Here is a 72,089-nt window from a genome sequence, read left to right as displayed (position 1 = left end):
GGAAACGCAGACTATATGAACACATGAGAGAGCGTGGGGAACAGGTGGAAACACTGAGGGATCAGGGAAGACAATCAAACATTTGATACAAGAGGAAGGGCAAGGTACCTGAAACGAGAGGGAAGTTAATGTTTCAAAATAAAGCAGGAAATGATGAGACAAAACAGACTTCAGAACAAAATGTGTCACAAGTTCCTGACATAATGTAAAGTATGGGTGAGGGGAAAAAAAAAATCGATTCATGTACAAATCGCGATTTTTTTTAATGGGGTGATTGTATTACGTCCTATCCATGTCCAGAAAAACTTCAGCCCTGCCGTAAAGGTGAGAGGTTAACAGAGAGCAGGACGAAAGCTGACAATGGCGGACGCAGACAACTCCAAACCACCAGAATTAAGACCTGCACCCATACTTTTAAATCCAAAGTATGGATACACTTTGGCTTTAATACGATTCCCGGAAAGACGGAGCTAGATATGACCAAAGCTGTATAAAAACTCTGTCACGGACAGGGATGGTACTGTGGTACTACTACTAATATGAGCGCTTATCTTGTGCACCACTGACCAGAGATGAAAACGGACCAAGCCAAATGACTGACAGCAGCAAGACAGCGGACACTGAATGGATCACTGAACAAACTCCCAAGCATCTCAGATAAAGCTAAATGAATAGCAACGTCAATTGCACATTTTATGCGCAAAGACCTCCGCCCATATAGGGTCGTCGAAAGACAGGATTTCGGAATATGGTCCACAGTTTGGAGCCGTGCCACATTATACCGTCAAGGAAGTTTTTTCAGAGACTGCCATTCCTAAGCTCTACCACGAGGTGAAGTCAGGTTACAAAGAAAAGCTGAGCAGAGCTGAACGAGTTGCTCTTACCTGCGACGCCTGGTCCTATTGGGTCGTATGCCACCTTCACAGCCCACTACATCACAGAAGATTGGTCATTGTCCTCTCACATCATCCAAACAAGCGCCATGTCAGACTCACAACCCGCTGCATAAGTGGCCGATGCGGCTGAAGGGGCGGAGCTTTCAAATAGCAGGCATAATAATCGATCTATACACTCTGGGCAGCCTTCTTTGTTTTGCATTTGCATATTTGCGATGGAAACACGGGCCCCATTGCCAAACGACGCGTCGCCTATCAATATAGTCGTCTACGATTTTAATAGTCGACATAATCGTGACTAGTCGACTAATCGTGGCAGCCCTATTAGCTAGGAGCCTTCCAGATTTATTGCCATGCTCAAAGTTCTCCAAGCGAAGTCTTTGTATCAGAAACTGTCCTTGTTTATCAATAATTTCGTTTAATTCAAGTTTAGCTTTTTTTGTAGGTATTGTAGACAACTTCTAAAGATTTAATCCTGAGTTCTAAATCTGATATCCTTGAACTTTCCCTCTTTTTCTTATTTGATGAAAAAGAGATTATTTTGCCTCTCATAACTGCTTTTCCTGCTTCTCAGAGAATACAAGCTGACATTCCTGACAGGTCATTGTTTTCTAAATATACAGACCATTCCCTTTTGAAATAATTAATAAAATCAAGGTCTTTTAGAAGTGATGTATTAAATCTCCAATTCCTAGCTGTTATTTTTCAGTGTGATAGAAAATGGAGCGTGATCACTGATAATGATGGGGTGGATTTTGGTGTCTGAAATATCACTAATCAAAGAACTGCTGACTAAGAAATAATCTATTCTTGAATATGAGTGGTGTACTGGTGAGAAGAAGGTGTATTCTCTAAGAGTGGGGTGGTGGGAGCGCCAAGCATCACAAAGACCAAAATAATTCATATACTGTTTAACAATATTTGTGGACTGCCAGTTCCGCTGACTTCCTGAAGTACTGAGTCTGTCCACTCCTGACTCAGATACCATGTTAAAGTCCCCTCCTACGTTTAGTGCGTTATCTGAGTGATCAGAGTGAAGTGAAAAAGGAATGAAAAAATGAGGGGTCATCCACATTTGGACCATATATATTTGCAATGCATTAATTCATATTTTGAATAGATAAATTAACTATTAGAAATCTACCTTCTGGATCTATAACTGTGTTGTTTATGGTGAAATTTACTCTTCTACTTATCAGAATGGCTACACCTCTTTGTCTGGAGTTGTAACAGGCTGAGTACACGTGAGGAAACTGGGCTGTGGTGAGAATATCAGCTGCAGTATTTGATAAATGAATCTCCTGTAATTTATTGGAGATTTTTAATCTCTTCTCCCTGGACCCAGCTCCATGCACATTCCATGAAATAAACCTTGGCATGGACATGCTCAGACTAACGCAGTGAGTGCTGGATGCTTACTGAAAGCATCCCGTTTGTGTGTGCGCATAGATTCTTGCATGAACATGCGATTGATTGTGTTTCTGTTCGTGAGTGCGGGCGCCGCTTGCCACAATGTGTATGCACGCTGTCAATGCTGTGTAAGCGTGGTATTTGTTTGCGTGTGATGCTCAAATCTCTATGTGCACCGTGCATGTTAGCATTAGGTAATAAGGTGAAAACGCAGCGGGTTGGGGAAGAAAGACAGAATAGAAAAACAGTGCGAAAGAGTGGAAGTGTGAGATAGAAAAAAAAAAGCCCAAGACAAACCCAAATAAACAAATATGACCTGCATAACATTCTATGCTGGTGAGACTGGCAGTGAGCTATCTACTTTGCCTTGACAGATAACTGTGAATTGGATAGACTATTTCAGAGTTACTTATATACCATCTACAGTGATATGATTTATACAAGTTAATGAATTCTGATCACCTGGGGTTTAGAAGAGCCAAGGAGTGGTGTCCTGGTCGTGGTACATCTGCCCGTTGATGAATAATTTATCCACCGCGATGACAGCTCGGGAGCCTTCTTCCATGAACTTTCTCCGGCTGGGGAACAGGACCCTGCGTCTTTCCAGGATTTCTTTAGGAAACTGGTCGTTGACGCTGAAGTCTGTTTCTCTCAGCTCCCTGCTACGGCTCCTCACCTGAACTTTCTGTTGGTAGTGTTCAAACTTGGCCACAATCGTGTCGGTCGGCGGGCATCGGGTCTCTTCCCTCCCAGGCGGTGGGCTCAGTGAAAAGTAATGTTTTTCACTGCATCTCCAGGAAGTTTCAGCTGATTTTGGATAAAGTTTTTTACTGTGAGTTCAGGATCCTCGTCTGCCTGCTCCGGGATTCCAGAAAACACCAGGTTGTCCCTCATACTGCGAGCCTGGAGATCAATAATTGATCTTTCATTCTCTGGTTTTCATCAGAGATCCGGCTCATTCCTTCGATGAGTGATTTCACCGATCCTCTGAGGGCTGCGTTTTCTGCAGCCAGCTTCTGCACCTGTTGCTGGCTGAACTCCAACGACTCCCGTAATGCCTGAAACTCTCTGTGTAGAATCTCCAACAGAGACATACGGGCGTCGAATTTGGATAATTTTTTATCGATCAATCGATCAATGTTAAAATGTCCGTCGAATCATTACCACCGTGACTCTTCATTACGACTTCTTTTGGAGGTTGAAGCCGTCTTGCTGCTGGCAGATGGGGTTTGATTGGTTTTACCCATGACGATCCTGTCAAAACACTTGTCGATGTAATCCGTAAGGCTATCCAGGCTTCCTTCACTGTACTCCAGTGTTTTGTTTTTGTTTTTCCTGATAATGTATTTATTCATCCATCCATCCATCCATCCATCATCTACCACTTATCCGGGGGTCGGGTCGCGGGGGCAGCAGCTTTAACAGAGAAACCCAGATGTCCCTGTCCCCGGCCACTTCCTCCAACACTTCCAGGGGGACCCCGAGGTTTTCCCAGGCCAGCCGAGAGACATAGTCTCTCCAACGTGTCCTGGGTCTTCCCCGGGGTCTCCTCCCAGTGGGACGTGCCCAGAACACCTCACCAGGGAGGCGTCACGGGGGCATCCTAACCAGATGCCCGAGCCACCTCATCTGACTCCTCTCAATGCAGAGGAGCAGCGGCTCTACTCTGAGCCCCTCCCGGATGACTGAGCTTCTCACCCTATCTCTAAGGGAGAGCCCAGACACCCTGCGGAGGAAACCCATTTCGGCCGCTTGTATTCGCGATCTCGTTCTTTCGGTCACTATCCACAACTCGTGACCATAGGTGAGGATGGGAACGTAGATTGACCAGTAAATAGAGAGCTTCGCCTTCTGGCTCAGCTCCTTCTTCACAATGACGGGTCGGTGTAGAGCCCGTAACACTGCAGACGCTGCACTGATCCGCCTGTCAATCTCACGCTCCATTCGTCCCTCACTCATGAACAAGACCCCGAGATACTTGAACTCCTTCACTTGGGGAAGGATCTCATTCCCGACCCAGAAAATGAGAATATTTATACTACAGCATTTATACTACAGCATGTCATTAGCGACACTACAGCATCACTACAGCAGCCTCCATCTGGCAGCCAATCTGGCAGAGCTCTCCGCTCTGCTGGTCAACATCTACTGGAGGTCCCCCGGTCCAGGTATAAGCAGTGGGGTGACCGATCTTACGCTGTGGTAGGTCCGAAATTCACCATTGAGGAACAACACATGATTGTCTTGTGCATAGATGACAATCCTTTCGTGACCGAGTTGTGACATGAGCCTTTGCAAGAGCATTCAAATAGATGGTAGCTGTTCCATTAAGCACTTCGTAGGCTAACATCAGTTACATTAATTTGATGCGGTTGGCTAAGAGTAGCCAGTGGAGATCAGTGAACAGATTGGTGACATGTGCTCTTTCAGGCTGATTGAAGACCAGACTATCTGCAGAGGTTTTACAGCACAGGCTAGGAGATCAGTTAGGAGGGCGTTGCAGTAGTCAAGGCAGGAGATGACCATAGACTGCACCAGGAGCTGGGTGGCATGTTGGGTTAGGTATGACATGATCTTTTTTATGTTTAACATTGCGAAGCGGCGCAAACGAGCGACGGATGGTTTTGTTATGAAGATTTGTTTGATTTAATAGATTATTTCAATTGGCTGCTATCGATGGTGTGTATTCACTCTTTGTCATCGCCTTACAGGCTGCGTTGTGATATAAACAGTATGAATGGTGTCCACTTCAAATACACTTGGTTCAAATCATATGTCTGTGAAGTGGACAGAGGGCCAGTGACAATACATAAGAATGGTGTCCACTTCAAATACACAGAGTGTAGTTCTTACATCTTTCAAGTGGACAGGGGTAGTATCAAGCTGGAGGGAAAAATGTTGTCTGTTATATGCATAACATTAATACTGCTAGAGTGCTGTGAATGAGGTTTACAACAATAACAATTATTATAATAATAATAATAATAAGTATGCATTTTGTTTAGAGGCGCCTTTCAAAGCACTCAATTTCATCCTCAAGACACAGATAAAACACAACAATAGAACATTAAAAATATAAATATGAATTAATTTTATTAATTTATTTAACAAGGAAAAAACTTAATACATATATTGTGCCAGATTTAGCTGCAAGCTCCTGCTGGCGGTGGCTGCTCCTGTTCTTGAAGGCTGTTGGTGTTGGTGTCTGCTGCTGGTGGTGGCTGCTGCAATTGGAAGCTGCTAGTGGTGACTGCTCACTGATGTCTGCACGAAGATGCTGGAGGTTGAGAAGGAATGTGGAGGCCAAATACATCCATGCCAATAACTAAAGTATTTGGTAGTGGCCTAGATGTTATAGCCTTTAGTGCAGGAGGTTAACACCTGTGGAGTGTGGAACTCTGCAGGTGTTGGCACAGGGTTCCTCTGACGTATGCATCCAAATGTGTTTGGATGTCTGTTGTTATTCTTCTAGTTTGTTCTTATTATTCTTATAGTTATTTATCAAAAATATAATATGTATTATTTATAGTAATAACAACAATGTATATTATTTATTATTCCTATTCTTTTGATTTTTCTTGTACACACACACACACACAATTGTTCTTGTTTCAATCATTTTTTTTAAAAATCTTGTTTATTTAACAATGTTTTTACCAGTCATACTTATTCCAGTCCATCGGTTCTAACATAAATTGCAAGTTTGAATAGTTGCTTGTAGAGTTAGATTTGTTACTGTTGACTAATCATATTCAAGCATAATTAGTGGTTGTTTCATAGATCTGGTACATGGCTCAATCTTAAAATCTCCATGGTTCTGATACATATCCTTTCAAAAAAACTAAACTTGGTAATGAAGATAAAAAGCACTTTGGAAAAGCTGACATTTCACAAAACAGGTAAGTGCTGAGAGTGCTTAGATACTAATAATGGTAAAAATTAAATGGTAATTTGTAAATCTATTTGCAAATGCAGAACAACCAACCTTGTAAAGTTAGCATCAGTCACGTAAGTAACCTAGCGAAGCTAACACAAACTTTTTCCTCCAAAAATGTATTATTATTATTAAAAAGTAATCAAAGCACTTTAATTTGTCAACCCCAAAGCTCAAAAGCATAATTGACACGAAAATACATTCCATACAACATACGTTTACTTTGATATTTACCATGCAATAGCTCACGCTGTAACATACGAGACAATGAAATATGACAGCTTGCGCTTTGGTTGGAACTGTTGGATCCATTGAGGCTTACATGAACCACGTGACAGCCCTCGCGGAGAAATCAAAGGGTGTCGTAACTCTGTATACTCTATAGCTCTGGCTGGTATCTTACACAGATCCGGACTTTTTAGGTCCCCACTTCAACCAATCCCATCCCTCCACCTTTACTGAGTACCATTTGCTGTTGAGTGGAGAAGTGAGGCTGCCAGGTGCTGCCATCTTTATAAAATTATGTTTGTGAAGGAAACCTAATGTAACTCGGCTGGTGTTCTATATCATCAAAATTAAGGGACTGTTGCTTCTTTGGTTTTCTTTTTGTGGAAGTTGAATCTCAGAACATTGTCCTTAAATGTCAAAGGTTAAAAGTAAATTTATCTGCTGCTACTTCTACTGCTTTCAATGTTACTTTTACTTCATCAGTTGCCTTTGTTATTACTCATTTCACCACTGCTACATCTTCTATCACTCAGAAAATGTCTTAGTTTTTAATATGTTTACAGTTCTGTTTCTTACTGCTCTACTGTTTCTGCTTTGACTATGTTTAAAATATCTCTTCTTTTTTAGCTAAACAAAGAAATGTTTGGATATACTGAAGAAAATCCATAAAGCTCTGAGATAAGTGAGGACGGGTATGTTCCTAAATCTGAGAGTGACAGTCCAGTAGAAAGCGATGGTTCAGCAGATGTTCAGCAGCGCAAGAATAAGAAGAGAAAGTTACAGGAAAACACCCTCAGCGACGTCTTTCAAACGGGCAAGGTGCCTGACATTGTCTTGTTTGGCTGGAAATGGCTCTGATAGGTTCTCTTCATCAGATGTAAATGATGCTGGAGAATCTTCTGCACCTGATGTGACGGTCAAGACCTTGAAGAAGAAAGAAGATGGCCACAGACTGTATGATAAATGGTTCTACTGTGTATATTGCCATAGACCTTTCTGCAAAATATCGTGCCATGTGAAATCCAAACACTGCGATGAATCAAAGGTGGAAAGAATAGTGAAATGTCCCAAAGGTTCCAAAGAAAGAAAACTGCAGTTGTCTTTGTTGAGAAATAAAGGGAACCGTGCTCACAACAACTGTGATTTGAGAAGGGAAAGGAATGGTGATTCCCTCGTCAACAAAAGACAGAACACGACAGGGAGTCGAATTCTATGTGAAAAACCGCATTGACTTATTGAAACGAGACTCTTTGAAGAGAATCATCTCTAAACTCAATGTCCTACTGTTAAAACTTGTGAAAGATGTTCATGAATATTGTAACAGCAGAGTGCATCAATCTGAAATGCTGTAGTATTAATGAAGAACTTTGTGCAATCTTAAACAATATTTTGTACATTATTACTTTTGAAATCAAAAGAAGAGGTGAAAATATACTTTATCTTTGGCATGTTACAGGAACACCTTGAGAGTTTTCCAGAAGTACTTTAAAAAAATGTTCAATGCAAACATAAAACACCACCTCCCGCTGGTGGTTACAATAGCACAAAATGAGCACGTCCCCACCAGAATGGAAAAAGCGGATCAGTAATTCATTTCTAAATTTGAGAATTTTTTATATTAAAAGTACATTTTTGGGATCCAGGGATTCCTGAAAAAAATGGTGGGCTAAACTTCTGCCTTTATTTCCTCAAAGAATTTCTGTCCCCAGTCAGCAAAGTTCCTCACGTTGCAGGAAAAACAAGTGTGTGTGTGTGAGTGAGAGAGAGAGAGAGAGAATGTGAAAGAGTGAATGAAGCTGATTTTGGCCAAGTGTTTAATTTTATTAGCTTACAGTACTACCTCAGAGAGTAGTGTTTATGTGCAGTACAGGGTTTTGAAAAAATGTTTTATTTGAATTTTGTGACTCACATTTGTTTTTTTCTTTTTGAGGCTATATTTTAGTCAAGTTTTTTATTTTATCTTACAGAACTACTTCAGAGAGCACTGAGTAGTGAGAGCACTTCACTTATTATCTAAAAACTTATAGGTTAATCTATTGAACAATTCATTACATTAAGTTATATTAAAACTAGCCCACGTTTGTGCTGTGTGGATATTTCAATTCATTTTGTGACTGTAAACTTTAAAAAAATCTGTACATGTTAAGTACATCTTTTTGTCTCAGTTGAAATAAATGTGAGCTACTGGACTGACTGACACAGACTGATGTGCATTGTTTATGGGAATGACGTTCATAGTTATCATCTTTAGAAGTGTATGATTCAACTTGTTGTTTTTTAAGGAGGAAAAGAAAATTGCAGTTACTGATTATATTGAATCGCAATACTTGTAAAATCGTGATACAAATCGAATTGGCATCTTAGAATAGTGATACAATCGAATCGTGACCAAAGCATATCGTCCCACCCCTAATGTAGAGTATCTGTTTGTTGACAAATAAGAAGTGGTGTATCATGGCCAAACATCTCCACTTTTGTCTTGACTGGCGGCACAGGTGTGTCTTTTAGCATGTTTGCCTCAAAGCAAGCGGGATCAGGGTTTGAATCCTGGCTGGGATTTGCATTTTCTGCCCATACATGTGTAGGTTCTCTCCGGATACTCTGGCTTCCTCCCATCTCTGTGTGGTCCTGTGATGGACAGATGACCTGTCCAGGGTTAAACCTGCCTCTTGCCTGATGATAGCTGGGATAGCTGCCAAGTTGGTAAAACAGTCCATTCAGCAAGTGGATGCTGCAAATACACAAAGTTTTGCTAACTTTTGCTGGGACATTTCCCTCAAATATAGTTTATCCATTGGGTTCTTTTATACTTTGAGGCTGATTGTTAGCGTAGGATGGTGTAGTAAAGAAAGTGGAATGAATTTGACAGAAATAGGTTTTCACAGAATTTCTGAATGGCTTGTTGAGTGAGATAGTAGGAGCCACAGGTAACAGCTGTTATAAAAATCAATGAAATCTTGCTCATATGACCAACTTCTTAATATTTCCTGCTAAAAACTTAAAACACAGAGGAATGGCACAATAATGTGTTTATGGAGCCAATATGTGGCAGAGGGATAACAACATGATTTCTCAATGGCTTTCGTAATGGCCCATAGCCATAACCATCATGATATGCCTAAATAAAAAATGTGAATTTTTGCTGTTTTGACCAAAGCGTTATTAGGACCTCAGGAAATTGTGTCAGCTTGCGAAATAACGGCATACGATGTCTACTTTAAGTTTTAACCTAGTGTGAGAATTGGCCTGACAACCACAGATAAACCTAATGTTGATAAACCTATTATTTTGAACTGTGGAAAAGACAACACTTACGAATATTGTTATGTGTCATTGCAATCTTGGCCCATTGATCCCAGATATGTTTGGCACTGTGATTACGCTAAATCTATACGCACTATATCTGTATTTGTCTCACTGTGTTGGCTGAGGCTGTAGCGGAAGGTAACATGTTGTCTTGCTATATAATACCTTTCTCTTCTTCCACTGATCAGTTACTTTCCCTCATCTGTGTCACTATGGGCTAGAGAAAAATGATAAATAAGAGAGACTGAATATAAATCTGATGTAGTAGTAATAGGTAACAGGTGTGCAAGTGGACTGGCCTTATCCAAAGCTAATGGAAGGATTGAGTGTGGGGAGTGTCATAAGGGAAACAGCAGTGGAAACACTCCTAATCCCCATGCAGTTGTGTGACTATTAATCCGTCCTCTGTGGCTTTAAATCTGTCAGTACTGGAAATTTTACTCTGAAAATTACAGGTTGCAAGATAACACTCCCTGTGTAAAACATGAACAAGTGTAGGACATAATGCTTAAAAGGAAAAACAAATTCCTGAGTAACACAAAACGTTCTTCAGATGTGAGGTCACTGCAAAAGGAAGTGGTTCAAAATACTAGTAGAGGCATGCAATTATTATAAACATTTTGATTTACTTGGGTGGGACACCGGCATTAGCTCTAGTCAGTCCGCCTACTGAGGTTCATCCTCTGCAGTTTTAACATTGTAACAAGCACTGTCATTAGTACTTTGCAGTAAGTATGACAAACACATCACTCTTTACACACAAAGTTTAGGCAATATGGGGAACTTGATGAATTCAGGAACCCTCTGCACCTGTAGTGTCAGGGCTTGTCTTATCTAAAATGAAGGTAAATGAACACAACTTAAGCAAATAAACTTATAAACAACTTAGTGTTTGAAAGCACAAAAAACATTTTAGCTGATCCATAACCACTGCTACATGCTTTAACACCCTAACTTTCCTTATGAGGTCATTTGGGAAACCACTATATTTTTTATAGTTGTCATCCTATGGTGAATAAGAAAGGGCCTTAAATATTAGTTTTTTCGCCATCACATAACCTCTGTATATTGTCAGACCACAACTGTAATATAAATATAGATTCATGAGATTCATAATGTAATAATGTAATGTGCATCAATCCCCAATTTGACCATGCAGATACACCACTGTGTTGCTGCAAACTAACACAAAACCATGCAGTTTAAGAAGCAGTTCTCAGTTAAATGCTTGATCTACAAAATAACTGAGTAAAATTGGTGATGTACATGGATGTCAACCAGCCAGTCCCCACTTCCTCTGACATCTCTGCCAAACTTTCTGGACTGAAGTTTGCTTGTCTTAGATTTTGGGGACTTACTGGCCCGAGGGTATTGCAGTCCCCACTTAAGGCTGTGGAAAATTGCTTGGACTACAAGCTACAGTAGACATGCTTACCTGTGAGTTAATTTTTGATAAACTTCATAGCTACTGCTGGATCAGATCACCCCAACTATAGCTTGATGATACCGCCATAGGTCCAGCCTGCTCCCTGTGTAGTTCTATCAGAGGTATCTTGAAGGTGGGATTTTCCTTCCAGTTGTTGCATAGGGTTTGCTCAGGTGGAATTTTTCTGTAGATAGTTAAAATAATCAAATCATATTCAAAGTGATGAAGTTTGGTTTCTTTCATGGTACTTTAGCAGATTTTCAGGAATTCATGATAAACAATGTAGTTTGTACTTACACAGGTGTCTTACGTGTATACAGATGGTTTATGGCTGCCTTTGTTTTATGTCCTCTGTGTGGAATCAGTACAACAAGCCTGTTAAATTTGGCAGACTCATAGAAAACATAAGCTTGAAATTAAACATATTTTGTCCATTGGTGATGAAATATCATATTAGTTTGAGTTTTCAAAACGAACAAATCATTTCAAAATTCAGAAACTGCAGTCTACCTGGAAACTGGTTATGATAATCCCCCAAAACACCTCTTTTTGCCGCAGCTCATGATCAGACTACTTTGTGAAGGATTAGTGAGATCAAGAGGTGCCCTTGCAACAGATAGCTAGATGTACTGTCCCCAAAGGAAAGTTGTGCTTCACAAAGTGTGCATGGTATCAGTGGATACAAATTGGTTAATGTGTCTTATTGAGACCATTGTTTAAGAAGCACATCATTACCCTATGTGTGTGTGTGTGTTTTGCATAAGAGCACTTACAATTTTTTGAATGCATAAAGCACATCCAAAACACTTTCCTCACTTTTTTGTCACAATCTTTGTGTTGTGAGGTGTTTCACAGCACAAAGTTTGCGAACAGAAAGTTACTGCATTATATCTGCCAGTTCATCATCTTGTCCTTATGGGATTCGCCTGTGCAAGTGAGGATAAAAAGCAGGTCAGGTAAAGCTTGGGGGCGGGCATCTTTATTCTTACTGTATGAGCCTACCAGGGCTTTTTTTGCACCAGATCCAGTTGTCTCTGATGCGCTCCATGCACTGTCACACCGCGGTGAGGTCAGGTTGGGTTTTTGTCCTGTCTCCATGTCTTGTCTTGTCATTTCCGGTTTTATTTTGAAAAAGTAACTCTCCTCTTGTTTCAGGTCACTTGTGTCACCAGTCGGATTGTCTTCCCTGATTCCTGATTATGTCCACCTGTTTGCCCTCATGTGTCTTATAGTCTGTGTCTCCCTTTGTCTTGTGCCTGCATGTTTCGTTCAAGCCAGCTGCCACAGTCCAAGTTGACCCTACCTTGCTTTTCCCAAGTGACGTAAGCCTGAATTATTTTGCCTCCTTGCGAGTGATTTTTTTTTTCATAGTTTATTGTCATAGTTCCATAGCTGATCTGATAACCTCCTTTTGGATTTTTTTATTTATTTTTTTGTTCTAGATAACGTTTCATAGAGTATGTTGAGCCTTTATATTTAGTTTTTCTAATATTGAGTATGGTTTTCCTCCTTAGATAGTGATTTTTGAGTTCGTAGTTCATAGCTTTTGTCTTCCTCTCAGTGGAATGATTTTCTGTTTTTCCTCTTTGCTTTTTTGGCTTTTCCCTCCTTTTCCCGGAGTGTTTTTGTTTATTAGATTATTTATTCCCGATTCCCAAAAATAGGTGTGCCATGCTTATAGCATCATACTCAAAAAGACTTAAGGCTGTAATTGCTGCCAAAGGTGCTTCAACAAAGTATTGAGCACACACTGTGAATACTTATGTAAATGTTTTATTTGTTTTTTATTTGTAATAAAGTTGCAAACAAATTTGTTTCACTTTGTCATTATGGGGTATTGTGTGTAGAAATTTGAAGTAAAAGATTGCTTTAATCTATTTGGGAATAAGGCTGTAACATAGGATATTGTGGAAAAAGTTGAGTGCTGTGAATACTTTCCAGGTACACTGCATGTATATATATTATGGCATGCCGTTCAGGAAATTAATCTTTGAATATATGGAATGAAACTTTGAATATATTGAATGAAACTCTGAATATATTGAATAAACCTTGAATATATGGAATGAAACTGAATATATTGAATGAACCTTGAATATATTGAATGAAACTCTGAATATATTGAATGAACCTTGAATATATGGAATGAAACTGAATATATTGAATGAAACTCTGAATATATTGAATGAACCTTGAATATATTGAATGCAACTCTGAATATATTGAATGAACCTTGAATATATTGAATGAAACTCTGAATATATTGAATGAACCTTGAATATATTGAATGAAACTTTGAATATATTGAATGAACCTTGAATATATTGAATGAAACTCTGAATATATTGAATGAACCTTGAATATATGGAATGAAACTCTGAATATATTGAATGAACCTTGAATATATGGAATGAACCTTTGAATATATTGAATGAAACTTTGAATATATTGAATGAACCTTGAATATATTGAATGAAACTCTGAATATATTGAATGAACCTTGAATATATGGAATGAACCTTTGAATATATTGAATGAAACTTGACTGACGTCAGACTTCACGGAAGTGCCTGCGGCCATCTTGTCTAAGGTGTGGATACTGTGGCGAAAAGCGAATGACAATGAGTCAGTCCGCTCGGAATTTCGTAGGAGGAATATTAAAGTATGAGGACATCATTAACACACTGGCGAATGCATGTACGGGCCAAAATCCTCCCGATAACCCTGCCCGTTCTTCTAAGGAAGAAGTCGTGGCAGACTTACGACAACAGGCCAGGCAGCTGTTTATCAGGCCAACCTCAGCATGCCTTCAACCTCTCAGGAGTGCCCCAAAACGGCAATGCAGGCTGAATATTTAGTTAAGTGATGAACGTATATGATGATCCGTGACACAATGTCCACTTTGGGCACGATGCATTTGTCTGTCCGCAATCTGCTGTGAGTAACGTGAACAAAGCTGTGTCGCGGATCATCAAATACGTTCAATACTAAACTAAATATTCAGCCTACATTGGTCTATGAATGTGGGTGATTCTTATTGTATCTAAACAATATATTAAGAGCTTCTCTTTCAGTTCACGAAATCCCTGTAGCCGCAGCAGCTTCTCCAGTGCCGCGTCAGAGCGCAGTGTCATTACGCACGGCCATTCACTGTGTTTCACTTTTATTAAATCAACTGAAAACTTTATCAAGCTAACTACACAGACGTACATACAGACCTATACACACAACAGACTGTTCTGTTAGTAGTTCTGCTTTTGTTTTTTTAAGGAGAAGCCGTGTTACCAGGACTCATCATGGCTGCAGTGAGGTATTGTCTATATTACATCAGGGCCCTCGTGTTGTTTTAAATAAAGCCTATCTATTCCAACATCTTGTGTGTTGGGTCCTTTCTTGTTTACGGGTGGAGATCGCACGAAGGGACTGTTTGGGGCACTCCTGAGAGGTTGAAGGCATGCTGAGGTTGGCCTGATAAACAGCTGCCTGGCCTGTTGTAGCAGGTCTGCCACGATTAAAAAAGGAGCGAATTTCTTCGTTAGAAGAACGGTATTGGGCAGAGGTATCGGGAGGATTTTTGCCCCGTACTGTATTCGCCAGTGTGTTAATGGTGTCCTCATTCTTTAATATTGATCCTACGACATTCCGAGCGGACTGACTCATTGTCATTCGCTTTTCGCTGCAGTATCCACACTTTAGACAAGATGGCCGCTGGCACCTCCGTAAAGTCTGACGTCAGTCAAGTTTCATTCAATATATTCAGAGTTTCATTCAATATATTCAGAGTTTCATTCCATATATTCAAGGTTCATTCAATATATTCAAAGTTTCATTCCATATATTCAAGTTTCATTCAATATATTCAGAGTTTCATTCCATATATTCAAGGTTCATTCAATATATTCAGAGTTTCATTCCATATATTCAGAGTTTCATTCCATATAGTCAAGGTTCATTCAATATATTCAGAGTTTCATTCCATATATTCAAGGTTCATTCAATATATTCAGAGTTTCATTCCATATATTCAAAGTTTCATTCAATATATTCAAGGTTCATTCAATATATTCAAAGTTTCATTCCATATATTCAAAGATTAATTTCCTGAACGGCATGCCATAATATATATATATATATATATATATATATTTATGGTTATATATTTATTATGCTGGTATACACAGTATAGATGGAATACTATATTCAACACCAATGGGGGAATTCAAATTGTTCAGCAGCCCACAAATGTAAATATTCACAAACATTCAAATTGAACACTTTTATATATACATCTCCCTGTGTATATGTATATATACTCTTATGGACTGGCTATGTCCAGGGTGTACCCTGCCTCTCAGGGACCCCATAAGGTTAGACCTGCACACACTACAGGGTGGATAAACCTTGATGTATTCATTCCTTTTGGCAGCAGGGCCATATCCAGGAGCTACTGTATATGGATTTATTATGCTGGTACATTTTTATTCAAATGTTATCTCTGCATTTCAGCCCTATATCACATCTGTCTCAGCATTTTGATTTATCTTAATTCTTTCTAACTGACTAGTGATGCCTATTTTGTTAGCTTCTGCCAAACCAGTTCTGGGATTTAATTAGATTCCAAGGTTACAGGGCAACTCTGTGAGAGCTGATGAAAATTCTGCCAACTTTTAATTGAGACCTGTCATTGACACTAGTCTTAGATGTAACAAACATTGAGAATTGCAATGTTTGAATGACAATCATCATTTCATATTAAATTATTTTATCTGTGAAAAACATCCTGTGGAGTATAAGTGGCTGTAACAAGGAGGATGTAGTACATCCCAAACCTCTCTTCCCAAATTAATCACATTTTTTGAGAGATGCCCTCTTTACTGAAGAGTACATATTTATATGCTTGCAGAGGCACAGATATAGTTCAACATCAAACCTGTTAAACCTTACAAGAAATGTGTTTTAGGTTTCATTTAATTAAAAATGTTTTGATAAGGACACATTAATAAAATGCGATACAATAAAATTGTAATCGTGATGGAGTCCGATTCTTATAATAACAAAAAATGTCAAATCAAGTACAAATCCTTTAAATTCAACAAATATTTTCCTACAGTCCTAGCTGTCTGTATTGTCGATCTGTAAAGGAGATTCCAGTGTTGCCCTGGCTTGGACAAATGGTAAGTCAAAAAGAAGCCTTGATCGATCCACACAATTCTATTCTAATTCAATTCAATTCAATTAAATTCATATAGCGCCAAATTACAACAAATGTCATCTCAAGGTACTTAAATAATATAGTTCAATTCAAGCCAACTGGAGTTCAATTCATTGTAATCATAATCCAATTAAATCCAATTAATTAATTTCAAAATAATCCAATTCATTCATATAGAGCCAATTCAAAAAAAGAACTTCCTAGCTAATAAAAACCAACAGATTGCAATGAAACTTGTCTTCAGTCCAATCTCCCGTCCTGAGCATGCCTGGAGGCGACTGTGGAAAGGAACGACTCCCTTTTAACAGGAAGAAACCTCTGGCAGAACCAGACTCAGGAAGCTTAACTATGGGATGTTTCAGGATCACCTGAGCCATCCCTAACTATAAGCTTTATCAAAAAGGAAAGTTTTAAGCCTAGTCTTAACAGTGGAAAGGGGGTCTGCTTCCCGGACATTAACTGGCAGCTTATTCCACAAGAGAGAATAGAATAGAAAAATACTTTATTCATCCTCCAGAGAGGGAAATTCAAATTCGTCGAGTAGCTCAAAAAGTATAAATATTTACAATGATTTCATACAAGACAACAACAATAATAATGATAATACTAATCAATGATGAAATAAATACATTTTAGAAACTCTGGGAACAACAAGTAAACCTGCAGTTTGGGAGTGAAGTGCTCTGTTAGGAAAATATCTTTCAATGAGATCTTTAAGATATGATGGAGCTCGGTCATTAAGAGCTTTATATGTGAGGAGAAGAATCTTAAACTCTATTCTGAATTTAACAGGGAGCCAATGAATAGAAGCTAAAACTGGAAAAATATGATCTCTCCTGTTAGTTATAATAATAACTAGTAATAAGGAATTACAGTAGTCCAATCTTGAAGTAACAAATGCATGGACTAGTTTTTCTGCATCACCCTGAGACAGGATGTTCCTGATTTTATCAATATTACGAAGGTGAAAGAAGGCAGTCCTAGGAACCAGTTTTATATGTGCGTCAAATGATAAATTCTGGTAAAAAATAACTCCAAGGTTCCTCACTGTAGTACAAGAAGCCAAGGAAATACCGTCAAGAATGACTATATAGCAAGACAATTTCAGGACAAGCACAGACACATGTCTGCTATCAGAGGCTAAGAGGAGATCATTGGTAACTTTCATCAGTGCTGTTTCTGTGCTATGATGCACTCTGAATCCTGACTGAAACTCTTCAAACAGATTATTTCTATGTAAATGATCACAAAGTTGAACTGCAACTATTTTTTCAAGAACTTTAGACAAAAAAGGGTGATTGGATATAGGTCGATAATTAGCTAACACTTCTTAATCAAGAGTAGGTTTTTTAAGTAAAGGTTTAATTACAGCAACCTTAAAAGTCTGAGGTGCATATCCTGTCAACAACGACAGATTGATCAAATCCAATATGGAAGTGTCAATTAAGGGGAAAACCTCCTTGAACAGTCTGGTTGGGATTGGGTCTAAAATACAAGTTGATGGTTTAGAAGAGACTATTGCTGTTGTTAGCTCAGAAAGATCAACTGGACAGAAGCTGTCTAAATACAATTCAGGTTCGAAAGATACTTCTAAAGCTGCTCTACTTGATGATACATCAGTGATAATAATGGGAAGGATTACATTAATCTTCTCTCTGATAGGAACAATTTTATTGATAACAAATCTCATGAAATCATCACTGCTGAGAGTTAATGGAATACATGGCTCAACAGAGCTCGGACTCTTTGTCAGCCTGGCTACAGTGCTGAAAAGAAACCTGGGATTGTTCTCATTCTCTTCTATTGATGAATAATAATCAGTTCTAGCTTTACGAAGGGCTTTCTTATACGTTATTAAACTATCTTTCCAGACTAATTGAGACTCTTCTAAATTAGAGGAACGCCACTGTCTCCCCAGCTTTCTTGCAGTCTGCTTTAACGCACGCAGCTGTGAATTATACTAAGGAGCCAACCTCTTCTGACTGATTACCTTCCTTTTCAGAGGGGCAACATTGTCCAGTGTTGTACGCATTGAAACTATAATGCTGTCAACAAGAGAGTCAAGTTCTACTGGAATAAAATTTAGGTAGTCGTCCTCTGTCATATCTGCACATGGCAGTGAAGAAAAGAATGATGAAATCAACTCTTTAAATCTGGTTACAGCATTCTCTGATAGACACCTTCTATATGTAGAATTCTTCTCAGAAGCCGTATAGTCAAGTAATGTAAATTTGAAAGTTATTAAAAAATGGTCAGACAAGACAGGGTTATGAGGGAACACTGTTAACTGTTCACTCTCAATGCCATAAGTCAGCACAAGGTCAATGGTATGATTAAGGCAGTGAGTAGGTCTGTGAACACTTTGAGAAAATCCAATAGAGTCTAATATAGAATTAAAGTTAATATTTAGGCTGTCATTTTCAACATCTACATGAATATTAAAATCACCCACTACAATGACTTTATCTGTACTCAGCACTAACTGTGATAAAAACATTTTGAATTCAGACAGAAACTCAGAATAAGGGCCAGGTGGACGATACACAACAACAAACACAAGAGGTTTTTGCTATTTCAACTTTGGCTGGGAAATAATGAGAATCAATTCAAAAGAGCTCAAACTAATCTTCGGTCTCGGACTGATTATAATCCTGATCTGAAGACAGCTGCCACTCCTCCTCCTCTGCCTTTCGTTTGAGGAACATGAACATTTAAATAGTCAGAGGTTGTTGATTTATTAATGCTAACATGATCCTCCTGTTGCATGATCCTCCAAAATATATCAATATGATGATCACAAATCAAGTCATTGACTAACAGAGACTTCAAAAGGAGAGATCTAATATTCAGTAAACCACATTTAATAGTTTGATATTTTTGTGTGTAAGACTACAACTCTGCATCCTGGTCTCAACCCTGGGATGTCATGTTTTTGGATGACTAATAAATTCGTCCATATCTCTGGAAATGAGAGCCGCTACTTCCAAAGTGGAATGGATTCCGTCTCTCCTCATCAGACCAGGTTTTCTCCAGAAATATTGGCAATTATCTATGTAGCCCACGTTGTTTGCTGGACACCATCTGGACAACCAGCGATTGAATGACGACATACGGCTAAACATGTCATCACTGGTCAGATTTGGCAGGGGTCCAGCGAAAACTACAGAGTCCGACATTGTTTTGGCAAAATTACACACCGATGCAACATTAATTTTAGTGACCTCCGATTGGTGTAACCGCGTGTCATTACCGCCGACGTGAATAACTATTTTACCGTATTTACGCTTATCCTTAGCCAGCAGTTTTAAGTTTACAGTTGGTTTTCTACGGTGCAGAGCCGAGCTTCCAATTCAGATAACCTCGCCTCCAAAACTACAAAAAGACTACATTTGTTACATGTACCATTACCACTAAAGGAGGCAGAGGAGTAACTAAACATCTGACACACGGAGCAGGTTAAAGCAGGAGATGGAGGGAGATAACTGGTACTAGAACCAGACTGCTAAAAAGTGAAAATAAAGACTAAAGATCTGTAGGAGTGAGTGTTAGAATAGAACAAGTATGCTACAGAGTTAACTATGCAAAAATGTGTAAATTATAGGGAGAATTATTAGTACTCCTAGAGGAGCAAGAAATTCCACAGTACACACACAAAGTAACAGGAAGTGATGCAATACGTCTAACCGCAAAGCACAGCGTCAGCAGCAAAGCTCATACTCAGTGGGAGTAGTCACAGACTATGTGTTTGAAAGATTTTTAAAAAATGGGATGCATTGTATGAATGTTGTGAAGCACACATACACTGTGATCGTTGGCCGCTGTTCAACTAATTTGCCTCAGATGTATGGGGCATTTTGTTTGTGACCTCCAACATTTCTCTGGGACATAAAAATCAGGCTTCAACTGTTGTAGTGTGAATGAGGCCTTAGTGACTTACATTTATGCTTGTTGGGTGTTAGTCAGACCAGATAACATTAAGTTGAACAAACAGTGACCTCCGCTGGCTAAAGATAAAACGACATGGAGCAAATCAAGTCATCAACAACATAATTGCCATATGGTTAACCAAAATTTCAGGCAAAGAAACAAATCATTGTCTCTTTGTAAGAGTGTGTGCTACATCCCGCATTTCATATTGAATGTGCTTTTACTGGTTTTCACATTCGTGTGATCTTGTTATGCGTTTTTGCTTATCTATAAACCGCTGCACAGTTTTATGCTACATGCGATCTCTGTCAGAGGAAAGATTGGTACACTGCACACCTGTTGGAAATCAAAACAATTTTCTCTACACTTTGGTAAATATATTTAGGGCTATAGTACTAGTTTGTGTTTGAATAATACACTATTTGCTGCTGCATTATCATTATGTGGCCATAGAGGATGAAAAACAATGATAGTGAGTGTGTGTGTGTGTGTGTGTGTGTGTGTGTGTGTGTGTGTGTGTGTGTGTGTGAGTGCGCACTTGTTGGGGGCTGTTCAACAGAAAAACCCTTCTGGCCTGCATGTGGTCCTAATTAGAAGGCAAAGCTTTTTGACGGTAAATTGATTTTTAATTGTTCAGTCCCTGCATTCATCCAGGTGGCCAAGTTTCCATATTTAATTTCTCACTGTGTCTCTCTCCCTCTCTTTGAGTGGAACATGTTTGGAGCTGCCTGCCATCGTAAGCGGCAATTTCCTGAACAACAGCAATTCATTCAGCAATAGACAGAGAGGATGGAAGGAAAGAGGGGGGGTTGAACTGGAAACCGACAAACAAACAAGAGTTGTGCCATAATTGTCAGTAATGCTTTTCTACTTTAGTCATTTTGGACTTGGTACAGGGCAAACAGTCACTCTAAATGTTTTCCTTTTCCTTTGATTTTTTTCCCCCTCTGTCTTAGCGAGAAGCCACTCAGGCTTTTGTGGGCTAATGGCTATGACAGTGTATAAGAGCAGTTTGACAGCAGTGATCCACATAGGCCATTGTTAAAGGAAGCCCGGGGATTGGTTGATCTGATTTGCCTGCTGCTGGTGGTTGAGCATGGGTCCTGATACTGTAGTGCGTATCTCGTCTGGACTGTGTTTTTGTAGGCTTACATTAGCACATCTATTTTTTAAAACTGGTCTTTCATCTAAAATCAGCTGTGGATTGGTCCACTGCACACATGATGAGATTTTTCAATCACTCTTTGTCAGATGAAACCATAAAATTGAGGAAGAATCTAACCATGCATAAAATTTGCCTCAACCTGTCTTACAGATATGATCAGAAGTAACCATTCAAATTACATGCATAATCTCAGATCATTAATTGCAGCATGACAGACTTAATCAGATTCAGTGTAAAATTTTCAAAACCATGCAGCTTAGCTAAGAAAAACGCAGGTGAATTGAGCTAATTATGTCCTGCAAAGTTTGTTTACAATAATTCTGAACCTGAGAGGTGTACAGTCAAGTGAGATGAATAGTTAACAATGTTGATATATATCGTATGCTTTGTTAAACGTGTAAATTCAGATCAGAGGGAATATATTCACATCTGTTGAGCTGTATGTTAGTGGTGGCAAAGAACAAAGCCATGCAGTATCAGTAGCACAAACTGTACCCACATGTTGCCACAGAAACAAAGACAGTCAATTATTTCAGTCGGTGTTATAGACAATATCTCATCATGCTTTTGATAAGAGAAGATGATTAGATGTTTGACTGAAAAATGTATTTCTCCCCTGAGATTTGCATCAACTTATTTAGATAACACCATTAACTTTATGAAAGAGTGCAGCTTTTTATTGCAAGTGCAATAACAAAAAATGAATGATAAGCCTTATAAAAGCTGGTGCTGATTTGTTTTATAATGTAGTACGTTAATGGCAAATTTTACAAAACCAATACAAATAAAATTAGAATAAAAGATGCAAGCTCTATGAAAATGGTTGTTCTGTTTTATGGTGAATTGTATTTCACCTTTTTGTTCATTTCCCTTTTATTCTGTCTGGTTTTACTTGTAATGAAAAATCATATCTGCTCTTGGTCCAAGCTGAAGGAAGGTACTCAAAGTCTTCCTTTGTAAAGACAAGTAGGAAAAGGTGGACACAAGGTTTTTGTCACAGCCCTCAATGATACATCCGGTCCCTTGAGTTTATGGAATATTCTCAGAAAAAAAGAGACCATGTTAAAAAGTTCAACCTGTTGTTGTCACAGCACCAGCTTCTCCACCAGATTAATGAAATGGAAAAAAATACTTACTAATTAAACAAGCAAGGAGAAAAACAAGATGATCAAATGTAAAAACAATGAATGGTTAATTTCTGTAATTAAATTAAATACTGAATATTTTAAAGACTGTCTAATAAGACTGCATCTCCTCTCTCTGGGCTTGAGGGCAGCACAGCCACAACTTATCCTTTTTTTTTATACACTAATGGGAAAGAAAGCACCAACTGATGTGATGTTTGATTTCCACACCTGCACATATGAGGTGCATGACAACAGTGAACCACAATAAAACCCAGCCACCCACACAGCAGGCAACGCTCATCATCGTCACCATCACAGGCATGAAAACTAGACATCTCTCTTCCGGTCTAACAATCACAAAGCTCCAGCAGCAACCCCTCCCCTCCTCCTCCTATGCTGCCTAGCTTTCACTGTAAAAGAAAAGCAGCCACACTGAGCCTTGGAGGAGGAGGTGCAGCTTTATTTTTAAAAATCAATCAGACAGACAAACTGGTATGAAATGGCAGGGAGATAATGTGATGGTGTGGCGTGGTGACCTTTAAACACGGCCTGCTGCTACATCCCAACCGCTGAAAAACCCTGACCTTTGTAGTACCATTACAGAAGCCTCTAATCTGAAAGGTGGGGGAGATGGGGAGTCATACATGTACACACATATGTAATCCACACACGCAAAGATACACATACACTGCATATGAGCTAGTATTGCTTTTTTTTTTTTTTAATAAACACATGCACATATATGCACAGACCGTGCTGTAGATGTAGATTAATGTATTCATACATATAAACACGTGCAAAGATAAAATAAATTAATACTAACACACAAGGTAAAGACACACAGCCAGACAAACATGCATAGAAACTCACAGACTCTGCAGCATTCATTTTTGGCTTCAAAGTCCAGCTGTGACACTGGCCTCCTGTATGTTTATCCTGCTGGCTTGAGTCCCTCTCTCTGCTTCTTTGTATTCCTTTAAAGGACAACTTGCATTGTTCTGAATTGCAAAATGGGAAAGAAAATATTATTTGTATTATTTGACAATGTGCAATTGGAAAAATTATACAAAATATGCTGATGTAAAAGTACAGACAGTGCAAGAGAAAAAAGTCATCATTAGGCTGAAAAATAAACAAATGAATCAGAGAGATGACACAAATATTACAAGTGTTGAAATCAACAGTTGGTATCAGTGAGCTCTGCATCACAGTAAAATCTGGACAATCATAGAAGACTAAAGGAATTGTGTTTGCAGCACCTATTTTGTGACAGATAAACTATGTCAACATTCACCCAGGAAAAGAGTACTGTCCAGGATTACTATTATTGAAGTTTGCAATAAATAGATTAAAATAAGATTTCATGAGAGCAACTTTACTGTTCCCCACCAGGTGCAAATCATTCATAATAGAATAAAAAGAGCAGAAAGGCAATAATAAACTAAGCCAAAAAACATCCTCAAAGGCCATCATGTGAAACAGCATCCTTTGGACAGATGCAGTAAGATCAACCTGGGATTGTGGGAAGAAGAAAGTGTTGAGTCACTAGTAGTTTATATATGATGCGACAGAGGACAGAAGCTGTTAGATGAATTCTAAAGTGTATAGAGATATCCTGTCTGCCCAGATTTAGGTGGCACTTCCCAAGTACGTATGGACAATGAACCAAGACATTCTGTGAAATCATACCATGAGTTACTTTAGATAGAATCTAAAGACATGGAAGACTTTCAAATATTCTATTTAAGTCCCCTGAACCTGAACCCAAATAAGCATGGATTTCACTCCCTTGAAGCAAAACGGCATTTCTAAATCATTCCTTTAATTTAGATGTGAATATCCTAAAATTTGAGTTGAGAGTCTGCACTTTAAACATTCATTAATTATGTTTCTAAAAATAGCTAAGATAACAAAACTTGTGCAATTATCCAAATTTTTGTAGCCCTTAGTGTTACACTGGTGCACAACATGCTCATAAATGCCTAAATATTGCAAACATTGTAACTCCCTGACATTAACAAATAAAAACTTATCTCACAGAACCACATTCTTTAACATTCCATTTTTTCTCTTATATGTGGTCAACGACTTTCGTTTTGTCTGTCTTCTTCCAGAAGGTTTTTTTCCCAAGTTAGAGACAAGTGCTCTTCTTATTACAGCCGCGTATCATACGGCTTATACGACCACTTTCTGCTGAATTTGCTTGTTGACTGGATGAAATAAAACTATTGTCAGTGAGGATAAACTCCATCTGCACCCTCTCCAAGTAAAAGCTGGAGTAGAAAATGGATGGATTGATGGACAGGTTTGCTTTTGATTATATTTTCAAGGACTGCAATAGGAAAAAAACCACTGTCTACTCTATCTTGCAAAATTCATGGCTTTTCTCTTTTCTGTATTTCATTAAATGTTTATTTGGCTCTCCATTTCCCCCTGTAATCTCCAATAAAGCTGCATTGTGACTATTGAGAGATCATTCTAAATTGTGTTTCAAGAATGTGGGAAATTGGTCAAATCTGGATCATAAAAATAGAACATTTTTACTTTGGCGTAAATGAAGGAGGGAAAAGCATCTCATTCTTGCAGCCGTTAACAGAAATCTAAAAATGTTTAAGAATCTAACAAAAGGAAACAGAGCATGTTTTCCTCTTTCAGCAGAAGTGTTTTCTGTAGAATGAAAGAGAGGTGGATATTTGAGAGAGCAGCTTTGAACTCAGATTGTACTGCCGCTTGGGATCAATGACAAGGATGCATCAATCAGGGGAAAAATGAACGTCAGCACACAGCATGGCTTGTGCAACAGTGACATCTTTTGGTAGCTCCTCTGCTGCTGGGGCTGAGGCTGGCTGTCAGTGCAGCCTGCGAGTCAGCCGCACAACAGTAAAAAAAGATGATGATCACATTATGTAAATTACTGTTCCATGAGTACACAGCTACCTCATGTTCGCCGCACTTGCTTCTTGTGTTCTGACAGTTAGAGCGTTTGATTGTGCAGCCATGTGTTGACAAGGCTGAAGGTGACAGGAAGTCTTGCCCTGACAAATACACAAGAATATATCATATTGTTTCAGGTGCCGTATGCTGGCTGAGCATGAAATGAGCTTTCAGATGTGAGTTGAAGGAGCCAGTAAATAAAAACCTTTAACTGAAGGACTTTAAAATGTTTTCTCAAGCTGCTCAGTTAAGACGCTGCCTTATTTTGATTTTTGATAAATTGACACAAGTCTGGATTTTTCAGCTAATTTGAGCTAATTCAGAATATTGCATTTCCGTTGTGTCAAAGCAACTAGTGCTAAACCCTCAATTCATCATTTCTAGATTTCTTTTACAACCAGGTGCAATTATCACACTGAGGAGATGAAGTACTGGTACACATCAAAGCAAAACAGATGCTCTTTAACAAAGAACCCACATATTGAAAAAAATCTGTTGAATCCAGTTAACATGAATATTTAAGTTGAACAACAGCCATGTCATTTGCATAAGCTAAGACCATATGCTTGGATAATAACAATGAAATGAAATAATCTTTCAATGTTAATATCCTTGTTCTCTATTCCTTTATTTTAAGAGATTTTGCTTTTGCGATCAAAAAAGGATTAAGAGCATTTCATATATATAGTAGCCATTTACAGGGAAAAAAATAACAAAATAAATATTAGTATATATAAAAAAAGGATTTGTAACTGTCTATTCCGATTCCACTCTGATCAATATAGAGCCAATTCACTTAAAGCTATCTCCCAGCATGTCACATAAATAACCCAATCCTTTTGACAAAAATCTAAGATTGAAATTAAACTACAAGAAATAAAGTAAAAGAGAAACATTTGTACTATTTTGTAATTTTTTGGAAGTTCCAGGAAGTTAAGATTTGCTATAGTTCGGTAGTTATGGTTGGATTGTTGGAGAGCTAGTTTCAGTAGGCTATATAATGGAATATAGCAGCACATCCAGGGCTGTTGTGAGAAGACAACTTGAAAACTGACTGAAAAAGAAGGTGATCTACGACTGAAGATGAGACAAAATTTAATTTAAAAAACCCCAGATCATTCCAGATGAGGGTCAGTATCAGACCTACACCTTAAACACTACCTCAATAAGCTTTTCCTACACCGCAACTTTCATTTCTCATCATCCTCATTTATCAGCATCATACATCCAACATTCTCACTGAAGAATCACTTATCTTGAAACTGTAATGAAACTACTCTTAAAATACAAGGGAAATGTTGCCTATGTAAACAACATTTCTTGAAGTTACAAAAGTTTAAAAACAAAACAGAAGAATGAAGTAAGTAAGTAATCTATTTATATAGCGCTTATCACAAATAAAATCACAAAGTGCTTTACAATAAATAAGAACAGATAAATGTTACCGGTACCAGACCTAGGGGAAATCTGGACCAGCAGCAAGGGTTACACAGGCTAGAGAGCACTGCGTAGCCAAGGTATACATGTACTAACTCTGTGAATTAACAAGGAGAGGACGAGAGTTAGCATTGCTCATGCTAATTTATTTCTGATACAATGCAAAATATAAACTCAACATATTTCATAAAAGAAATTGGTTTAACATGTAATATGCATCAACACAATACATATTCACTTTTCCTTCTGAATTAATCAACTCACATCATACACATACAATCCTACTTACACTTATCCTACACTAACATCATATAAACATTTGTACAATACAATTACCATCTCTCTCTTCCACACACATGTATGGACGACACTTAACAAAATGGCGATATCGCGCCATAACCCGCGAGTGTCGTTTGAACCTGGCGTTTCGGATTACAGCTTCGACGCCGCTGACAGATCACTTTTAACGATAGTTTCACACATTTCTCATGTTACAGATCGCTGTTGTTGCTTAAACTCTTACCACCAACACTCAGTGAAACTAAGTAGATGAAAACAACTCACCTCGCCGACACACGTCGGGACAATTAACTCAAAACTAAACTTAAAACACATTCGACTCAAAATGATCTCGTCACCTTACAGAGTAATTGAGGAAGCATTCACCTTAGTTATGGAATTATGCTGAATACCGAACATTCATTTTTACCGTATCTGTGAATTAACAAGGAGAGGACGAGAGTTAGCGTTGCTCATGCTAGTTTATTTCTGAGCTGCGCATGAGCGGAGCCAGGTAGCTATTCTTCCTTGTGAAATCCACAGTAGCACTAGAGCACCACCTATGGCGTAACTATATACTACTTTGATGTATGTGAAGTGTATTAAATGTCAATTGCAAATACATGCATGAATAATTCAATTATTTACAAAAAAAAAATAAAGGGTGTGCCAGTTTACATCAAAACTAAATATAGCATTTTCCTACCTATTACACTCTCCCCTGCTTTAAGAGATGTCTCCGGACATCTAGAATCAACTAACACAACCACTGTGTAGCTGTCAGGTGTCAACAGGTCCAATTGTCAATGTACAGTTAGTCAGTATTCTTCCAAGTCACTGTTAAATCCTCACTAACATGTCCATACAGCTCGAGTGGGATAGTAACAGGGTTCAGGGACTGGAAGATAAAATGAAGGCAATAGCCATGGAGAGGAGGGAAAGGGGGTATGAGACATGGGGTAAGGGGTACAGGCAAATGCCATGTTTGCTCCAGGCCTCCAGGACTGATATGAAGGTTGTCCAAGTTGGTCATATGTGAGCATTTCTCGAGGTTTCAGTGCTCGTGTTGTCTTCCTCACAGACTGCACTCCTTCCTCTGATGGTCGTGTTGCAATGTCACTATTGTCCACCTGCTCTTCTGAACCTGTTACCTCCATCGTCTCATCTGTTGCCATTTCCACAGGTGTTTCCTCAGCTGGTGCAGCAGCAGCCGGTAGTAATTTCTGCACTGTATCTGAAGCTGTAACTAGGTCAAGTTCGTGTGGTTGCTGCATTGGAGCACCTTCTAGTACAGATCTCGTTGGATGGAACTCTGGGGCTACAGCACTGAGTTCATTCTGCAGGTTAGACTGAGCGATTGGGGGTCTGATTCTCTTCCTCTCGTACACTGGTATGGACCGGAGACAATATATATATTCCTCCTCTTCACCAGAGTGTTCAGACTCCTGTTCCACTGTGTCATTATTGTTTATGTGACTGTCTCTCTGTTTTTGTCTTTTCCTGGGTGCACAATGACTCTGCACATCTTGTTCTAAGGGCAAATCATTAACAGGTAGCAGGAGATTACGATGCAGGACACGGAGGGTTCGATCTCCTGTTTCTGGCTGAATTCTGTACACCGGTCCATCTCCCATCTTTTCAACAACACGATGAATCCTCCTCTCCCAGTAAGCCCGAAGTTTGCCTGGACCACCTCTCTCTGACAGATTTCTGACAAGCACCCGATCTCCTGGCTGCAGCACAATGCCTTTAACGTGCCGGTCATAATATTTCTTTCCCTTATCTGAGCGTTTTCCCACTGTTGTCTGATGCAATCTTGTATGCCTCCTGCATGCGAGAAGCCCATTTCTGTGCGTATTCTTGTCGAGACTGTGGCTCTTCTTCTGATTTTAAACCAAAGAGCAGATCCACAGGCAAGCGAGGAGCTCTCCCATATAAGAGAAAGAATGGTGAGTAACCTGTCGCCTCATGCCTAGTGCAGTTATATGCGTGGACTATATGGGCTAGGTGATCCTTCCACTCTGTTTTCTTCTCCTCCTGCAGAGTACGCAGCATCTGTAGAAGAGTCCTGTTTAACCGCTCGACAGGATTCCCCTGCGGGTGGTAGGGAGTGGTTCGGGAGTGCGCAATTCCTGACAGCTGTTGAAGTCTCTGGAAAAGGCTGTTCTCAAACTCCCGCCCCTGATCATGATGAAGCCTCTCAGGATAACCGAAGCGTGGAATGAAGTCATAAAAGATCTTCTCAGCTGCTGTTCTGCCTGCCTTGTTCTTGGTGGCGTACGCTTGAGCCAAACGTGTAAAGTGATCTACCAGGACTAGGATGTACTCGTAACCACCCTTACTCGGTTCAAGATGGAGATAGTCAACAGAGATTAGTTCAAAAGGGGCACTGGTTGTGATTGAGCCCATAGGTGCTCTCTCAGGGACGTTAGGCCGTTTCTGCTTTATACACCTGCACTGGCATATGACATAGTTTTCAATGTCGCGTTGCATAAATGGCCAATAAAATCTTTCTCGAGCCAAATGGGTGACTTTGTCTGCACCAACATGCCCCTTGTCATCATGTAGGTGCTTTAGCACAGTTGCCTTCATACAGGCAGACAGTTTCCGCTGTCCTGTCTGCCTGTATAATATTCCCTCATCAAGTTTGAGTCTGTTCCATTCATGTATCAGTCGGTGTGTCTCTGGTCCCATTTTTCTTTTTCCTTTATCCTGCGGTTTCCATCCTATTTTCTTTAGGTGAATCGCTTCACAGATGGGAGCATCTTCCTTTTGAGCAGCTCTAACACATTCTGGAGTGATAACTGGAATGCCTTCAGGAGCTGTGCCATCCACATCAGACTGTAACTGTAACGCGGCCACCCATGACACATCATTGTCCTTTACAGCTTTGTCCCCCTGCCAAAGGGCAGCGACTACATCAGGGGGCATTGTCTCTATGTATTCTTTTAAGTGGTTGTCAATATGCACTGGGGTTCGTGATAGAGTGTCAGCATCTGCATTTGACTTGCCTGGCCGATACCTAATGGTGAAATGAAAATCAGCTAATTCACCCACCCAACGATGTCCAACTGCATTTAACCTGGCCGTACTTAAAACATAGGTAAGGGGATTGTTATCCGTGTATACAGTGAAGGTGGGGGCATAATAGAGGTAATCTCTAAATTTATCACAGATTGCCCACTTCAACGCCAGGAACTCCAGTTTGCCCGAATGGAGATGGTAGTTTTTCTCAGCAGGTGTAAGTGTCCTGGAGCCATAAGCAATAACACAGAGTTTGTTTCCCTGTTGCTGGTAGAGTACTGCTCCCAAACCTTCATTTGAGGCGTCAGTGTGAAGGACAAAGGGCAAGTTATAGTCTGGATAGGCCAAAATGGGTGGACTGGTTAGCATGTCAACGAGGCACGACACTACAGCACTGTGTTCTTGTGTCCACTGGACAGCTGTTTTGGATGAAAGCTGACCATTCTTTGGGCTCTTTATCTGAGTCTTGTTCGGTCTCACTGGGGTGGCTATCTGGCTGGACTCACTAGGATTCTCTATTAGCTTAAACAGTGGCCTGGCTATCCTAGAAAAGTCCTGTATGAATGTTCTGTAATAACTTAGAAAACCTAGGAGAGCCCTGACCTCACCTACGTTCTTTGGTTCTCTATCTTTCAAAAGCTGAACTGCCTCAAGATCTTTAGGGTCTATCTGGACACCTTCACGAGTCACTAAGCGCCCTAAATACCTGACCTGACTTTTGAACAGTTCGCATTTTTTTGGACGTAGCTTAATACCATGCTCTCGCAGGCGGCAGAGCACCCTCCTCAAGTCCTCAACATGGTCGTGAAAGGTCTTAGAAAAGCAGAGTACATCATCCAAGTATGGAGAACAGCATTCATCCCTTAGACCTTCAAGGACTCCCTCCATGCACCTCTGGAATGCGGCGGGGGCATTTGTAAGGCCAAATGGGAGGCGTATCCACTCGTAAAGTCCCCAAGGTGTGCTAAAGGCGGTCAAATGTTGGGAACTCTCCTCTACAAAACCTTGGTGGTATGCACTGCCTTGGTCGAGTATTGAGAACCAGGAGTAACCCCCCAGACTATCCAACAGATCTTGGATGCGTGGAAGAGGGTGGCGGTCAGGGATGGTTTTTCTGTTCAAGCCCCGAAAGTCAACACATAGATGTAGACTCTTGTCTTTTTTTCTGACACAAACCACTGGGGACGAGTAGGATGAGGTGGACTTTTTGATCCAGTCATGATCAAGCAGATTTTAGACATATTCCTTTACCTCTTTGTATAAGGGCTTGGGAACTGAGTTGTAGGATGTTTGGACTGGGGTGTCATCCTTTAGATGAATTTTTAGCTGCAAGCTTGGGATGCACCCAATGTCAGAATCGTTTTTAGCAAAGACATCCGACTCCTCATATAACATGTCTCTGACTACCTTTTGCTCATGCGCCTGCAGGTGTGATACATCAACAGGTGGGTACCATTGCTGTGTTGTTGTGTCTTTTGTCATGCATTTGCCACTCATTTTTCTGTTTGTCGGTGCTACCTGAGCTGTGGATGTGTTCACGGTGGAACGGGACATTGGCTCTGAGCTACCTGGAAAACAGTGAACTGGTTTTATTTCAATAACTTCCTCCAGTGTTCCTAAAACTGTTCTCTTGGTGAGATTAATGTCATGTTTAGTGGCGTTCTGTACAGGAATTTTGACAATTTTTGTGAACCCACTTGGAACATCTACGACCGCTGGAAACAATTCCAAACCCTCAGGACAATTACTCAGTAAGTTGGGTTGAAAAAGCATAGCCCCGCCCTCTGGCCATTCCCTGATTCTACACCTCACCTCGCAGATTTGCCCTGCACGGATAGTTACACCTCTCTTCCCTGTCCTCACACTGTACTCATCTGCGTCATCTGGGGTCAAAACCTGGAGGGCAGAAACTAGGGCTTCCACTGCACTGTCACTGATACTTAAAGCTTCTTTGAGCAACACAGAAATATCAGCACCCTCTCTCTGTTCTTTGATTATCTCAGCTATCACATTACTGCCCAGAAGAGGAGAACTAAGGCAGTTCTTGCTGATTAACATTGGCACTTGGATGGTGACATGTCCATAGTTCTTGCTACCAACCTGGAGTTCAACATCTGCCCATCCATCAAAGGGGACATCTGTGCCATTGGCTGCAGAAATCTCCAGAGATTCACCGAGAAGGAGGGTACCAAGTGGTTGGATTTGGACATTGGGGAGTGCTTCTTCCATCCATGTTCTCCCCACCATCGTCACTTGAGCCCCTGAGTCAAGCAGCATTTTAAGAGGGACTCCATTAATAGCACATGAAACCATGCATCGCTTTCCTATGAGCTGTGCCAAGTGCTTTCTCGTTAGTGATTGACATTGTATGTTTGCCTTTACAGAACTGGCTGTTTTAGAGTGGCTGGTTCGTGCTGGGGCCCCCTTAGCTGTCACGATCACTGGCTGCCCCTCTCCAGTGATCTTGGCCCGTTTCCCAACATCCTTCTTTGAAGACAGCCGATAGCTCGATGTCCCGCTTGGCCACATACAAAGCAGTGGGGGCAGCTCACCTTACTCTGCTGGACACAGTTGCTGCATCTGCCTCGGGCTTCAGATGTTGGTGGCTGAGGACGGGCTGCAGTTGAGCAGGGGTCACCTGAGGCTGCACTGTCAGTAGGCTTCACCATTTGGGCCAAGTGTTTGGTCAGGGAGGAAACTTGTGCAGTCAGTTCTCTAATAGCAGCACGATTAGCCTGTAATTCAGTGTCAACTTGGGTTTGCTTAGTGGAGTCACTACTGTCAGGCTGAGCAGCATTTACAGTCACTGGTCGGTTCTTAGCTACTGTGCCAAGGCGTTTCAGTCTTTCTGTCTCCTCACTAGTAGACTTGGTTATTTGATCTAAGAGATGGTCATCGGTAACCTGTAAGTTTGTGAGAAGAGGTTTAAGATCTTGTCGAACATGACTGCTTTTCTCATTTAACCCTTGGTAAAGTGAGTGGAGAAAGGTGCCTTGAACGAGTTTTTTGTCGTAACTAAACTCTGCACCCGGCTGTTGTGACTCAAACGACACGCTGCTTTAAACCCATTATTTTGTACAAAAATTGTTGTGGGCTCTCTTTATCTTGCTGTCTGGCATTACTTAGCTCTTGATGCTTTTGTCTCTGATGTGTGCACGGAGAAACCGCTTGAGCTCATCAACAGTTAAGTCACTTTTGTTTGTTAACATTTCTCTGAAGGTACCAGGTTTTATGACTTTAATCACAGTGCGAATTATCTCTGACTCAGTAAAACATTCCTGTATCCCTTCATCTATTTGTTTACAAAGATTACTGTAAGACATGTCAGACCCAACATCAGAGATTTGTCCACCATGTAGCTTAAACTCTCTGCGTGGAAGCAGAGCTGCAAAATCATTAACCCTCAGTACCTGATCTCCTGAACTGGAGGATGTACTCACTCTACCATGGAGGATGCCACCTGCTGTAAGTGGTCTAGCTGATGTCGAAGTGGCAAGGTTCCTTGGTGGCAGACCAATGTCTCTTCCTAGAGGAGCTGAAGGTGGGTTGATGTGTGCATCTCTGTCCGATAATTGTGGCGGTGGCAAGTGAGTTTCTCCGTTCATCTGCGATGGTGGTGTGGGAATGTCTGGATGGCTGTGGTCAGGGTGAGGCGGAGTGGAGTATCGCTCTTCATGGGCTGTTGCCTCTGCTGCTTTAGGCGTGGTCTGGACTGCTCAACTTCCTTCGATGTCTGTGGACAGCAGGTCACTCAGCAGGTCGTTTAGGAGGAGGAGTTGGCTCATACCTTCATCCTCCATGGTGCTCAATTTCTTGCTTCGGAGGTAGTCAACAATCAAGTCATATAGTTCTGGTTCACTGACGTCATCAACGTCGGGAGTGGTGCTTCCTTCATCAATCCAGCTCACAACTTCCTGTAGCTGGACCAGCAGCAAGGGTTACACAGGCTAGAGAGCACTGCGTAGCCAAGGTATACGTGTACTAACTCTGTGAATTAACAAGGAGAGGACGAGAGTTAGCGTTGCTCATGCTAGTTTATTTCTGATACAATGCAAAATATAAACTCAACATATTTCATAAAAGAAATTGGTTTAACATGTAATATGCATCAACACAATACATATTCACTTTTCCTTCTGAATTAATCAACTCACATCATACACATACAATCCTACTTACACTTATCCTACACTAACATCATATAAACATTTGTACAATACAATTACCATCTCTCTCTTCCACACACATGTATGGACGACACTTAACAAAATGGCGATATCGCGCCATAACCCGCGAGTGTCGTTTGAACCTGGCGTTTCGGATTACAGCTTCGACGCCGCTGACAGATCACTTTTAACGATAGTTTCACACATTTCTCATGTTACAGATCGCTATTGTTGCTTAAACTCTTACCACCAACACTCAGTGAAACTAAGTAGATGAAAACAACTCACCTCGCCGACACACGTCGGGACAATTAACTCAAAACTAAACTTAAAACACATTCGACTCAAAATGATCTCGTCACCTTACAGAGTAATTGAGGAAGCATTCACCTTAGTTATGGAATTATGCTGAATACCGAACATTAATTTTTACCGTATCTGTGAATTAACAAGGAGAGGACGACAGTTAGCGTTGCTCATGCTAGTTTATTTCTGAGCTGCGCATGAGCGGAGCCAGGTAGCTATTCTCCCTTGTGAAATCCACAGTAGCACTAGAGCACCACCTATGGCGTAACTATATACTACTTCGATGTATGTGAAGTGTATTAAATGTCAATTGCAAATACATGCATGAGTAATTCAATTATTTACAAAAAAAATAAAGGGTGTGCCAGTTTACATAAAAACTAAATATAGCATTTTCCTACCTATTACATAAACAACCACACAAAACACAACCCCATAAAAACAGAGCATAAAATAATAGCATGAAACAAGTAAAATATCTATTATGTGGCTTAACCATAAGCAGTTTTAAACAAGTGCGTCTTCAACTGAAATTTAAAACGGTCTACACGGTCAGCAGATCTATTGCAGGGAGAGCGTTCCAGAGTCGGGGGGCAGTGGAGGCAAAGCTCTGTCCCCATAGGTTTTCAGGGGGGTGCGTGGGACAGACAACAGCTTCTGGTGACTGGATCCAAGTGTGCGTGAGGCGGTGTGAATGAGATCTAAGAGGTAAGTGGGTGCTTGTCCATGTAAAGCCCTGTAAGTGATGGTGAGTATTTTCAATTGAATCCTGTAAGTGACTGGAAGCCAGTGCATGGAGTGGAGCAGGGGGGTGACATAAGAATATTTATTTGACCGAGTGAGCAACCTGAGCAACCCTCAGAGGTCCTAACACTTCCGAACACATTCTGTCAGGTCCGAACACTTTCCTAACCAGGTCCGAACACTTTCCTAACGACATCAAAGAGTTCCTAACGAGGTCCGAACAAGGTCCGAACACAGCCAAAAATGGGGCAAAAGGGACACGTGACCTGACGTCGGAGGGGGCGCGGTTAACGCTTTAGAGTGTCGGCCATATTTTCCTTCGCGTACACTTGTGACAAGCACGGGAACAAGGTTTGTAAACTTGATTAATACTCATAAAAGTAACGCCATGTATAAGCCGAATGTTAAACCGTGGGACAAACAATATACAATTTAATCTTCCGTCCTCTCGGCACTTTATCCAAGTTGTATTTCAACTTCCATGTAACGTAGCCATTTTGCCAATGGAAGTTCTGCCTGTAATAGCGTCGTTGTTCATACCGGCATTGTGTGGTGACGGTGGTGATGTTAGTGATACGACAGGATCAGAAGACAAATAGTAACTTATTTTTTTGTTTATTTGCCGTATAAACTCTGCCGATTCCTCGGGGAAAGCCTTAAGATGTGAACTATCTTTTTTGCATTTATTGTCCGTCAGTGCAATAGTAATTCGTCGGCTATCTGTGGCGTTTTCTCCACTCTGGTAACGGAGCCTGGTTATGTGTTTGAGCAGAGCAGACAGATGTGTCCAGATGTATTAACCCTTGTGTTCTGGTCATATTTTTGTTACTCGGGCAATGTTTGTTGGTCTGGTGGACCCGCTGCATTTTTGGGGTTTTTAATTCAACACAATCAAACAATTTTATGTTAAAATACTCTACAGATGTTTACTTCATCCCAATTACAAGCAATATAAACAACATACATGATTAACATGTAATATGATCACATTTATGTATTAAAGTGCAATTCGTTTTTTTCAATAAAATGTGATTAAAAAAATAAAAAGGATAGAAAACATTCAAGAAATGTGCAAATGAAGCAAGGTTTTTTGGTATAACTATCATGTATTATTCATTTGAACTTTTTTAGAACTTTGAACATTTACAAAACATAAGTAAGATCTCAATCTCAGCTCGGCTGCTGACCACTTGGTCCTGGGGCCTGCTGCTGTCTAGCTGTGGTTCATTCTCGTTTAGGAGATAGCTGATGATTAATGTCATCCTCTTCTAAAAGTCACTGTCAGACTCTGAATTTGATCTTCATATTCTGAAACCTCTGTCTTGACCAAAATCAATTTCAAGGCCTTGTGTGCGATGAATCTTTTGGTTGTTGCGGAGAATCGGTTGTATTAGTAGTTATCACTGGGAAAGCTATATTTATTGCCCCCCCCCCCCCCCCCCCCAAAAAAAAGAGGAATATGATAACAGGTGCAAGTGCGTGAATGTCGGTTTGACACACGCACACGTGTATAATTACAACAAACAGTTTGAAAGTAGTGTTTGTTTTACAGATCACCAAGAAGCTGGCTGGCGCTATTGGGGACAGTGCTGCATGGATGACAAACATCGGCAACGAGTTTGGCCAGGTTCTGAACTCTGTTCTGACGACGGGTGAAGGTGCAGGGTTGGAAGAGTTGTGCCATGGCATCGTCACTCGATACAAGAATGCGGGCCAAGCTGAACCTGAGGTCATCTATGTTGACCGGGACTGCTGCAGCCAGTCAGGTGGGTAAAAATGATAAAATTCTTTATCAAATATACGTTTGAAAAACTGTGTGCCACACACACACACACACTGTTACCACTCCACTTGTGGGAGGAGGGGTACTGGCAATTGGGCAGCGGCTGACTTTGTTTTTCACAGGTGTGTCTTCAGTGGTCAAACTCTTCCACCCATGGAGGTCTGCAGTGCGCTTGGACAGCTTCCATTTCATGCGGCGTTTTAACTGCGGCGTTAAGTTTACATTAAGGGTCTGCCTGTCTGTCTGTCTGTTCGCAGATGATTGCTCGTCTGTTACTGTGTGATTATTGTTACAATGTTAATAAAGTTTGATAATTTTACTTGAACCAAGAACAGCCTTCACATTTTTATTTAATTTCCATTTGCAAAACAGGACGACAGTGAGTGTGAGTGACATCCATTTAATGCAATTGTCAAAAGTGAAGCCAGAATTACTTGGAGAATTATTTTACATTTATTAATAAAACCCAACACTCTTTGTCTCAACCAAAGATTTTTTAAAAATACTTTCTTTGCTCAATTTGGAATTTGTTTCATTCACTTGTGTTGCACAAATAGTGATACAGATAGATAGCTAGTGTTAGCCCGATTTTTTCATTGGAAGCCCAAGAACAAGCTGGAGAAATCGTTTATTAAAAAAGTATTTATCAGTGGTCACATAGTAAAGTATATTGCAGCGCTGGACTCGGAGTGCCAGAGCTCCCGCAGGAAATCCGTCAGGCCGAGCCCCGATATCCGGAAACATGTCATATTTATATTCAGCTTTATCTCACAGAAGTTGTTTTCACACTTGTCAGAGTATAATTGGCCAGTTTTTAGTGGCATGATCAGGCCAGCTGCTGTCCTTGTTGTGTTCTTTGGATGTGAGAAACAATGTGTGTGTATGTGTGAGTGCTGTTTTAGGCGTGGATCTAATGTACCAGACCTATCTACTCTACTAGAGATGTTTTGTCTGACCCAGTTGTTTATGTCATTCTAAAGTCTTGGACCCTTTTAAGGTCATCGATTGTGCAGTATGAGCAGAGTGGAAAAGTACCAGCTAGGAACATTTAGGAAAATACAGAATATGAATTTATAATGTCTAAGATCAAAGCCAATTATAACACTAGTCTCTCAAATAATTGAGTGTACCAAAAAAAGAGGGGAAAAATGATGGGAGACTTATTTACATTTACAGTTATACACATTTTGTGTGCTGCCCCCTACAGTAGGCTTTAGTAACGTCCAAAGCACTGTGGTATGTTGGGGTGTTGCCACAATACAGGTTCGAATCCCACAAGAAACATGAAAATTAAACAGATGATAAACCTTGCAATAAGTGCAGAGGTGTGTGTAAACAATGTTGAGAAGATAAGAGAATAGAGAAAAGTGGATATAGTGTACGTTTTCTTCCTTTTTTTCTCCTTTTCTTTTTCTCTCTTTCCCCCCCTCCTTCCTCTTTTTTTCCTTTTCCCCCCTTTCGGGCAGTTCCTTTTGCCCCATTTTCCTTGTAGCAGCATTCTGGATGGATTGTAAATGCTGAAACCTTTGTGACGGTCATCCAAAAGTACCACGACAATTATGTGACTTGAATGCAGCACATAAAAAAAGAAAAAGAAGAAAACAAGTCTATCTTTATGGTTTAACAACTATATTTTCCAGTCCGGACCAAAAACACCTTTTGTCATTATACTGTTGTGTATTTGGTATGTGACAAAAATTATCGCACAAATTTATTTGTGGTAAAAAAAAATTAATTTAAAAGTATTTTACGATTATTTTATTTTTATCTATTCATTTAATTGGGCAACATGTTTAGAGTGAAATCTGATCATAAAAATATATAAGAATAAGTTAAACCTACATTGGTACCACCTAGCTTTGAAAGAGTCATGTCCTAATTGACTGAGACGTAATAGTGCTGTATTAAAACTTAATGTTTACGTTGGAAAAATGTTTAAAATAGTTGAACAAATATGTGCAACACAACTGTACAATGCAAAATACAATGCAACAAAATATAGGGAAACTGATAGCAAACATATTTTTTTATACATAGTCCACAATCACTTTACAACAGAAAATAAAGTATGTTTAAAATGAAACTGATTGTGCTTCCTTTTTAAATGAATGCATTCTCTCTCTGTGTTAAACCAAGAGGACAAAATGGGATATGTGTCCTTTAGAGTGCTCCATTTGAACTGTGTAGTGGAGATGCACAAGTTCATTGTATGATGCAGAGATGGATTTCTGACTCGGAAAAGCAGAAGAACATCACCTGCCCTGTCTTCAAAATCCAAGAACATCACCTGCCCTGTCTTCAAAATCCAACATGACATGGAAATGTATTGTTTATTAGTATTCCCGTCCAGCAAATTAGTTACATTGTAAAACTGGAGAACAAATTTCATCAAGTCATGGATTAGAAATAAAAAGGAAATTAACTGTCCTGGGACAGAAGGGATAATATATACAAATGCTTCATATTTCCTTCAGTATTTGAAATAGATACCCAATCCCTATTATACTATCATGTTGATGACAGTGCCTAATCTGTTCACTCTTGTCAAGGAAAGCCAGCTTTTGAACACATTTCTATTATAATCTTACACAATACTTCAATTGACATGCATTATACATCTGACTTTTAAAACGTATACAGTTCTGGCATAGTCTCTTCCTTTTATAATACCTGCTTTCCCTCTATCTCTCTCTTCACTGCTCCTCTTTTTGCTGCTTGGCCCAAAGATGACCTTGGTTTGACTCAGCCTTTTCCTCTCTATCCTGTTTTCCCTTTAGTGAAGAATATAAACGCAGTCAAATACTAAACTGATAGAAATTAAAACAATAGCCATGTCATTTGCATAAGCTAAGACCATTTCAACATCATGTTTTCAGATGTGTCAGAAAGCTTAAAAAACGGTAAAAATAACGAGCATTCTGAGGCTTTTTGAAAGGCCATTATGGTGACTCATGAAGTAAGGGCAAGTTACAACAGAAAATTATTTATTATTACTATTATTTTGAAAATTAACCGGATGTTATAGTTTGTGTGTAAGCTCGGCTTCCAGTCCCGCACGATCTGCTCTGTGCCGTGTTGCTGCGTTGTGTCATGGCATCCGGCAGAAATATATAACAAGTTCAGCATCCAACACCTAGAAATCAACACAGAATAAACGTTTCATTTTAAATCGAAGACATCGCTGACATCTCGATCGCAAAATGAATGTTAACTCAACCGGTGGAAATTGATTGACGACCGGTACTGATTGAGTTAACCAAAATTAAACTTTGATTCGAAGTATCCTTGCTATCTGAGTAGTACGCCGGGCTGCAATAAAAATATTTCCACATTAAAATGCATTTTTTTCACACAGTCGTCTACCACTTAAACTGCTCTCCACCTACATGTTTAGCTTGATGTGCTCCTCTTCTAGTGACTGGCGTGACTGACTGACTCACTAACTGTAGTGGTAACAACATCAACGGCCGACTTGTGTGGTAGTTACCATAGCGACAGTGCACGTTGTTGATGACGCGCAGTACGTATGCCCAAACTCTCGAGCCACTGTTTTATTAAACAGTCGCGCTACTCTTGGCTCTTCAAATATAAATCTCCACAATTTAAGCAAAAAAAAAAAAAAAAAACAAAAAAAAAAAAAAAAAAACACGACCTGTGTCCTCAATGGCCTTGATCCCAGACCCGCATTTTCCATGCGGCTTCATAAAAATTTGCATTGCAAATGCTCCTCTTTCCTCTGTGAACACATTGGAGAAGTGAATTCCATTTTCTAATAATACACATCAGTTTTACTCATGTCTGGGGTTTTTTTTTATCTTACAGCCAAACTGTGGCACACTCTTCTTACTGGTTTGCGTTTTAAGGAAAATAACATTCACGAAGGCAAACGGTTCAGTTCTGTGCCACCCAGCTGAATTATGAGGGAGTAACTCTGCTTTGATCCGACTCTTCCGGGTCTGCGCGCTCAGGGCTTCAGCAGCGTAAAAGGCGTAAACGTCACAAGCATTACACCGGAAGTGCGTGACTTTTTCGTCCAGATAAAAGACTCAATTACCAGGTCTCACTCGTATTATGTTTTCGGCTTTGCACATTCTAAACTTTTTTCCATCGTCCTAGAAATGATTTTTTGGGCTCTAAATGTCCAAGAAAACACCAGCTCAGAACATTTTTAAACGTCCAACTTAGCCTCATAGCAACAACACTACGTCACTCACTAACTAAATACATGTAGAGCTCTACTGAGGCAGATTTGTTTGAAATAATGTTTGCTTTTGAAAAGCACGTGCCACTGTTGACATTATCACCGAATGTGTGACGACATTTAAAGGAATGTGAAAGAAATGCTTTGCAGACTTCCATAAAGCTGCAACCAGCACATTTACTTGATTCAGTCCACTATTTGAACTAAATGTTGGTGTCAACTTCAGTCTAAAGGTGAATGGAAATAATAAAGAATCGAGACAAATGATTCCACACGAACGTTGAGTCTGTCATTAGACCACATGTGTGGTGGCATCATGCTGTTGTGCCTCTACTGTGTGTGGAGGCGTCGGGCTTTGATTTTGAAACCTCGGAGGAAGAGCTGACCTCGTTAATGTCTCTGAGCTGCTCAGAAGTTGTGCTGGAAGTTTACCTGAGCTCTACTTACTTCTGTGTTCATTTGATAAAAAATTTAAAGTTGTTGAGGGCTATGAGTGTGCTGACGGTACCTGCGGACATCTCGGGACACATGTTGGATTTGGACGAGGACGAAGACCTGGAGGTTTTCACTAAGGTAACGTGAAAACTCTCTTAGACACGACGAAAGCTTCGAACTCTCAGCTTTAAATAGTCGCGCTGTGGTTTATTTCATCACGTCGTGGATCGAACATGACTCTAACTACCCGCCGCAGTGTCATTAATTAAACTGAACAAAACATCACTTTGCTTCAGTATTTGTATATAGTAGTGACAGTTGGTACCACTCATTGGGAACTTGCAGAGGGAAGGAAACCGCATGCCCCTGATCAGCTGATGAGCTGACCTTAGTACCCGAATTTCCTGTAGTTTTCAATGAGAGTACAGAGCAGATTTGGTCTCATCAAAGATTATTTGGATCGTTGTTGTTTTTTAGCTGCTTCCAAAGTGTATCACTGATGAATAGCTTCTCCTATTCAATTCGACTTACTAAAACTCATGGCATGTTTAACATAATTTGTGTTTTCAAGAAAATGGGGGAAAAAAAGAGTAGCACTGAACATGAGCCGAGTTGAATTGGTTATTATCTTGAAACTGCGTTGCTACATTCTGACCTTTTGATAAAAACAAAAAGGTTTTGTGTGCCGTTTTAGCACGGTGCTAGCTCGCTATTTCTTTCTTTCTTTCTTTTTTTTTTTGCTCGGTTTTTGTACTTGGGTGTCTCTTTTCCTGAGCAAAAAACTCATTATTTTGACTCATTATTTTTATGAGAAAAGTTGTTGCTTTGTGAATGACAGCGTATTGCACTTTAAGGCACCTCTATATTGACTTTGCTTTTAACAGCAAGTGACAAACTCCATCCTTTTGTATGCAGTCTATTGGGTTGGTGAAGGTAAATTATTTCCACTTTTAGTACTACGGTCATTAATCTGTTGGGCCAGTTTTATACATGGCATGCCTTTTCAAACAAATAGCATGCATATCCAAAATGCTTTAATCAAACTTATTTACGCAAAGTGTTCACCGTGATTTAAGGTGGACTGTCTGGCATCTGAAGCAACTTTTTCACACAACAATACAATCATTTGATAAATGCTACATTGTTTACCTGCTGAGCTGGTAAACAAGGATTTGACATGTCTTATTGAGATGAATAAGCAAAGCAAATCTATCAGAACAATCAGAAAGTTTAGGGGAATGTCAAATAACCTGGTACAATCTGAAAATGAAGGAATTCACTGTTGAGCTTGGTGATCTTTAAAGGATTTACAAGCTCCCTCATGGAAACCAGTGGGGATGATTGATTAAATCTTTCCTCATACCTTCACAATATCTGACCGAGTCAATACACCCACAAGGAGGTAGGATGGATCCTAATGAATGTAAATACAGATGGTTCACTATGAGATGCAAACCACTGGTGCCTCAACAGGAAGGTTATGTTAGACATCGCCGGAACCAGCTAAAATGAGTTTGCTGAGTCCTGGAACAAAATTCTTTAGACAGAAAAAAAAACAAAGAGCAGGAGAAGGAAAGAAAAAGCTTGGGACTTATTAGCAGAGTTTACACCCTTTTAAGAATGTCATCTCATTGCACGCCTGTCCTTTGCTGTGGACATGGCATAACATTATTAGTAGGGTTATAGTATAAAAGTGCCATTAAAATTGTCTTCTAAAATTTCCAAAGCTTGACAAGCCTCACAGCTGGTTAGCACGATGATCAGTTATTTATAAAGATGTAGATGTTAGTTGCTGAAAACAAATTTAAATTCTTCCGAGCAGTAGCCCATGTCTTGTCCATTGGACTGTGCTACTCTGCTGCATATCTGTGCTTTTCTGCTGATCTTAGCAACTTCTGAGCTGTTGCTAAAACAAACAGGCCAGCAGGCAACACATGTATGGTTCTCTGAAGTTTGCATATACAGTATCATTTGAATTTGACAACATTGCATCCATAGTGAAGAGGGTCGCATGTCTGAATGAGTCTCGTAAATTTTACCATTAGAAATTAGATTATATGGAAAAAAAGTATTTTTTATCCCGAAGGAAAATTGTATTGTTGCAGTATTTATTTTTTTATATATAACAATCATAAGTTTTCATTATTACTGCTGGCAGGAAGGATCTGCTGTATCTTTCTGTATTGCTGCGCAGCTGAGGAAGCCTCAAACTGAACACTCCATTGTTTCAACACGATCTTATGAAGAGGGTGGTCAGTTTTGTTCTTTATGCTCACTAGCTTGTGCAGTATTTATCTTTTAACAGGGGCTCGAGAGCAGTCTGTAGCACAGAGCTAGCCTTCTTTAACAGTTTATTTAGTTTCTTTGAGTCACTGGCTTCGATAATGCTGCTCTAACAGATGGCTGCAAGGCAGATTGCAATCACCACCACACACTTACAGACGATATGCAACATTTTGGTGCAGACAATGAGGCACTGCTTCCTCAAGAAGTGGAATATGTTACGTCCTTTCCTGTAGACAGCCTCAATATTACATTTCCAGTCCAGTCTGCTGTCAAGGTGAACCCCCAAGCATCGTATTTCTCAACCATTTCCACCTTGTCACTTACAGTGGGGAAAGTTTTTGGCTTACTCCTGGTCCTCCTAAAATCAAATCAACACTCATTCATGCACCATGCCACAAAGTGATTAACCAGTTCCTTCTCCTCAGCCTCTTGTCCATCACTAATGCCTCCAACAACTGCAGAGTTATCAGAGTATATTTGAAGTTGACAGGATTCCAAATGATTCTAGAAGTCTGAAGTGTACAGAGTGAAGAGAAATGGTGAGAGTACGGTCCCCTGTGGTGCTCCTGTGCTGCTGACCATCTTCTCAGATACACACCATTCAGTCCCACAAACTGTGATCTCTTTGTGAGGTAGTTAATCATGGCGGTTGTGAGTTATTCACCTGCATTTTCTGTACATTTTTACATAGCAGTGCAGGCTGAATTGTATTAAAAGCAATTGAGAAATCAAAGAACATGATCCTCACTGTGATTCCTACTTTGTCCAGATGAGAGTGGGGTCGCTGAAGCAGGTAGATAATGGAATTAGATTAAATTTGACAGTTGAATGTTGATATGAGGCGTTCCAACTTTGCTGTAAAGGGGGAATTGGGAGGGAACTGAAATTTGGCAAACAAGAATCATAATGGGGTAACAGTGGTATTATTTCATTGGTCCAGAAAACCTCCCTGGCAGATGGAAGTCCTATGCCCAACTCTCCCAGTTCCATGGTCAACCAGTACAGTCTGGAGGATGAAGACAACACTAAAGTCATCTTCATCACCGTTGACAACCCTGAGAGCCATGTCACTGCTATCGAGACCTTTATCTTGTACAGAGTTGTGACCAAGGTAAGGAAGTACATCTTTCTACTTACAAAAAGTAATTTAGCAGTCAATTGCTAATATGGGTCCAAATTTTCCAAAGTATCAGAATCCTACACCTGCTGAAGGAGCTCTGCTTCTGAGCTTCTTCAGAAGCCTTGTGCTTGCATTGTGTTATAGAAAGCTGAGACCTGTGTGAGAAAACATTCTGTTGCTTCTGACTTTTTTTATTTTCAGATGGTTCAGGGGTTATATTTTTTTTATCAAAGCCAAAAAGCAGGTTTGATATGTTCTCTTAGTCCTTGAGTGACTTAATATGTAATTTTAATAGGATATCTTTCACTACTGGTTTCAGACCAGTTTCAGCATGTGTCAGAATGTAGGGTTTATCAGGGAGTGGGACATGTTAGGGCTGGCCCAAACGCACAATGGAAGTACCATCTATTCGATGCTCTATGTATGTGAATCACGATTTCTTCTGTTCAACCGAGTTGATTATCTTTAACAGTAAATATCCTGTGTTGTAATAGAATTAGCACTGTAGTTTCCTCCTTTTTAGATGATGACCAAGAAACTGTTGCTACGTCTAAGATTAGTTGCCGACAGCTTCCTTCACATTTGCTGCACAGTCAGGGGAAAATGATGAGTGATGAACGGGTGATTTAGTGTCACAGTTCGGCCACAAAATTAGTTGTGAACCTTTTCTTAAAAGTAGAAGATCCACTTTTCAATTAGGTCACTTTACACAGTCTTTTTAATGTCTGGTAAGCGAAACTGTTAAAGCAGCAATGGAGGTGCACATGAGTCTGTGGGGAAAAAAAAACATGGAAGGCAACCCAGATATCATCTCCGGGTGGGCATTGAGGATGTGCGCATCAGAGCTGACTAAAGCGTTTGCTGACATCTTTAGTCTGTCCCTTGCTCGGGCACTGGTGCCCACCTGCTTCCAGTCCACCACTGTTGTGTCCCTTCAAAAGAAAAACGCAATAACCTGCATGATTGACACTGTCCCACCGCAATTTAAAGGAAGTGCTATGAAAGTACAGTTATGACCCACATGAAAAGTCCATCCCGACCACTTACAATTTGAATCGACAGATCTGGTCCAGTAATGACGCGTCAGTGCTACCGTCTGTACAGCCCTCGTGCACTTGGAGAGCAAGGACACGTGTGAGAATGCTGTTCGTTGATTACAGTTCAGCATTCATCACAGTCATACCACACAAGCTGTCTCAAAAACTCCTCACCCAGACACCTTCCATCTGCAACTGGGTGCTGAACAGGGCAACAGGTTTTCACTGTGCACAAAGTGGAGTAGGGTGACGGCATTAAAAGCTGCAGTTGTACAAAGGTTGTCATGTTTCATTATGGCCCAGCTGTGTGGAAAATCGGTAGATGTAGTATTTGGAGAAAGTAACTCTGAGCTTTTGTTTGTGCCCTCAGCTTAGTACGCTTCAGTGAGTCCTGCGTGAGGATTTGCTGTAATCTCAGTGTTAGTAAGTGTGCCTCTACCTCTTTTATTGCTATGTGGCCCAAAGAAGAGTCGTAAGGAAGACCCTACAAATCGATATCAAATAAAATGACAAACAGATGCAGCTTAGCAAAACATGTGAGAGAAGAAGCAATCTCATGTTGAGTGACACCTGTCAAACGCTCTATTTCAAATATTTCAGTTTAAAATCATGACTGTTTTTATGCTCTTCACTTTATTGAAATTGAAATTCCTTAAAGAATCCAGGTATTTCGATAAATACGAAGCCCATACATCTGCTTTTGCAAATCGAGTCGCATCTGTTAACACACTGATTTCAAGCCTCATGGTGAGAGTACTTATTTGGAACCTCTTTCTCCAGACCACACGAAGCGAGTTTGACTCCAGTGAGTATGAGGTACGTCGGCGCTACCAGGACTTCCTGTGGCTCCGAAGCAGACTTGAAGAAAACTACCCAACACTAATTGTCCATGTATGTACACCACTTAATCTACTAAGTACATTTCTGTGCTGTGGTACCAGACCAGAGAAAAGTTATTCCTCAAGTTTCTTATTTGCAGGGAGTTTCATTAGAGCCATTATTTTTTTCCTTGCTGTACTTCTTATAAATAAGACATGTATTAAAATGTATTATCATTATCAAGATCATGTTTCTCCAGTTTTAGCTTCTCTTCATTGGCTCCCTGTTAAATTCAGAATAGAATTTAAGATTCTTCTTCTGACATATAAAGTTCTTAATGACCGAGCTCCATCATATCTTAAAGATTTAATTGTAAGATATTTTCCTAACAGAGCACTTCGCTCCCAAACTGCAGGTTTACTTGTTGTTCCCAGAGTTTCTAAAAGTAGAATGGGAGGTAGAGCCTTCAGTTATCAGGCCCCTCTCTTGTGGAATAAGCTGCCAGTAAATGTCCGGGAAGCAGACACCCTTTCCACTTTTAAGATTAGGCTTAAAACTTTTCTTTTCGATAAAGCTTACAGTTAGGGATGGCTCAGGTAATCCTGAAACATCCCATAGTTAAGCTGCTATAGGCTTAGACTGCTGGGGGACCTCATCTGTCACACCTTTCCTCACTTTGCTCTCTTTTTCCCCCTGTTTAATTTCAAAATTGATTTTATGTACATGTGACATTATTGTGGTTATTAACCTATGTTTCCCTGTTCCAACAGATATCCTTTGAATGGCGTTATGGTGTTTTTCCCCCCTCTTTTCCCTCTTTTCTGTCTTCTCAAACCCCAGCTGGTCGAGGCGGATGGCCACCCTTCCTGAGTCTGGTTCTGCCAGAGGTTTCTTCCTGTTAAAAGGGAGTCGTTCCTTTCCACAGTTGCCACAGGCACGCTCAGGACGGGAGATTGGACTGAAGACACATTTCGGTGCAATCTGTTGGTTTCCTTAGCTAGGATATTAATTTTTTGAATTAGCTCTATATGAATTAATTGGATTATGATTACAATGAATTGAATTCCAATTGGCTTGAATTGGACTATATTACTTAAGTGCCTTGAGATGACAATTGTTGTAATCTGGCGCTATATAAATAAAATTGAATTGAATTGAATTGAATTATGCCTGAAAATAAGGGTTAGAAGAAAAAAGATTGAATTATATATTATTAAGCATGATAAATGTTTTTGAAAGTCCTTACAAATTAAATAATTTGATTGAGGTTGCTTATGTTTTAAGTGCTTAGTGCTGCTCCGTCTGATTTGTACTAGTGGTGTGTTAGAATATTGACTGCGCTAACATCACGACATTGTTCAGTTGCCTGAGTTCTAAGTTTTTATGTTGCTGTGGCCGCAGCCTCTCCCTGAGAAGTTTGTCATGAAGGGCATGGTGGAGCGCTTTAATGACGACTTTATCGAGACCAGGAAGAAAGCCCTCCACCGCTTTCTCAACAGAATCAGCGAGCATCCCATCCTGTCCTACAGCCAACACTTCAAAGTCTTTCTCACTGCGCAGGTGTCTTTTTCATACTCTCTTTCACACACACACACACACGTACACACTGCTGCACAGAGCAAACACACACACACACACACCTTTGAACAAAACCTCACAAAGATAGTATCTCACTTAGTTTATAATCCTGTTTTCAAAACTGACAGTTTTTAGTGCTGCAGACCTTGTGACCCAACACATTTGGTCATATTCCCACTAACTTCCTGTACTGGTCATCTGCATATTGTACCTTCCGAATGCATCATTATGTTTAGTGAGGATGTGCACAACTGACACCGGATATGCCACACAGCCATTATACACACATAAATGTGCAATTAAAAACAATTATCTCTGGCTAACAGAACAACATATGAATAGACGAAAGAAAAAAAAAACTTTATTCACAAAGGACAAGGAAAAAAACGGCCGTAGTGTTTGGGCCCTCAGGTGGCACAACATCAAAACGACTACAATTCTGTGTTGGTAATCACAGCACGAGCCCTGGGACACTGCCGAAAACCATCAGTGAACACAGCCGATCATGTATTCACAAAAACAAGTGGAAATGCAACGGAAACGCCATAAATAACAAAGATCGAGAAACATTACCCCTATCTCTTGGCTTGAGAAGCCATCCTATGGTCTGACAAATCAAAAAGTTGAATTTATAATCTATAAAAATGCTAATCTGCTCAGTATCAGTTTCTACTTACTCCTAGCTGTATATTGAGAGAACTTTGAGTGCATTATGAACTGAAATATTGTCCCTTAAGTCCTGGAGAGCATTATTAAAAGAAGACATGATGGAACTCATTGGTAAACACGCCCACTTCAGTGAAAAATGTCACTGGCATCACATTTCTGTTTTAAAAAGAAAAATAGTCTTTCAGTTTCAACACTGGAAATATTGTATCCAATTTACTTATCCAATTTATACATCATTGAATATAAATTATTGGTATATATTTTTATATTTGATATATTCATATTGTTTTAATGTATATAATTTGCGTGTGCACTATAAGATGGGTCGGTTCTGAGTCCATTTATAATTGAAACCTTGATGATGGGGTCCTGCAGGAGCTGGTGTCTCACCGTAAACAGGGTCCTGGGTTCCTGAGCAGGATTGGGGAGACGATGAGGGCCATGGCCAACTCGGTACGAGGCCTGAAGAGCCGGCCAGACGAGTTCACTCTCATGCAAGAGTATGTGGAGAACTTCAGTAACAAAATCTGTTCTGTAGACAAAATCACCCAGAGGATCATCAAGGAACAGAGAGGTACCACAACAGCAGTCATTTGTTCTCATATAGAAAATGTTACCAATACATGCTATGACTCTAGAGATGGTGTTTCCTTACGGGCCCTTTTAATTTGTCTTGTGCCTCAAGGGTCAGCGCTTGGTTCAAACAACTTAGATTTGTACATGTCGCTCATTAGCAAAAAGATTGTGATGCTGAGTTTTTAGGTTGTGATCAGACGCAGTCCATTATACCATTATGCAATGGTCCATAAAACCAGAGAAACTTGCAAAATCATTATTGTACTTAAAATGCTTGTTACTTCTTGCTTCTCCATCCATTTTCATCCATTATCCAGGTCAGGTTGCCATGGCAACAGGTCCAGGAGAGAAAGCCAGACATGCTTCTATTATTATATTATACAGAAACTCTGTGAATACCATGATATCAGAAATGAAGCTGTACCAATACAAAACAAAAAATTGCATATCACACATGCAGAACATTAGATTTGACAAACTGAACAGTCGCATGATGGTAGCGTTTTAAATTATGAGCAGCATCCATCTCACTTTGACAGTACTGGCTTAATTTTAGCCAAGCTAATTTTAGCCTTTGCAAGTCTTGTTTTTTCTTGTTATTTGTGTGATACGTTAAAACAACACATGCAGCTGTTGCAGTTCTGAAAAAACATTAGTAGCATTTCATGTTCTGACCAGATCAATGATATTTTGTTGCTGTAAAGTTGAAACAACCAAAGCCACCTGACTTAAACCCTCTTTTTACAGATCTTGATGTCTGTCTTTGATGTTCTCTGATGTGTTTCCTACTTTCTGACACTGATTGACTGATTATTTGTTTATTTCTGATCATCACAGAAATAAATAGCAAATTTCCATGTACATGTTGAGCATTTTATGTAGGTCTCATAGGGCATGTTTCTGCATCACACCCTCTATTTCTAATCTTTCACATATCAGCCTGTACGATGGCAGTGATTCTGGTGGCTCCTTGTGTGTCCACCTTAGCATCTAGAATGTCTCTAAATGTGAGACAAGTTGTTTATACTTATATACTTTAGAGGCCAGGTTTGAAACAAGAAAGAAGAGATACATCTATCCGTGAAATAGCTTTTCCGTTAATTAGTCCGCACTTTAAGCCTGTATTTATTAGATAAATGCAACTGGAAATGTTTTGGAATTGGTTAGATCAACAGATTTAGCCACTTTCCAATTGCTTACAATATACTTTCCTATAGACCTCCTTTTTCAAGCATGCATCAATACAAACATGTATGTGAACATAGCCACTGATAATAACTACTACTTGCAGCTGTGTGAAGAAGTGTTACTTGAGTTAGAGGGGAAAAAAAATTATGTGCATTTAAGAAAGGGGTGTACTACAGTACTCTTGTAGGTTGCATTAGTCACCACAAATGTTGCATTACCGAATCTCCAAACGAAACTGCCTGAAAGAATGTTTTCATGATACGAGAGAATACAAAAAACACAATTATTGTATTACTGTATTTTGTGCACTATAACGCTCACCTGATTATAAAGCGCACCCTCAATTATGGGGTCAATTTTTGTACTTAACGTTAAGGCGTACGTATTAGGTAATGTTCTCTGATTGGTTTATCGCTGCCAGCACACGTAGTGTATGTATTACGTCCCTGTGTCCGTGGGAAATGGTCCGACGGTCAAAGAAAACATCGTCTGTCGTTTTTACACTTATAAACTGCACATCGGTCTGCATCACCCATCTCAGACTGAAGAACAGGCACTCACTGGGACATGGGCAAAAGCATTAATGATGACACGATTCAGTCGCTAAGTACCAGCTCGATACAATCTTCGCCCCATTCAGAGTGAATGGCTGGGATCCGCCTAACCCTGGATTCACACTGAACCCAAAGCGACGGGAGTGGCCAGTTGCCTTTTATTTCCAATGTATGAGAGCGAAGAGGCGCGGCAATAGGGAACGTGGCGGTGAGCGGCGCGAAGGGAGAGCGGTGAGTGATGCGGAGGGGGATTAATGCCCCGATGAATGTAAATTCAAAATGACGGTATTTGTAACAGATTTTGGAATCCGCTGCACACATAAAGCGCACCGGATTATATGGCGCACGTCCCTTCTTTTGTGAAAATTTAAGGCTTTTAGGTGCACCTTATGGTGCGGAAAATACGGTATTTCAACCAACGGGCGCCCTGTCCAGGGTGTACCCCGCTTCTGGCAGCTCCTCTGTGTTTCTGACAGCTGGGATAGGCTCCAGTCCCTCCATGACCCTGAGTTGGATTAAGCGGGTGTAGAAAATGGATGGATGGATTTGTTTATTATATTTTAAATGCATGTAAACATGTTAGTTGCACTAAAATCAAGTTTCTCCAAATTGGGCAAGCTCGTGATCAGCTGCCAGTTAGAGCATCATGAAGCCATTCCACACTGAAAGTCAAACATTTTTGTTTAACTCAGACTAATATTTACTTTCGACTAAAGCAAGTGCTGTGGATTTTGTTCCCCATCACTTACAATGAAATCACTTTTAAAAGCAACCGATAACCTGGTAAGTGTAAACAAGCATGTGCTTGTTTCATTAGACAAAAAAATAAAAAATTATGATGGCATTCTTTTAATGCTTTCACTGATAAATTCCTTACTGAAGCTTTCCTGAACACCTTTAATATCTATCTGACTCTGACCCAGCTGACTCATGGAGATTTTGATCCATTGCATCATTCTGTGCTTCCAGAGTACTTGGATGAGCTGAATCAGTACAACCCAACCTACTGCCAATGGGCAGAGTCAGAGGAAAAGCTAGCAGAACCGCTAAAGGGAGTTGCTGGCTGCATGGAGCGGTGCAGTAAGGAAACGGAGGAACGGATCCAGCACCTGTCTGAGAGCCTGGTCCCCACCCTGCATGAATATGTCCTCTGTGCTGACACCCTGAAGGTGAGGCTCACAGCTGACCTCCACCTCAGACAGCAGTCTTAGTGTTGAGTTGATGCAGGCAGGTGAAGCGAGTGGAGGACAAGCAGTGGGATATTTATAAATTCTTACCATCAGCCAGTGCTGTTTTTCCTGGTTCTGGCTGTTTGAATGTGTGTGTGTGTGGTGTGTGTACACATATGAACCCTCTTTCGTAGTGTAGTTACAGTACATCAACTCTATTTTGACAAAAAACATTGTGTTATGTCAGTGACTTACATTTATCAAAATCTTCTAGGCCAAGGAACCTTATTTGTGAGCAGCTTTAACCACATTAAGGGAAGTGAGTTTTGATTATTAGAATTTGATCTCCATGAAAGGGTGAGAACCTTAAGCAGGAACACTTCTTTCCATTCCATTTCTTTTTCCACTCCATAGACAGAGAGGTTTGAAGGATTTTACCAGGCGTTCATGGTGATGTGTCTTTAAGATTTCTATCAAAGTGAAAATTGCACCAGTTGATCGTTCAGAGATATGCAGCCTTCTATAAGATGTCTGGAAAATGGTTCAATGGCAAATGCAAATGCAAATTTTAACTTTGAACTTGTTTGCACTAGGCTGTGTTGAGACGGAGAGACAACATTCAGGCTGAGTATGAAGCAAAGAATGAAGCCCTGGCATCCAGAAAGACTGACCAAGAAATAGTAAGTATTATTTTACACCCACTCATATGGATAGACATGTACACACTCACTTATCTGTTTCCTCCTTGCGATCTGTTTGTGTGTCCTCCAGTAATCTGTCGTGATTAGGTGTAATAAAAGGAAGAAGTATGAAGTGGGATCTCTCTGCCACCCTCACCTCATATTGTGAAGGAGTAAGGGCTCCTTGAGAGGATTATCTAAATACCCAGGCTTGTCAGCTAGAAGTCGGTCCACAGTTCAGTTGGAATAAGAGCTGTCAGTATTATTTCACACCGTTAGCCTGGAACAATGAAGGCTCCTATATGTTTTTTAGATGATAACTTGCTTCACAATGCGGAAAAAAGGGGCACGATAAGGACAAAGCTATTTTTATAAACATTACTCAAAGCTGTTTTGCACTTGATTTGCAGGTGTGTACCCCCCCACACACACTCTCGTCACACAGCCAATATCAAAAGCTGTCTGTTAGATTTTAATTATAAAGTCAGCCTGAGATTTCCCCCAACAGACTTAAAAGTATTTCTGCTTTAATTAGCTGTGTGTGTGGGTGTGTGTGTGTTTGTGTAGGAGAGAGACAGAGAGCGAGAATCGACCAGTTTTAATTCAGTCCCACAGCTTCTAATGCACATCAACCTATTTTTGCATTTAATTGATCTGCAGTACTGAGATGGGAAATGTCAAAAGGACACCTTTATTACTGTTTCCATCAGGGTTTTGCTGTTGGAGGGATGTGGACACCCTCTGAGCTGAATGAGAGGATTTATTATAAAGATCTTGATCATTAATGTTTCAGGCAGAATGATGTTGATCTGTAAGAAATAATTCGAGGAATTGGGAAGCTGTTTGCATTTCTAGATAAGGGCTTATGATGCGAAGTTGATTGTAATTTGCTGCTTTGACCCTCTAGACTGTTAGTGATATATATATATATTATTGAATAACTCAAAAACACTTCTTAATGATAGCCAGTTAAAGACAGCATCTAGGACCTGTTGTTAAATATTGTTTGATTAGCTGTTACACCAACCACAGAAAAGCTATGACAGACATTCAGTAAACACACACAGTAATGTGAACACAAGTTCCAGTACAGGTACATTATGACCGCGCCACCACGCTTGTGCCAGTATTTGGCACAGGAGCAAAATCATGTTGTTGACTGAAGCACAGTATGTACACTTAATGGGTAATTGGTTTCTATTTACTTCTGTAGGTGATTTCCTTGGTAGTGACGGGGAGCTAAAACAACAGTGCTCGCTTTAGTCAAAATTAAATATTGGTTAAACAAAAAAGAGGGCATCAAAAATGCTTTTGGTTTTTAGCATGGGAACTTTAATTTCCTCAACTGACAATAGAAGCTGAGCTGCAGGAACGACAGAGACATTAAAAGTAAGCTATTTTTCTTAGTACAAGTTAGAGGCCATGCAGCTGCATTCTGTACAGTCTGGAGACGATCCATGTCTTTCTTATTAAAACAGAAAAAAAAAACCCTGTTACAGTAAACTAATCTAGAGGAAATTAAAGCGTGGATGATCATCTCAAGTTCAGCCATTGAGACCAGTGACCTTAATTTGGCAATGTTTCTTGGGTGAAAGAAGCAGTTCTGGTCAATTCTTTAGATTGCTGCTCTGGAGACATTGCTGAGTCTAAATTACACCTACATTCCTGAGACAAGGCTTAACAGACCAGCCTAGATCCTTATTAATGAACAGCTTGATCTCAAGGATTCTGTGATCTGAATGATTAAAGTTTTGGTCTTATTGGAGTTGAGTTAAATAATTGTTTTTCAACCATTGATTAATGTTTGTCAAGCAATCCATCAAAGAAGTCGGTTTGTGAGCAATTTAAAATTGTGAGCAATTTTAAATGTACAGTACAGCTGGCTATCATATGCATAGAGATGATAGTACAAATTTATATAGATAAATGTTCCACTCAGATTGAAAAGGCCTCACAAAGGCACCCCGTCACAATGATACTGATTGCATTGTATTGCTTTATTACTTAAATAAAACAGAAATATAAAGAAGTCACAGTAATAAAAAAAACAAATGTGGACCATTGTACTTGTAACCCATTTAATTATTTGTCAAAACACTAGTGTGGTTTTTTTACGATCAAATACAGCATATTATTGAAAATTAGGCAAGGCTTAAATACACTTGTCGGACTTCTCACCACAACCCCAACACACACACACACACACACACACACACACACACACACACACACACACACACACTCTGTATGATATTCAGACACAGCCTGAACATGATGCCTAGATCAATATCATAGCAGTAACAAGCGAGCTGCTGAGATACCCTCGTGTTTGTGTGTGTGTGCATGCTGTGAATAAACCCAAGTTAAGTCATGCTTTGTTTATTGAACTTGAGTAAATGCCATCTTTCAGACTAAATGTCAGACAGCTAATCCCTGCTCAGCCTCAGTGAATTCAGCTGTATCCAACAGCATGAACACATCTGATTATCTCTGCACCCTGGGCTCTTCTTTATTCTTTCTCGTGATAAGTGGTGTTGTATCCAGTAAGAGTTTTGATTTATTGGGTAATCAGTTGGAGTCATGCAGCAAGTCGCAAGCTATTCACAAATACTCAGTGTGCAATGCTGCTCTAATAATTGCAAGGCTACTAACTTATATTATATTATATTATATTATATTATATTATATTATATTATATTATATTATATTATATTATATTATATTATATTATATTATATTATATTATATATGAATGAATGAATGAATACCATAGTAATTGAACAACCAACAGAGAAACACGGTGGGGAAAAATATAATTGTTCTACTCGATGGGACAGCAGACCATTTTGGAAAATCTTTAGAGTACAAGCTATTTAAAAAAAAAAAAAAAAAGACTGAAATTCGAACTTTATTCAACACGTTTTCTAATTAAAGTGTCCCACCCTAATAAGGGACATCATCATCTCAAAATCACAGAAACGGTATTCAAAGCTGATAATTGTTGATGAGAACAGAATGCACAACAGTAATCTCACTTGTGGAATGAAGTGCATGACTCAAACTCAACGTGATGAAAAACACAATTGGAACTAAACGTTGACTTTTCAACTGAGAACACCTCAACTCAAATCACTCCCACTTCACAGCTTGGTTAGACTTTGCTGTTCTGTTGGATGGTAACTGTTATTAAACCGGGCCTCTCATTCCATCTTTGCACTCTATGTAAGCAATTCTGATTTTCCTCTGATTTTACATTCATGCTGTATGTCCCCTCTACATCTGTATGAGGCCGAACAATGTCAAAGTTATTTTGTAGGTATGCTACATCCTATTATTATAAACCTTGGGGATTGGAATTGTTAAAAATTTAGCAATTAGACAATAAGCAGCAAAATATCCTACCAAAATTCAGGGGCTTCTACCGTGGCAAAAGGGTGTAAAGCTTTTACTTTTCCCTGCCTTGGTGAAAGGGGTAGCTATAGGTATGCGGGAGCCTGCCTCACTCTTGCAGTCCTCATCAACTAAATGTTAATATCAGATGGAAATTATTCATACAGTATCGCTATTATTATTACAATCCACACGAACTGGAAGTTTTATGTTACAGGGCTCTCAAGTTTTTAATGCAGGCAAGAGTGACATCTTGATATCAGAGTGACATTCTGAGCCAAAACACGAAGCGTGCACATGACGTAATCACGCAAATGCGTCAGACGTTAGCAGAAACTATAAATGTTAGGCATCGTTAGGCAGGCGGATTAACGATTCCACGGAATGGAACTACTGGGAGCCGGTTCTCTTTGAGAACTGGTTCTCGATTCGCATCCCTAATAAACCTCAAATTTTTTATCTTTTGACTTAAACAAAAGCATTATCCCACTTGCCATTGTAACAGACAAAATTCCAAAGATGTCACTCGAGTATGTATTAGTAAAGCTACCATATTTCAGATTTGTTTCATTAGTATTATTTTATTATTTTAATTTATTTAATTTGTTTGACTAAACTTAAGTATGATGCCTGCTCTGGGTATGTTTAGTGATGGCTTTGTGTTCTTGGTTTGCAGCTGCAGGAGGAGGTGGATGATCTGGCTGACCGGGTGGAGCTGGCCAATAACGCCTTGCAAGGAGACTGGTCCCGATGGAAGAACGGCATGAGAATTGATCTCCGATCAGCGTTTGTCACTTCTGCAGAGAGGAATATTGAGTACTACGAGAAGGTGAGCTCAAGATTCATATTAAAGAATAAGTGATACTGTGAGAAAGATTCAAACTCTGCCCTAAGAATTTAGTCATGGGGCCTTATTCTGGTTCTATGAATCCTTTTCCCCCAAGGATCTATGAACTTTGTCTGGCTATCAAAAATTTTCATAAATTCACCAACTGATTGACTTTTGGTCAGTCAGTTTTCAGCTTGATCAGCCAGAACCAGTAACCAGCTCATGGGTCTCATATTTATGACCTAATTGTACATTGACACAGCATTACATGACAGTGACTGCCACAGAAAGATGTTATCACGATAAATCTTCAATGTGTGTGAAGAAGACTCGCAACAGCACAAGAGTTGTTTGTAACAACTCTTAACACGATCACCCTGATAAAAAAATCCCAATTGAAAGACTGCTGACAGGGGAAAATTGACAGAAACAAAAGCTCAAGAGAACACAGTTTCTCACAAATCATCAGCTCCTGCTGTCTGTCATTTAAAGACATTCATCACTTTACATTAATCTTAACCTTTTCACTGTCACCATCATGTCAGCCTTCAGCTTTTATGCTTAAGTAAGCAAGTGGCAGCTACTAAGTTATAGTAGTCTCCTATGCAACGGTTTGGTGTTTGACACAAGGTCAAACACCACCTCATAAATATTCCTGAGAACCTCATTAATTTCTTTTCCTCTTGGCTATCATTTGTTTGATGTGCACTGTGTGTGCAGGCTTCTGACCTCTTATTTTTGATAACTGAGCGAGGAGATCTAATCTGAGTGCAGATATGTTGAACGCAGAGGAGAAAAAAAAACTGTGAAGCGAGAAGTGCAAGTTGTAATGTAGAGGAGAGTTCCTATATGCAGATTAATGAGCAGGCAGCACAGCGGAGACAGCGGTAAATTACACGATGAGAAACAGCACAATGAAGTAATCCGGAAGGAGAGCATGTTGCAGTACAGCAGGAGGACAATAAAACAATTGACCTCTCACACTCGCTATTATTTAGCCCATTAAATTATGTTTTTTTTGTCCTTGTCATCCTGTTTGCAGTTGTTACAATAACCTGCTTCAGCTGCTTTGACTGTATTTTGAGCCTGGAGTCTGAATATCTGCCAGCAGAGGGCAGCAGCAGTCTTGTTTCATTTCTCCTTTCATTTCACTTCATTAGCCTATTCAGGGGCAGTTCTTTTATTTCTGTAAATACTTAACATGTGATGTTTCATTAGACCAAAGTATCTGTCACTGTAGTGGGCAAAAGTGAGAGCATACCACTTCAAAACTGGCATGCAATTAAAGACAAACGGTTCTATTGTGCACATGAATGAAAGGTCAGTAATCAAAAGGAAAGCCTATATGATGCAAATTGTTCTAGATTTTCAAACATTGTTCCAACCATCAGTAGCCCTGAGTTTGTTAGGGGTCTCAACGGGTTAAACATTCACTGTTCTATTGTGCAGTGAACTCTGCACAAGTATGACCTTAAAGAAAGAGTCAGCATAAAAAAGTTTTCCTTTGCCTTCACCACAAAAATTCAAATGTCAAGAAAAGAACAAATGATGACGTCTGGTTTATTCTCGAAACCGTTCCTCTGGAAGTAAGGGAATAGTATTTTTGGCTTGAGCTTAAAAAACATGCTTGGAGGAAAACCTCCATCTCACCGAGAAGCTTATGGAGCTACAATCCTCTTTAGGAAGAATAAAATAAGGCGCTAAGGCAAAGAAAGTTACAGAAAGTTTTTACAAGCTGTGGTACACACCAAAATGCTGTTTGATAGATCCCAAACAGTTTTACTTGTTTGTTATTTTGAATGTGTAAAATATTACATCCAATTCAATTCAGTGTAATTTATATAGTGGCAAATCACAACAAATGTCATCTTAAGATATAGTCCAATTACAGTTCAACTAACTGTTTTACAACAAGAATCCAGTCAAATGCAATGAATTCAATTCAATTCCAATGAATACAGTTCACGCAAAGCCAAAAAAGAAACCAACAGGTCGCAGATTGCAATATGGGAACCCAAGTGATTAGATTAAAGTGTCATCTTTAACTTCAGTTAAAGTGCCTTTTGGAAAGCTAAACCTTTTGGAAATCGCTAAACTTTGGCCACTTCTGTGGCTACGATGTTGAGGTTGAATGTCAAAGATGCAAAATAACCCACTGAAGATTATGTTCTCAAAGAGAATTGAATTCCTGAATGTGGAAATGGAAACGCTAGTACCAGGCAGCAGAAGAAGAGTGAGGGCTCTTAACATGATTTCTGCATGTGGTCGACTTGTTTGGTATTAACATATGGATGAGTTTTGTCAGTTATCTACCTCTTTTGTTTGAGTGTACCTTTGCATGTACAACAGCACGTATGTTCGGTGAAAAATATTTTAAGAGCTAGTTCTGACTTGCTGTGTTGGCCTTTTTGCATGCACTGTGAGGAACTGATGACATGAAAAACTAGTGCAACCTAGTGGAGAAGTTGGCACAAGTTAAGTGGAAAATACCATTAAAGCAAAGCCAAGTGAGGATCCGTGGGTTTCAGCCATGAGTGAGTGGCTTTCAGCCCACAGCCGTGCCAGCTGGGAGAGCTGCACGCCTTGAGGCTCGCTAGCTGGAAGAGCCACAGCTGGGCTGAGTAAGCCAGGAACGGGCCAGCCTGTAAGCGCTGCATTTCTAATCTTGTAGAAAGTAAACTATGGCCATTCGTATACTTTGCCTTGGATGCAATCTTGTATTTATCTTGCTCTTCTTAGGACTCATTACCCCAATATCCATGTAACCACGGTGGGGGAAGCTATAGTCAGGGACACTTTAGCTTACTGAATGAGGGGAACAAATTAGATTTAGAGGATTAATAACTGCTGGACCCTGACTTTTAAGTACTTTGTTATTTGCCAGGTCCTCGTAGTCAATACAAATCAAAACTGTTTTACATGCTTGTTCGAATAGAATAATTAAAAGTGGAAAGTCAGCTCTCACTTAATTTCATTGGTGTGATGACTCCCTGTTGAGTGTGCTTATGAGGACATGCTGAATTCTAAATAAACATGTTCTTCAAAGGAATTCAAACAGAACAAAAATGCTTTTGTTCCAGCTGCAGACGTACATTTTGTAAATTCAACTTGGGCTGCACCTTGTACGAACTGTTAGCCCTGCGTAATGTTTGAGCTTTCACCTGCTTGTTGGCCGGGGCCTTTCTGAATGGACTTTTCATGCATTTAAGCAACAGAATGAAGTTAATGTACAGTTAATAAAGGAATTCTTTAAATCTGTTATTCTTACTGTGTCTGAAGAAATGGGTTATACAAGTGTTTTGTTTATTAGAAATAAAAGCCTGGAATTATGCTCTACAGCAGTGGTTCCCAACTTTTTCAGCCCTAAAATCCCTCTACTCTACTAAAAAAGTGGATCACGTGGCGTCACGCTCTCCCTGTTGGTCTTTGGCGCACCCTTATGCCTCCAATTTTGTAACCACTGCTCGAGAGAATCATATTTCTATCAGCTGTCCACGAGTTAATTCTGCAACTTGGCTGCTGGCAAAAGATGCTTTGGAATTTCAGATGGAATTTTTGAGTTGTCAAGTGTCTTGCCAGCATTAAACAGCAGTCAAAGTGCTCTTAGATCGGAGAATCACAAGTTTTCCTGACAGGCAAGCTAAAGCTAAAAGCTACGCAGAACAGAGCCAGAAGAAAATATAATTTTGTTCCCCATCCAAACAACTCAAACATGTCAAATGTGAAAGCTGCTTGAGCGAGGGCCATATTGTGGAAACCCTGTAATTCTTTATATACATTTATATATATATTTATTTATTTTATATGTAATTCTTTAAATAGAAATCACTCTGACCACTGTCTACTGTCGGCAAAAAATGTACTATTCATACGTATGTTATACAAACAAAATATCACTTTTATGTTTTTAAAACAGATGAGAACAGAATCCGGTAAAAGGTGATTTATAGTGTTAATTTAACAATATTCAAAAAAAGAAGTCTTTCAGATCTGAGTTTGAGGGAGGGGCCACGAAAGCACTCCAGACCTGCATGACTCAAGTGAAGGTATGTAAATTCAGGCAGTGATCAGCAAAGATGCATATTTTATGTCTAATATTCTGCAACTCTAGAGGGAGCCAAAGAGCAAAAGATTGCCCAATTCTCCAGTAAAGCTCCATGATCCTGAAGTAGTAGTAGCTTATACCAAGTACCACAACATGACACAACACTGTCTTTAAGAAAATGACTCACAGATGTATCAGAGTGGCTGTAGAGAATAGGATAACTGTGCTGTGTGCTCATTTTGTCATTTATGTTAAGATGTGGACTTCTGTAGCCACTGGGCCTGTAAAGGATTTATTGGTGCGGTGCACAGAGAGTTGGCCTATGGGAATCTAATAAGATGCTTTAACCTGGGAGGGTTTTATACTGCATAGGTGTGCTACAGGGAAAGAATGGAGGAGACAATATGCTGGAGGGATTGTGAGAAAGATTATGAGTTTTCTGAAAATCTGTTTTAACTGTTAAAACTGATTTCTGAGCAATACCCACCAATGCAGAAACATTTGTCAAAAATGTAGGATTTCTTTCTTCTTTTTTTTTTTTTTAAAGGAATCCACTGGTTTTAATGAGTGCGGTGCAGGCAGTAGGTACTACTGATGTACCCTTACTTCACAGGACTGTTACTTCCTTGTTTGTCGTTCTTTGGCATTCAGTTGCAGCTCATTGGAGATTAAACTACAGCTAAGAAGTAATGCATCACACCAGTGTGACCAATGCATATGATTGCATTACCCTAACTGCAGGTTCTTCTAACTGTCATCAGACTTTATTATCCCAAAGTGAAATTCTACACGACAGGGCAAATATAGAGCTGGAGACAGAAAGTAACCAAACAGGAATAGATGTATGCTCAGAGAAAGCTGCTAACCAAGGACTACCATGTCCAGTCTGTCAAACGTTCAGTATTTGGGTTACATCACAGGGTTATTCTTAAAAGTACTGACTTTGTCTTCATTCATTGTCCCACTACAAAAACAACTTTTGATTTAATTGAATTTCTTTATTGTAAGTATATGCTTATCCTCTGTGATTATGGTTCATGCTGCTAGATAGTGGCTTCAAGCTGAAAATAGAATCACCCCAGCTGTGATGTCAGGCTTTCTACATTCCTGATCCCATGGATCCATGCCAGGCTGACAAAGATTGGACAGTAAGTAGGGCTGTCACTGCTATGAAATTTCAGTAGTCGATTATTTGTCATAAAAACAACTGATTATAAGCCTTGTAATGGTTAATAAAAAAGTAATATAACCATGATTGTGCGGATAGTTCATGCTGAGATGGAACTATGAGCTTGTAGATGAGTCGATCATGGTTTCTACCTTTTTACAGAGCAAGGGCTTCTTGCCTGTTCCACATGATACCGACAATTCAGTCGATGCAGTATTATGATGCACCAAGTGATTTGCTCTGCCTTCATTAAGGATGACAGAGCCTCAGCATTGCCATGGTTACCTCATAGCAACAGGGAGTCTGCAGGAGATTTGGACATGACACTATTTTGGTAATTGTTCTAATGGACACCCACGCAGTGTATTTTGAATACAGCCTAGTTCTGATTGGAATATAGATATTCAGCGGTGTCACCTGTTAAAAGTAATTGGCGTACACCCTTGAAGTAGTGGCTCTGCTGTTTTGCCTCTGTGTATCCAGCACCTCCAGACTGTCCAAAAAAACCACTTTGAATTATTCAGTGTTTTGTTACCAGCACTTTCTGCTGTTGTCACATTATCGTTCAGCAATTTCCTTGTCTCTTGCTTTCTTTGTAATCTTCCTAAAAGAAGGATGTGCTTCAGTTGACAGCATGTTAAATCCTGGACAAATTTAGTGCCTCTAAGTCAGCTATGTGTGACAGCTTTTGGTTCTTGAGGCAAAACAAAACAAAAAAGGCAAACATAACAAAGTTATAGGAATTTAATGTGATTCTCCAAAGAAAACATTTGGTGCTGACAGCAATGGCATTGTGTTGTAGAGAAACCAGTTCAGATATTATTATCAGTTGAACAATGACATGTTAATGTTTTTTAATTGATTTTTTTTTTTTTAAATTAGTACTTAAGTATATTGACTACTAAATGGCAATGTTGCTCCTAAACTACAGGCCAGATGAATTGCATGAATCAGAGTTTGGACACACAGACAGTACTTCTAAATCTTCCTTGTTGATCTTGGGTGCATCATAAGGTAGAAACGTGTTTGAGCTTGTTTTCCAGAGTTATGTTTACTTGATATTGTCCATCATTCAGGGTTCTACAGCAACTACTTTCACTGGTTGTTTCAAAACAACCAGTATCAAAACAATAGATATAAAGGGTTACCATTTTGTCAGCTCTTGTACACATGCGTAGTTACACAAAAGTAAATCTACTGTCTAATAAACATTTTACCCATTCTTTTTTAAAAAGGATGATTTGTGACTTTGAAATTGTCTAAATGTTTTTCTCAATTAGCAATATCATAAGCAGCGTTGTGTTTAATTATCATGATCGACTCATCATTGCCTCAGTTTCTTGATACTAAAATGCAGTGGAGAGAGAGGGCACTTTGTTAGTTGGACAGCTGTCCCAACAGACACAATGTCTTTAAGATATTTTTTATTTTTTATCATTGTGTCGGTTCTTTGTGCCGAAGCTTTGACTGCTTTCTTTACAATAGATGCAGTGCATCACATTGGTCATTTTATCATATGTTGGCTCACCGGTCACTCAGAAATGCATCTATTTTGAACATTTTTGTCTTTAGATGGTTCTGGCTTTGAGTCTTTTGCTACATCCGATTCTTGGCCAGGCTGAGGGGGGCCATCATGATGGGGACACGTTGACGGATTAAATAACACTTAAGCCGCTGATTCTGTGCGCGAGCCTGAATCAAGACTATACGTAACAGGCTGCGCCACATTCTTCTTCACAGAAACATTATCGACACTTCTTTTCATCTTGAGTCACCAGTGGCCAGCATTTGTTTGAATTTGATCCAGTTTCTGGCATATGTTACTCCCAGAAAGCAATCTACATTCAAATATGAACTTATTAATTGAACATGAATAAACAAGGAACACAATTCCACACAATTATATGGTTTTCTTTCAGCATTAAGTAATGGTTGTCGTGTCTATTTATGATGTATGAATTAGGTCAAAATATTATTTGCTCGAACAAAGTTTGTCTTTAGTCTCTGTTGATTAAATCAGTCTAAGTGAAACGACAGAACTGATATGAGTGAATGTCATAAAACCTGTACTTGTTCATTCAAGAACTGATATAAAAAGTGTTCAACCAACTTGATCTAATTGAGAACAAACCTGAGTAAATTAATGTATTCAACCCTATGTTAACAGCTTAATGCTTCCACAGATCCAAATAATTCCGTGTTTTTTATGTGCATTCCAACAATTTATTATTTTAAAAGCTTCTTTCACTTGGTTTCCAACAGGAATGAATCACTGAAGCTTAAACTCAGTTACTTAATGTTGTGGGAGCTTATTTCTGTTTAGTCAGTAAAGTTTCCAATTTGAGTTCATAGGTTGCCGTTTCAAAAGCACTTCCATCAGTCTCGAAGAATCTCTGGAGCCAGCAGCCAGTAAAAAGTGGGGACCCGCTGCTTCTCTAAGTTTGTTGGCTCTGACTCACAGATTTGATAAATGGGAAATAAAGAATGGGGGGGGGGGGGGGGGGGGGGGGCACCTACTTAATGTTTTGCTCACTAGTGCAACCAAGGAAGAAAGTTAGGGATTTGTATCGCACTCTGGGGCCCCGTGATGTCATTCACATGTGCTTGATGACAGTAACGTTGATGTGTAACGTGTTGTTGGAGGTTCTCGTGTCTCTTGGGCATCAAACTGAAATGGGATCTAATGACCACATTAATTTCACAAACTCAAATGGTAAAATAAACATGTCAATTTTTAACTAATTTGAATTACTATGCCAACCATCTTTCTACTGAAGTTCAGTTTGACCATGTTAGACAATTTTCTTCTTGAATTTATTTCCATGACAACAGCTCCACCCTCTTCTGCCAAGGTCCTGGAAGAGCCAATGAGAGAAATTCGCTGTTAAATGAATAGTTTCCAACACTATAAATTATTGCTGCTTCTAAACAAACTGCTGTTTTCTTAGAGAAAAAAACAAACCAAACATAACTACATTTTATTGATGTCCTCTGACAGAGTGGAAGCCATGCCCACAGATAGGCTGTTAATGCTTGTTGTGTGCCTGTCATTTTCACTCTCTGGCTGCACAGGTTTTTTTTTTTTTATCTCCCCTGCCATCTGGATAGCTGCCTTTTATGGCATAAAAGTGTTGATTCCTCTGCAACACACAGACACACGCAGGCTGTGTTGCACCTCTGGTGATGAAATGGCAAGAGAAAGAAACGGATAAAATGAGGAAGTGGGTTCTGTTGGCATGGACATCCAAAGGTGCTCTCTGTTGCAGTAAGAAACTCCAGAATGTTTAGAACATTTTGTCCCTGGGTCCATTAAGTTTTTACTTACTCTTCACAATTAAAAATCTTTAGGAAATTCAAGGTGGCAGGTATGTGTGTGTTTTTTCTTTTCTTTTTTAAATGCCATGTCTTATGGCAACAAAAAAGTTGAAATTCCACAGGAAGTGTATAATTGGATTTCCCGCTGCCGAAAGCATTTGTGATTGATGCCTTGGTGTCAGACCACAGCACCTTTTAAAAGAACATGTAGGCATGGGTGGACATTGTCTAGGCTCATCATGTTACATGTAATAATAATGATAATAATGATATGGCTTTCTTTCTTTCAGTGTCTGGCTGTGTGGGAGTCATTCCTTCTGTCTCAGAAAGGTGAGCCCATCGAGCAGGAAAATGGGGAAAACGCTTCATAAAGCTCTTCTTTTTGTTTCATGGTCTTTCCATCAAAACCTCAAAAGGAAGACTGAACCACTGATGTTAAAGTGCATCATGTGCAGAACAAGCACATTTTCCATTTGTCTCTTCTTTTTTTTTTGGCCAAAGAGATTAATCCCACTCCCACCATTCCAGTGATGACTGTAAATCATAAAATCAAATGCTGCATTCCAGATTACCCAAATCACTTTACTAGTTTGCACACAAATGTTTGTATGGCCAAACGTTGAGGCTGCCATCGCAAGGCTTTTCTGTTTATGATGTATTGTAGATGGCGTAACTGTACTCTTTGTGAATGAAATGTTTCCCTCAGTTATGGTGTAGTGTCAACAAATCTAAAGTTTCTGGGCACACTGGATTTCTCCTTAAGGAGGAAGTAATGTTCAGACTTAAAAGGTTTGATTTGATTCAAACGAACCTGGTACCATTTCTCCGTTAATGCAGATTATTTGAAGAAGTGTGAATGAGGTCACGCAAACCCTAGTGCTCTAACAAGTTAACCAAGACCACCTTAAAAGGTTGGCCTCAATCCACTTTCCTGCAAACTCTTTTTTTTATTTCACTTGAACGCAGCAAGTACCAAAGACGTACAAAAACAAAGTGCCTGATTCTTTATTATATTTGTATCTTTATATTATATTTAGGCTTACCTCATTCTTCTTATTATAGAGCTGCGTGATACAGACAGACCCACCAGTTCCCCTGAGCGTATGCAACACCTCGTAAAGCTGTTTTAGCCTACTTGAATCCAAGGAGCACACTTATACCAACACACAGCATTGTTTTTCAGGTTATGAAATCCCATAAGCAAAATGTAGAGCAGTGAATTCATCCTATAAGGATGTGACCTCATCGTTATCCCGCATCTGTCCCGCCGGTGTGAACAGCAAACCAGACCAGGATGGTAAAGGGGTGATTTTCTGCTTTGTTAAGGACCGTGGGAACACGGTGCTAAACTGCCTTTATACACAGAGACGTTTCATCTGTGAGGGCAAATGTAACCATGCTCACATGGTCTGATGGGAGTAAAAAGGAAAAATAACTTGGTCTATCATGTTTATCAGCTCATTCACAACTGATCCAAAAAATCTAATGCAGCGACCGGTTCTATGATATTAGAGAGTGAAATTTCAGTGAACGTGTCCACTTTTGACTCAAAGTAAGTTCAAGTTTTGTGTTCATTAAATATTTACAAAATCAACAACTAAAGAGGCAGATTTATTCTAAGAGTAAACACTAACTTTTGATTGCAAAAGGCTAAAATATGCATCTGAGTAGTTTCTCTTTGGACATGTGGGATCAGAATAGAACAAGAAAAACACAGCACTAATCATCCAGCGTGAGTTGAGAAGCCTGAGAAGCCTTGTGCTGAGATCTCGTATTTACATGAGCCGTTTGTGATGTATTTCTTACTAATGCAAAATGTTTATGCTTTATGCTCCTCCCCTTTTCTTTTTTAAAAAAAATCCTTATTATGTGTAAGAAGCAGTTGTTATTAGATATTGACATGATAATAAAGTCAGACATCACTATAAATGAATAAATATATAAATATATAAATTTTGGCTTCTCTGTATAGATTTTGAAGCAAAAAAAGACACCAGAAGTGATGTGATGACCAAGTCGCATAGTTTTCAGGGTGGCTGCAGTCAGTGACTCATACATACAGCATCATCTTAAAGAAACAGCTTATTTGCTGAATGCTTGTCAAAGGCTAAACGCATTCTTGTTGATAGAGTCAGCTCTGATACTTTGTGAGGCTAACTGTCATTGCATCCAATGCTAAGACCGACTATGGGCGCTGAAGATAAATACTCTTGCTCGAGTGTTGCTCCACAAACCGCAACCTGTTACTGAAGTGCTTTTAGCGTTAGTTTAAGACTGCTGTGAAAACAGCTGGAGCAATACTTTTGTCACCATAAGTTTCCAAAGTCAAGGTTATTTTATGTAATCTGGAGGTACATTAGATTAATATATAGAGAGAGTAATGTTCATAATCTCATTGTAAAAGCAGCAGTAACTGATATTTTGCCTCAGGAGGTACATCTGGTAAACATTTCATCATCCAGTTTCTTAAACAAATGACCAACAACACGGTTTTTTTTCTGTTCTGTTGTGAATAAAATTTCGGTTTGAGATTTGCATTTTGTCCATTTTCTTTTAGACATTTGTGATAGTGTCCTAACCTTTTGATGGAATTTGGAGTTGTAGAGCATTGGGAACACGTTAGAACAGCCATCACCACTGCTCTTGGTCATACATTTTTGATTGCCTTTAAACTGCTCTTCACTCTCAAAACGAGATGCTGCTCTCTTTCCTCATAGAAAGAGAGCATAAAACTGTCAAGAAGCTACAGAGTTTGTTCCGACTCTGTCTTCCACCTTGCTTATATCAGACTCTTACTCGCTGTTTATATAATTTTGCTGGCACTCAGAAACACAACTGTGGAAATCATTTGGTGGAAATTAGGTGCTTGAAGTAGACAATATTTCCAAGTCCGTGAGCATTTACAGAATGATGTATTCTGCACATTAAGAATAAAGTCAGTGCACATTTAAGTGTAGTCAAAGCAAATAGCTTGATACACAGTTATCAGTAGGAGGCACCTTATGTGAGGCCTCCCACTGATTAAACTGGGATGTTTTCTTGTTTCGTTTAATAATGTCAAAGAGAAATTATATTGTTGCAGTCATCTCCTGTAGACCACAGTAGGCTCTTGTCTACTTGCAGATGTCAGTAGAAACACCCAGTTATTTTTTTAAAATGAAAACTTGATACCAATTCCTCTATAAAGTCCTGTTCCTGTTAATGCTAAATCCTTCCTGTAGATCAGTCTCAGTTTCAGTTGATCTTAAATGCAGAGTACATGTATTCCTTGTTGTTTTGTCAACATGGAATACATGCTGCTTTAAACTGTTTGAAAACTGCTTCATCACTAACTCGAACTGTATTTTCTGGAAGCACACAGGCATCCAGGATGTGTGCTTGTCTCTGCCTACTGTCTCCTCTGTTCTCTTTCAATCCAGTCTCTCTGGGCCTTCATCTGTCAAGGAGCCTGTTATGTCTTCACAGGTGATCTGATCTTCATTGTTCAGGAGATCATCTCTTGACTTCACTTTCCTGTGTCTCAGTGTTTTGTATTGGCAGTCTTCCTGTTACCCTGTCCCAAATATATGCATCAGTTTTACTCTTTTCGGGTCTTTAAGTTGCTGCGAACCGTGCATATCTTTGACTGTGTTGTCGATCACACCTGGAAGTGGCTTGATATCCTCCTTGATACTCTACTCTATTAGTTTACAATCTGTTATTTTGTCATCTTCATTATTACTACTGTAAATCTAATATGGCCTATGCTGCCTGTCTGGACACAGTGTTTTTTTTTTTTTTGGGGGGGGATTTATTTAAATATCCTTTACCTCAACTCCTTGTTGCTGAGTCTTGCTCCCTCAGATAAACAAAAAAACATGCTAGACATAAGAGCTACATGTCCTACATGAAAATGTGAAAGTTGTGCTGGATGGCACAGAAAGAAAACATTGGTTTCACAGATATGATCTTAATCAACAACAACATTCTCTGTTTTGTGACTACTTCACATTTTGCTGTGCAACTACACTGGATTAGAGGCTTACTGAAAAATCCCATCAACCACATCAACTCCAGTCATAAGCTGAGAGCTCTGCTGAATGGCCACTACCCACATTGCCGTTGAGTTTTGCACTGAACTAAGTGCAGCAGCTTGAACTAGCAACAAAACAGTTGCCTTGCCACCATGTTCACTTACAGGAGAACCTACTTACATTTTGAAGTGTGAAATTTCTACTTTTAATAATGTGTTATTATTATTCACCCTTATTTAAGTGCTTCGTGACTTCTAGAGAAAGCAAATATTCAAATAATTATTATTGTTATTAAAATATTATTAGACTATTATTGCAGACTTTGAGAGAGAATTTGTTGACACTATAATCAAACTTTTCAATAAATTAAAAAAAGGAAAATCTAAAAATTTAAATGATCTGGAAAGTTTTGTTTTGATGTATATGCGTAACTGGAGTTGTGCAGCTTTAATCATGTTACTACCCTGAGAAGTTTGACCTATAAATATGTAGCTCTTGTTACTAAAGACAAAGAGCTTTGGCAGATCATCATTTAGCAACAACCATAGTACTCAAGGTAATACACAGTACTACAGTATGAATCTTTGAAGGTAATGACAACATGTTTTTTTCATATATTTAATCCAGACCAACCAGCTTGTGACAAGCATATGACGTAGTCAGAAAAATACTGACTGTGAGACTTTCAGTTGGAATGTATTTTGCTGCACAGCCTGCTGGCACAGCTGAATTTCTGATGGACTGAAAAGAATCCCATTATTGTTTATTTTGTTTGTATGTGTCAGTTTGAGCCTTTGTTGATAGTGAGAAATCCTGTATTGCAAATATTGTTACATGCCAGTAAAATGAAGGACAGCCAGAGTGCTTCATTAATTGCTTAAAATAGCATTTCAAATGAATGCTTCTCCTGAGCTGGAACATAACAGTTTGCTAAATCTTAATCTGACTCTTAGAGGACAAACGCACTCGCCTGCCTGACTCATCACACCCCTGGCTGCAGTCATGGTGGTTGTTTCCTTGGCTCTTTGCCTCGCCATGGCAGGGCATCTTGGCGGCTCTATGGTCGGAAATCCAGACTCTTTATGCCCGCGACTGACCATCAAAAGCGGTGCAACTTCTTCACTAAGACCTGAGCCAGCAAACTGGCCACTGGACGTAGTCTCGCTCCCATGTCTGTGTGAGTTGGATATTTGTTGTTTTCCAAATGCGTTTTCTCTGATGAACCACACAGGTGCCATACGAGGTAATACTAATGTTTATTCTTGTAAGGGTTCGACTGTATTGAGCATTAAGCGGAAATGTTTTGTCTTTATGCTTCTTCTGTTGACTGGTATTCACCCAAATCCTGGTCCCCCAGTTACATGTAGCACGCTATCTGATTTTAAAAATATGTCTGTTTTGCATATCATACATGTAAATGCTCGCAGTCTGCTTTCTAACATGAAAATGGATATGCTAAAAATTTGGGTTGCGTCGACCGGTGCAGATGTAATTGTCATCTCTGAGACCTGGCTCTCAAAATCTGTTTTGGACAAAGATGTATCAATTGAGGGTTTCAATATTTTATATATTATATATATATATTTTATATATATATAATATATATTTAATACTGGCTTTTACAAGTATCTGATCCCTTTAAGGCCCAGTGTCTGGCTCTTAACCTCACTCAAATTATTGAAAGCCCCACTCGTCTTAACCCCAAATGCCTAA

The 72,089-nt window shown here is 39.6% G+C and overlaps 1 protein-coding gene across 1 annotated transcript; it reads left to right on the top strand.

Moving 5' to 3' along the window:
• Nucleotides 1-41,922: 41,922 nt before the first annotated feature.
• snx7 (sorting nexin 7) lies at nt 41,923-67,048 on the top strand. The gene is made up of 9 exons (XM_072378129.1): nt 41,923-42,078; nt 45,167-45,337; nt 47,164-47,274; nt 48,604-48,762; nt 49,825-50,023; nt 52,737-52,936; nt 53,530-53,616; nt 57,683-57,835; nt 66,654-67,048. Exons 1-9 carry the CDS (start codon nt 41,995-41,997, stop codon nt 66,732-66,734), a joined length of 1,245 nt encoding a protein of 414 aa, XP_072234230.1. The 5' UTR covers nt 41,923-41,994; the 3' UTR covers nt 66,735-67,048.
• The last annotated feature ends 5,041 nt before the right edge of the window (nt 67,049-72,089 follow it).

This window comes from Leuresthes tenuis, unplaced genomic scaffold (genome assembly GCF_036924035.1).
Source record: "Leuresthes tenuis unplaced genomic scaffold, fLeuTen1.0.hap1 SCAF_24, whole genome shotgun sequence".
Lineage (NCBI taxonomy): Eukaryota > Metazoa > Chordata > Actinopteri > Atheriniformes > Atherinopsidae > Leuresthes > Leuresthes tenuis.
Note: the sequence above shows the minus strand (reverse complement) of the source record. Positions and strands in the feature narration are given on the sequence as shown.

What these genes read in the sequence shown, in the direction of transcription:
- snx7 (XM_072378129.1), top strand. Translation starts at nt 41,995, where the DNA reads ATGAGTGTGCTGACGGTACCTGCGGACATCTCGGGACACATGTTGGAT. An exon ending in ACCTGGAGGTTTTCACTAAG is followed by an intron (nt 42,079 to 45,166) that starts GTAACGTGAAAA and finishes TCATTGGTCCAG; the next exon opens with AAAACCTCCCTGGCAGATGG. An exon ending in TCTGTGCTGACACCCTGAAG is followed by an intron (nt 52,937 to 53,529) that starts GTGAGGCTCACA and finishes TGTTTGCACTAG; the next exon opens with GCTGTGTTGAGACGGAGAGA.